The sequence below is a fragment of the Lactuca sativa genome, chromosome 2 (genome assembly GCF_002870075.4).
Source record: "Lactuca sativa cultivar Salinas chromosome 2, Lsat_Salinas_v11, whole genome shotgun sequence".
Lineage (NCBI taxonomy): Eukaryota > Viridiplantae > Streptophyta > Magnoliopsida > Asterales > Asteraceae > Lactuca > Lactuca sativa.
Window position 1 is genome coordinate 139,207,699 of NC_056624.2, and position 72,089 is coordinate 139,279,787.

General features: G+C 35.5%; 1 protein-coding gene across 1 annotated transcript; it reads right to left on the minus strand.

The window, feature by feature from the left end:
* Positions 1-51,520: 51,520 nt before the first annotated feature.
* Positions 51,521-58,094, minus strand: LOC111917529 (DNA damage-binding protein 1b). The gene is made up of 15 exons (XM_023913208.3): positions 57,670-58,094; positions 57,289-57,423; positions 57,110-57,189; positions 56,903-56,989; positions 56,726-56,813; positions 56,455-56,615; positions 54,491-56,372; positions 54,112-54,422; positions 53,019-53,325; positions 52,775-52,930; positions 52,540-52,681; positions 52,377-52,453; positions 52,146-52,291; positions 51,970-52,078; positions 51,521-51,885 (listed from the first exon to the last, which is right to left on the minus strand). The coding sequence occupies exons 1-15, from the start codon at positions 57,841-57,843 to the stop codon at positions 51,685-51,687; spliced, it is 4,056 nt and encodes a 1,351-aa protein (XP_023768976.1). The 5' UTR covers positions 57,844-58,094; the 3' UTR covers positions 51,521-51,684.
* Between the last annotated feature and the right edge of the window lie 13,995 nt (positions 58,095-72,089).

Below are 72,089 nucleotides of genomic sequence, written 5' to 3' on the forward strand. Positions count from 1 at the left end.
ATCTTTCTTTATGCAAATAACATTCCTTTAATCTTCAAAAGTCATCGTGGTTAGTTGCATTCTTATCGTTGGTGGATCTAGAGTAGGAGGTCATCGATTTGTTAGAAACCATATCGACATCGCATCAGATCTCATATCTTCATTATTGAACATGACACAACCGTTACATGAGAGCAATTTCAGATCTTTAATTTAGAAAATTAAATTGTTTTTCATTGTTTTTTATCCCATTCACGAGTCAGGTGGTCGGTGGTCTAATTTGTTGTTTAGCGATGGTTCCCGTTTTAAGGAGTTGCTCCTTATATTATATAGGTCCAAAATCTTGTTTAATTACTGCACTTAGTCGAATAAGTTATAGTGTTTGCTTCAAACTCCTTTAATTTTTTACCATTATCATGATCTTAATAAATAAATCTCTACACATAAACGATTTTGGGGACAAACTTGAAGCATGACATCAGTAATTCACATCCGAAAACTATTTCCCATCACTTCATCATTATAGCCCCCATTATTGATGATCTTCTTTAAGTCACTAGCAGTGGGAAAAGAGAAAAAAATTGGTGTCACCAACCATAGGTGCTGGTTGGAGCTGATGTGATGGAGAATGGAGAAGAAAAACAAAAAAGAAGAAGGCGGGAAAGGAAGTGGAAGGCAGTGAAGCTGCGCATAGGGGAGACAATTTATTGAAAAAATAGATATGAGGGATGGGGTGGTTAATGGTGTGCGTTTTTCCTTTTAATGACATTTACTAATAACAAAAATAAGAGTAAGGGCAAAATGACAAGTTTAATATATTTAACAAAGTTCAAATCTATAGTAAAATCCTTAAATAAGGATTATTTTTGCAAATTCTAAATTTTTTGGGAGAAAATTCGAAAAATGACAAAAAAGAGGGGGTCGTTTGAAGAAAATAACCAAGGAAAATCACATTTCAGAAAATGACCAAAGGATCCGCAAAGCACCTTCTGCGGATCTATTAAGTCCTCTGCGGATTTGCTACACCTCTGCGGAATTGAGTTTTTTTCATTTTTTTCAGTTTTTTCATTTTTTTCTTCATTTTTTTGTGTTAATTTTAGTTTATTAATATTATTTTTTTTAATATATTAATACGTTATGTGATTATTATGTAAAAAATTGAAAAAAAAAAGTTTTTTTTTGTTTTTTTTTGCGTTAATTTTAGTTTATTAATATAATTTTTTTTAAATACACTAATACGTTATGTGATTATTATATAAAAAATTTGACAAAAAAAGATTAAAAATATATTTTTTTAAATACACTAATACGTTATGTGATTATTATGTAAATAACCTAATACAAACCAAATACATAATAATGTAATACAAATCGGTGCATATAAATAACCTAATTAAAACTATACAAATATTCCATATTTTTTATAGGTTACAAAACATATCTTAAAAAACATAAACATACAACATTCACCACGTCCAGGATGACTTCCTCATCTTCATTTGGACGTGCGTCATCAATTTTAGTATAAAGATTGTTGAAAACCAAGACTTTCGTTTTTAATTCATACCATTTTGTTGTGATGTCAATGGTGTTGCGGTGTTTTCTAGGACAGTTTAAGGGTCAGCATTGAAGGCATAAGTTAAACGGGTCCAATAACTTGGATCATTCACCCTGGTGGTCTCGTGGATATTAATATATGCACGAACTAGACGGAGGTTATCCTCAGGCTCCATGGTATGGAAGCCATTATGACGGAAAATATGAGGGTTAATTTTTCAAAAAAAAATGAAATGAAGAAGAAATGGTACAAAATCGATGAAAGGATACGCATGGTAAAGTGATTTTATATTACTTATTCCGCAAAATTGTTTGCTAATCCGCAAAGCTGTTTGTCAGTCTTTTTTTATTCTCTAACAGTTTTGTGTATTCCCTTATGCAGAGGTGTACACTAATCCGCAGAGGTGATTCCAAGAAGAGAATACGTATGTACACTGATCCGCTGATAACAGTTCTGTGGATTCACAAACAGTTCTGTGGACTGATATTAAACATAAGTTCATTATTTTTAATTTTTTTGTCAAATTTTTTACATAATCACATATGATATTAGTGTATTTAAAAAAATTAATATTAATAAACGAAAATGAATGCAAAAAAAACAAAAAAACAAAAAAAAAATAAAAAAATCAGGAAACAAAGATTCCACAGAGCTGTAGAAGATCCACAGAGCCTTTAATGGATCCGCAGAGGGTACTCTGCGGATTAAACATAAGTTTATTATTTTTAACCTTTAATGGATCCCCCGGGTTAGACCTCGTTCAAAAAAATTTATATTAGTGTATTTAAAAAAAATATATTAATAAACTAAAATTAACGCAAAAAAAATGAAAAAAAAAAAACTTTTTTTCTCAATTTTTTTACATAATAATCATATAACGTGTTAATATATTTAAAAAAAATTAATATTAATAAACTAAAATTAACGCAAAAAAAATTAAAAAAACTCAATTCTACAGAGATGTAGCAAATCCGCAGAGGACTTAATAGATCCGCAGAGGTGTTCTGAGGATCCTTTGATCATTTTCTGAAATGTGTTTTTTCTTGATTATTTTTTTCAAACCACCACCTCTTTTTTTGACCTCCACAAAAAACGCAAGCCATAAAGACCATTTTGTGGTTTACTTTTAAATTCAAAAGAATTATATTTAAGAGACAAATATAAGCAAAACTAAAGAAAAATTAAGTTTTTTTCTAAATTTATAGAAAATTAAAGTTCTTTTTTGAAATAATCACTAACTTTGCAGGTTCAACATGTAAGATATATATGACATCTATAAAATATTTAAAATGTAGTTGTTTAAAAAAAAACGAAGTTTTTTTTAACATGTTTAACCTATGAAAGTCTTTAAGAAAAAAAATTGTTGGTTTGATTTGCATAAATTAAAAAACATGAAGGTTTGATCCATACAAATCATGATTTTTTTTGTTAAAGTCTATTTTAAGGTTTTTTTTCAATGTTAAGATTTTTCAAAGAATATTTATAATAAAAAATGTATTTTATATTATTAAATCAATTTTTAGGTTGAAATTGATTCAACACCCCCATCAACATTTTTTTACGTGTTCGTAGCTCTTTCTCAACCAGAATGGAGCGGAATAGCAAAGCAAGTACAAGTATTAGTAGCATAACAAAAAAAAACTTCATCATGAATGTTTAATCTATGCAGAGTAGGTGTTCTATTCAGCAATACAGGATGCTCGCGGCAATTGTAGCCTCTTGGGAGAATCAATGGAGCGAGATCCACTTTTTGGGAATATGAGTCGAAGCAATAACAAGAATATTTGTAGTTTCATAATCCCTGGCGAGAAGGTTCACCAATAGACCTGGGGACAAGTAATTCAACTCATTCACATCCAGACCATGAATGTTTAATCTATGCAGAGTAGGCGCTCTATTCAAAAATACAGGATGGTCGTCCAGAATTTCGTGAAGTGTCTCCCATACAATCGGTTTTTCCCCAAATTTGAATCTTGGGAACTCCTATGTTCGAAGCAAGATGTTTCTAATTAGGTCACGAAATACAAATGCCTGTAAAAGTTCTATTCCTATTTCGCGGGGTAATCCACACCAATGTAATGAAAGTGAAAGGCCCACGACAATCATGGACCGTTGTTAGGTGCATTTCATGCACCCATTTTGTAGTTTTATCTCATATAATTGCATTTCATTTAGGCTTAAGCTCATGTATTTTATATGTTTTTGGGGATTTTCCATGATATTATTTCACTCGCACACTTTTGTGATATTTCAGAGACTCTTGGAGGTGGGATCTCGCTTAGGGAGGTGAATAAAAGGTGCGAACAAGATTTCATTACTTTCGGAGCTTCGGGAAGGAAGATTTTAGGATTGCGGCCATTCAAGGAATTACACAGTCGTGTAAACTATAGCCATGAGTTTACACTAGTCGTGTAATCGAGCATACTTCAGCAACGCACTTTGAAGACCGAACCAATTTGAGTAGTCTACTTATTGCATTTACACAGGCCATGCAAACGTCACTGAAAATTTACACGGGCCGTGTAAACATGGATGTGGGTTAAAAAGCAGTTTCTCATCTATCCTAAAAGGGGCAACCGATTTCATTTTCCTGTCTGTCGAATTTGGGAGAATTTTAGGCAATTTTATGAATACTTTTGTTAACACTTGCAAACATTTGATTTCATTTTGTAAGCACTTTAATTTCATTTTCTAGGTTTGCGATCTTGTTCTAGTCATGTGTGGCTAGAACCTTAGTTTCTCCAACTTTATGTCTTGACTTCTTAGTTGTGATTTCAATCATGTGACTTGATGTTTGCTTTCAATTTCTATCTAGTGAATTTGATTTTGTTTTGGTTGAATGTTTGATTCTAATTGTGATTCTTATTGGTCATTTTAATTAGGGTTAGGTCACTCAAGTTTTCTAATTGCAAATCCGTAATTGTTTTGTAAATTGGACTACGTAACAAGCACTAAAACGATTTCTATCAAATGAATTTTGTGTAAATCTTATTCACACATTCTTACACTCCCGAGCTTGTGAGGAGTATTGGATGTTGTTGGAAACATTCTTCAACCTTTTAATTTCTATGTAAAAGCTTGTTTAGACTTCAATTAGAAAGTTAGGTTATTTTTAAAGAGCTTGTTTTGAATTTGACAATTTGGTGAATGGGAAATGTTAGAGCTTGTTAAAACTTTCAAGTACCAACTTAGGTAGAATTTAGTAGATATCATGCCATCCTTGGAATCACATTGCTAGATTGCCTTGCATAGAGTTGGAGTTAGGGGTGTAAATGAGATAAGACAGCTCACGAGAAACTCGATCCCGACTCGGAAAATACTCGAAATCGACTCGAGCTACTCGAGTACCTTATCGAGTCGATCTCGAGTAGTAAAATACGCGGCTTAGTAAGCTTGCGAGCTGAACTGAGTATTTATACAATTAAATTTGTATCCTTTATATATTTTTAAATTATTAAAATATTTCAACATTTTTAGCTTTCATGCACCGATTACGGAGTAAGGAATTAAGTTGCACTTCAAAACTTTTGAGAAAGTTTCTTTTTCGTATTTTGGATGTATGAAAAATGCAACCACGTAAATGGTTGATGCTATATTGACATTAGATGGTTTATTGTGATTTTTTTTGTTATTTTGAAGAAAGTAAAAGCATGTGAAATTTTTTATTTTGAGATGATTTTAACTTTTTTTTTTGTCGAGCCGAGCTCGATAGTATCGAGTATTTCACGAGTCAAGTTTGAGCTTCAAATCTAGGCACGAGTTTGATTCGAGATTCGAGCTCAAGTATTTTTGGCGAGTCAAGCTTCGAGCTTAGCAGTACTTGGCTCGACTCGACTCGTTTACACCCCTAGTTGGAGTTCTCACAAATCTTGAATTTATTTCATTTAATCGATCATTTACTCATAGCTTTAGTTTCTTATTTAAATTATGACACACAAACCGCCCTTTTTCTGTGACTATTATTGTACCTTGCGCAAAAAGGTATAAGTATTTGTTATGTGTCTCTATGGATCGACCCATCTTACCTTGTATTACATTTTTAGTGCAAAATAACAGTGTTTTTCTTTGGAGTCATTTTGTACCCCTTTATTTTTTGGGCTTAACACCCCTAACAAATTGGCGCCATTGTCAGGGACACGGTGTTACTAATTGTTTATGTCTATATCTTTCGTACAGGTACACCATTGCCAATTCACACGGAGATAGAGAAGACTACAAAGAGGTTATGGAAGCAAGACAAGTTTCGTAAGAGGCAATCGGGTTCCGGGACTTCTTCATCATCTACCCTTTCAGTCATTAACATTTGGGAGGATATACCCCTCTCAAGTGTTGTAACGACCCGTCTCCGGTATGATATTTCCTTGGTATTTATTTTGCAAGTTTTGCAAGAGGGACTCGGCGAGTTCATAGCCTGACTCGCCGAGTAGGGTCGGGATTTCGAGCACGTGTTAGCTGGCGACTCGGCGAGTCCATATTCCGGACTCGGCGAGTCTGTCCATCTGGGAGAAACCCTAAATCCCCAGGTTGCCCACTATTTAAGCCACCTTATAGCCCCCAATCTCGCCTCTTTCACCCTCAAAAGCTGTGAGAAAACCCTAATTCGTTCTTGAGTGATTCTAAGTGATTTTGTGTGCTTTTGTGAAGGCTTGAAGAAGGAGAAGAAGGAAGGAGCAAGGAGAAGGACTGTAGAGCAGAGATTCAAGGGAAAGCAAGAGCTCTTTGAGGTATTCTTCCGTTTTCCCTCTCTTTTATGCCTTAAAACCCTTTCTAGATCTTGTTAATGCCTTTCTCAAGCCTTATGTTGGTATGGAAGCTCTCTTATGCCGAGATAACCTTAGATCTGTTCATTTAGGAGTTGTAGAGCCCAGATCTATTGCCTTTATGGAGCTATTTTGCATATTAACCCTAGATCTACCCCTTTTAAGCATCTTTTAGCCTTTATTCCCTTGTTCATGTGTTTGTACACGTAAAGTTGGAAACTTTACGTGGTAAATCAGCTTATTGGACTCAGATCTATCATTTGTATGTTTTGGATTCGAGCAGAATCGAGTGTAGAATAGTTGCATGGCGGTGACTCGGCGAGTCGGAAGAACGACTCGGCGAGTCGAGTCGCGAGTCCCCGATTTCTTCCTTTTTGAGCGGTGACGAGTGGGACCAGTGAGTAGTGGAGTGGACTCAGCGAGTTTGAGGGTAGACTCAGTAATGGAGGGACTCGGCGAGTTGTTCATACAACTCGGCGAGTCCAAGGCAATCTTCTTAAGCTCAAGAACAACTCGTCGAGTTGTTCATATGACTCGGCGAGTCGGATGAAGATTGTCTGAGTTCTTGGATCGAATGAGTACTCGTCGAGTCGATGCCATACTCGACGAGTAGCAGCGAGTAGGGTCGAGGAGTGAGAATAGAGACTCGGCGAGTTGACGGCCCAACTCGGCGAGTCAGGTCAACTGTGGGTTGACTTTGACCGAGAGTTGGGTTTGGCCAAGGGTAAAAGAGTCATTTTACCCAGTGCAGTGTTTAGTATTTGATTGAGTGTGTTTATGGACTTGTAGCCGGGGAGATACCGGAGCAGCAGCAGTTAGCCCTCAGAGCTATTCACTCAGCAGCCAGTTCACGAGGTGAGTTCCCTTTCAGTAGGAACGGGTCTAAGGCCACAATGCCGGCCCGTTTAGCTAGCAGTAGTATCCGGATTTTTATCCGATGCAGTAGTTAGCATGTTTGATGCCTTCGTGGCTCAGACAGGATTATGTGTGTTCATGTTAAGTGATACGTTTATGTTATGATCAGTCAGCTTCGGACTTCGGTCCGATGTCAGCTTCGGACTTCGGTTCGATGTAGGGGACAAGGTCCCAGTCAGCTTCGGACTTCGGTCCGATGTCAGCTTCGGACTTCGGTTCGATGTAGGGGACAAGGTCCCAGTCAGCTTCGGACTTCGGTCCGATGTCATCTTCGGACTCCGGTTCGATGTAGGGGACAAGGTCCCAGTCAGCTTCGGACTTCGGTCTGATGTGAGCTTCGGACTCCGGTCCGATGTAGGGGACAAGGTCCCAGTCAGTCAGCTTCGGACTTCGGTCCGATGGAGGGGGCAAGGCCCCAGTATGTGCTTGATATATTATTGTATGGTATGTGGTAATTTGGGGGAGCTCACTAAGCTTCGTGCTTACAGTTTTAGTTTCGATTTCAGGTACTTCCGCTAGCAAAGGGAAGAGTTCGGGATGATGGCATCGCACATACCACAGCTTCAGCTTTTATCCTGGGAGTTGATTTAGTTTTTGATTTTTATATGACATGGTTGTGATACAGTTTCCGCATAGTGTTGTTTTTATTATGTTTGGGATACATCACGTATGGTTTTTATGATATGACACTCAAATTATGGTTTTTGGTTATATTGAAAAATGAAATTTTTGGGTCGTATTTTTGGGTCGTTTCAAGTGTATTCGCATCCAAAATAGAAACTCTCCCACTCTCACCTCAACCATCCTCACCCAGAAGTACCACTCCATCTTCTTCACCTACTCATAACATTTCGAAATTCACACCCATAGAAACCTCAATTCCTACTCATACTATGGGAGACAACGATGGAGGGAATCAAGGTCCTCCAAATCCACAACCCGACCAAACCCTTCGCCAATGGGCGAGGCAAGAGGTCACTCAACAACCTCTTTGAATCACATATCCAATACCTACTGAACTGAACTAAAATCCAAACTCATTCATCTTCTTCCAACCTTTAGAGGTCTTGAAAATGAAGATCCTCACAAATTCCTTACAGAATTCCATGTTGCATGTGTCGGCATGAAACCACACAATGTCACGGAGGATCAAATCTAGCTTAGGGCATTCCCTTTCGTGGTGCAAGATGCATCAAAAGACTGACTCTATGAGCTCCCACCGGGGACAGTCACCACTTGGGTAGATCTTGCACGCCTTTTCTTGGACAAATACTTCCCAGAAATGAAAGCTTCAACCAATGGAGGGAAATCATTGGAATCAAGCAGCATAAGAGAGAAGCCTTTCACACATATTGGGAGAGATATAAAAAGTTATATGCCCGTTGTCCGAAGCATGGAATCACTGAATATCATCTTCTTTAATACTTTATTGAAGGTATGACTCCAATGGAAAAAAGGTTGCACGATGCCTCAAGTGGTGGGAATTTACCCGACAAGACTCCAACTGAAATATGCAGCCTAATCAAGAACATGGCTGAAGACTCTAAGCATTCGGATCATGATGAAGAATGGTACATGGATGCACTCTGAGGTTTAAAAGAAGTGCAAACTTCTCAAATTGAAGCTCAATTGTCCGAGCTTACAAAAGTGGTAATGATGCTAGCTAAAGACAAGGGTGTGCAACCCACACCATCCGCATGCGATATTTGCACTCAAGTAGGGTACCCAACTGACATGTTCCCTTAACGTCAAGAGGTGGATTATGAAGAAGCAAGAGCCTTAGGAGGGTATTTCGGGTCAAATCAAAGAGGATACGAGCAGCCACGGGGTGACCGAAGATGGAACAACAATCAAGGTTGGGGAGGAAATCAACATGGGAGTTATCAAAAAAGACCATCATTTCCTCAACATCAACAAAGGCCACCTTTTCAACCTCAAGATTTCCAGCCAAGGCAGCCACAACAACCACCTCAACAAATGGGTTCATCAAGCATGTCTTTAGAAGATATTGTCAAAAGCCTTGACACTAGAACTCAAAGCTTCCAACAAGAAACCAAGGCTATCATAAAAGGCTTGGAGAAACAAATGGCACAACTTGCTGAATCCGTGAGCAAAATGGAATCACAAGGCAAGCTACCATCTCACACCAACAAGAACTCAAAACATAATGCATGTTCCATTACCTTAAGAGGTGGAAAAGGATATGATGGACCAAGAAGGTTGAATGAAGAAGAGGAAGAAATGGAGATTAAAATGGAGGAAGCTGTCAAAGAGAATGAAAAGAATGATACTTAAAAGCCAAAGAAGCCAATTGACTTCGAAGCAAAAGTCACACCAGCCTTATTCCCTTCAAGGCTAACTAGCACAAAAAGAGAACGGGGAGATGACGAGATGATGGTAATGTTCCGAAAGGTTGAAATACACATACCTCTTTTAGATGCCATCACAAAAACTCCTAGATAAGATAACTTCCTTAAGATACTTTGCACGTCTAAGAAAAGGCTCAAAGGAAATTAAACGGTGAAAGTAGGAGAAAACGTGTTCGTCGTGATACAAAAATGGCTACCAAAGAAATGCAAGGACCCGAGTGTATTCACGGTTCCTTGTAAAATGGGTAACCTTTTGTGCCACGTGCCATGTTAAATCTTGGGGCATCAATTAATGTCTTACCTTATTCAAGCTATAAAACAATGGGAATTGTACCTTTTACAAAAACCGGAGTCATAATTCAATTTGCCAACCGGTCTTTAGTACACCCAAAATGTGTATTGGAGGACGTGTTGGTGCAAGTTAATGAACTTGTATTCCCCACTCATTTTTATGTCTTGGATATGGGTGATGACAACTCCCCACAATCGTTAGGGATACCCTTCATGAGTACCGTAAAAACAAAAATAGATGTAGCATATGGTACTTTGCCTATGGAGTTCGATGGTGAGATGATCAACTTTAATATCTTTGAATCTATGCATTATCCTAGTGATATTCATTCCTTAAACTTCATAGATGTTATTGATTCATGTACTAATGATTGTTTTGAGTTGTCAAGCCAAGATGTTCTAATCACCATCATGAGCAAGCATTTTGATGAGACGGGGATCAAGAGCCTAGTTGAGAAGTATACTTTGGAGGATGAGTTGATTGAAGAAATCTCTTTGGAAAAAGTACAACCTATAAGAATTGAACCACCCTGCATGAAGCTCAAAAATTCTTATCCAAAACTCCTTCCTTCCATAGTACAACCACCGATTCTTGACTTGAAGACTCTTCCCGACCATCTCAAGTATGTTTATCTTGGAGAGTAAGAGACATTATCGGTGATAATTTCAATCAAATTATCAAAAGAAGAAGAAGAAGAGTTGGTGGAATTTTGAAAAAGTACAAAGAAACCATTGGTTGGACCATCGCGGACATAAAGGGGTTGAGTCCATCATTATGCATGCATAAAATATTGATGGAAGATGACTTTAAGACAACCCGTGAAGCTCAAAGGAGACTAAATCCACCCATGATGGTGGTGGTGAAAAAAGAGATCATGAAGCTCTTGAATGCAAATGTAATTTATCCCAATTCTGATAGTAAGTGGGTAAGTCTCGTGTAAGTTGTCCTGAAAAAAAGGTCGGAGTCAGAGTTGTCAAAAACTCCAAGGGGGATTTGGTACCCACACGTGTGCAAAGCGGATGCAGAGTTTGTATAGATTATAGGAAGTTGAATGCTTCCACCCGCAAAGACCATTTCCTTTTACCATTCATCGATCATATTCTTGAAAGATTGGTCGGGAAGTCCCACTATCGTTTCCTTGATGGTTTTTATGATTTTCATCAAATTTCGGTTGCCCGGGAAGACCAAGAGAAAACCACATTTACATGTCCCTTTGGCACCTTTGCGTATAGACGCATGTCATGTGGTTTGTGCAATGCACATGCAACTTTTCAAAGATGCATGGTAAGCACATTTTTAGAATATATTGAAAATATCATAGATGTTTTCATTGATGATTTAACTATTTATGGAAATTATTTTGATGAATGTTTGCAAAACCTCACCAAAATCTTACAAAGGTGCATTGACACAAATCTAGTCCTTAATTATGAAAAATGTCATTTTATGGTTGATAGGGGCTTGATACTTATACATGTGGTGTCTTAAAAATTCTTAGAAGTAGACAAGGCCAAGATTGATGTGATTAAAAGTTTACCGTACCTGACAAATGTTTGGGAAGTATGTTCTTTTCTTTGCCATGCAGGTTTCTATCGGTGTTTTATCAAGGATTTCACTAAGATCACAGTTCTGATGTGCCAACTCCTCCAAAAAGATGTCGAGTTTGAGTTCACTCAACCATGAAATGAGGCTTTTGATCATTTGAAAGACCTACTCACCTTCGCCCCATAATCCAACCACCTAATTGGGATCTTCCGTTTAAGATCATGTACGATGTGAGCAACACGATTGTCGGTGCGGTATTGGTTCAAAAAGTGGATCGAGCACATCATGTGATATACTATGCATCCAAGACTTTATACGGTTACAAAGCAAATACACCAAAACAGAAAAAGATTTGTTGGCTATTGTCTTTGCACTAGAGAAGTTCCAACAATACCTTCTCGAAAACAAATTCATTATCTATTCGGACCATGCAGCTATAAAGCACTTAATAATCAAGAAATATTAGAAGCTGAGGTTAATACGGTGGATGTTGCTTTTGCAAGAGTTCGATATAGAGATCAAGGATAAAAGTAGGAAAAATAATTTTGTTGCGGATCATCAAAGTCGTATCGGACCACCCGAAGACACCACACCAATATGTGACACATTCCCAAATGAGCATTTGTCCTTCATCAAGGAAGCTCCATGGTATGCGAACATAGTCAACTACTTAGTCACGAATCAATTTCCCTTGGAATCCACACTTTGGCAAAAGGACAAAATCAAGAAGGAGGCAAAGAGGTATCTATGATATGAGCCATACCTTTAGAATTATTGCGCATACCAAATGATCTGAAGGCGTGTTGAGCAAATTTAGTTACAATCCATACTTAACTTTTGTCATTCATATGCTTGTGGAGGTCATTTCGGGCCCCAAAGGAGAGCTAGAAAAGTCTTAGATAGCGGATTTTATTGGCCTACCATTTTTCATGACTCTTATGTGCTATGTGCACATTCTGGTAAGTGCCAAAAATCTAGGTCCACAAGTTCTAGGAATCAAATGCCCCTTACCCCCATCTTAGTTTGTGAAATATTCGATGTGTGGGGTATAGATTTCATGAGACCATTTTTGCCCTCTTTTGGTTGTTCATATATCTTGTTGGCGGTGGACTATGTGTCCAAATGGGTGGAGGCCAAGGCCACCCGTACTAATGGTTCCAAAGTTTTTTGTGAATTTCCTTAAAGCACAGATTTTCTCTCGGTTTGGCACTCCAAAAGCTCTCATAAGTGATCATGGGACTCATTGTTGCAACCGAATGCTTGAAGCCATCTTGAAAAAGTATGGGGTAATTCATAAAGTCTCAATAGCCTATCACCCTCAAACCAATGGGCAAGCAGAGATCTCTAATAGGCAAATCATAGGAATCTTGGAGAAAACAGTCAATCCAAACCACAAGGATTGGAGTATAAGGTTGGATGATGCCTTATGAGTGTACCTCACTGCTTTCAAGACCCCCATTGGTATGTCCCCATATCGGCTAGTATTTAGGAAACCATGTCGCCTTCCAGTCGAGCTTGAACACAAAGCATTTTGGGCTGTGAAGAAATTCAACTTGAATGAAGATGAAGCGGGCAACAAGAGGAAGTTTGACATTCAAGAATCAGAGGGGATCAGAAATGATGTGTATGAGAGTGAAATGGTTTACAAAGAGAAGACCAAGGCGTATCATGGCAAGTTGATCTCTCGGAAAACCTTCACAAAGTGTCAAAAGGTGTTGCTTTACCATTCAAGATTCAAGTTGATATTGGGGAAACTAAGATCGAGGTGGGTTGGTCCATTTGTGGTTACAAATGTCTTTGACCATGGTGCAGTGGAAATCACAAGCCAACAAACCGAGAAGACTTTTAAAGGTAATGGGCATATATTAAATTTGTATTATGAGGGATTCCAAGTAAATAAAGGAGATATGGAGGTGGTTAAGAGTTGTACATACCAAGAATGAAGCATATTCAGAGGCCAAGTCGAGCCAACGACATTTAAAAAGGGTGGCTAACCGAGAGGCAACCGGGGGTATTTCTGTCTTTTCCTTAATTTTCTATTTTGTTAACAATTTTTTTTAGTTTTATAGTTTCAAGTTGTTTTTCATGTCCAAATAGGTTTAAAAATCATTTTGGGTACAAATGGGGATTTGCGGTTTGAAATTTGAAAAAAATAAAAATCGAGAAATTTTGTTGAGTTTACAGAAGATTAGCTTGCAATTTCTTGTAGAATAAGCTTAGGGAAGCATTAGAAATCACTCAAACTCCATTTGCAAGCACAAATTTGGTATAATTGTTCCAACCTTTTCCTTGTGCATATTGTTAAATTCATGTCTTTAGATTGAAATTGGGTGAGATTATTGGTTGTGGTGTGTGCTCTAGTGTTTGCAATTGTCCCTCTATCATACATTGTGTAAAAAAGTTTGTTGCTTTCATTGGAAAATGACGTCCCATGGAAAAAGAGCTCAAGTTGGAACCTCCAATATGGGTGGTCAAGAGGCTCATAATGAGCAAGAGCAAGATCCTATAGAAAATCCATACCAATTTGGTCTTACTTTTGTGTATTCAAGTCTTATCCATAGAGAAAAAGGGGGCCCAAAAGTTTATGGATATCCAAGCTCTAAAAGACCTCCAAATCTACAAAGGAGTTCACAAACTCTTGAGTAACATAGGTTGGGAAGGTCTCTTGAATCTCCATGCATTAAGTTAACAAACACCTATATTAGAGCTCTTATCTTCCATCACATTCGATTACTAAACGCACTTCCTTTCCTTCCGTCTACTGAACCATTCCCGTCGGATTCATGTAGACACTCTTTGTGACATCATTTGTTTACCAAAAGTAAGGAAAGATATGTATTGGGCAAAGGGTAGAATGAATGCCACATTTGACCGAAACTACAAGGAATTTTGGAGTAATATCCCTTGTGAAAGCGAATATCATTCTGGTAATGCCAAAGCTTCTAGTATCATTCACCCGATTATTAAAGTCACACATCGAATCATCACTTCTCTCTTATTTTCTCAAGAGGAGATTAGCAAAGCCAACATAAAAGAGCTAGAAGTTCTATGGTGCATGGTTCATAAGCCTGAAGAAGTTCACCACTTTGGGTGTTGGGTGATTCACAAGATGCTCAAGAACTCCATGAGCAACAGTGTTCAACTTCAATGTATGGTTTCGATAGTAGGCGAACAACTTGGTCTTCGCCTTCCTAATAATCCCATTGATATAATCTTGGGCTGCACCTGCCTATCTGTTGATGTTATGGAGAATATGCATCTTTTTCACCGCAAGCCAAATGGAGACATTCATTGGACAGTTGATGGTCAAGAGTACTTACGTATTGACAGTCGAAACAAGAAGATACTCGCCATATCCAGCTGCATCCCATCTACTAATTAGACTCTCACGTCCAATTTGGGTATTAATGCGCCCCGTAGACCCCCTACCACCACGTCACACCCCTTTGTTCCATCCTCAGGCACCTCCAGTTCGGCTCGCCCCATTCCTTTTCTTGAGCACAACATTTATATGCGTGAGTTTTCATGAATAAACAACCATTACACGAGCCTTCAAGAGGAGGTAGGCAAGATATACATTGGTGTCGCCGAGGCACCTTCAAATTTCATGACTACCACAACACACAGGAGGAGAGTTAGGCCCAACAGGAGTTGCGGTGGGCCGAGTTCGATCAACGATGGGCAGACAAAAACAACACAACCGCAACATGCACTATTTGATGAGTGATCTCCACCGCGCCCTTGTTTTACAACCGCGGTCGCAACCAAAACCATCCCATCCTGAGTGGCAACCTACTATCCTGCTGATTATTAGCCCTACTACTCTCCACAGTACCTGCCTCATCCACTTCCGCCCGGCCCTCAGTAGGCTGGTTATGCCTCTCTCCAACCATCGAGGACGATACTCTATTTTAAGCTTGTGGAGGGGCACCTGTTGCATGTAGGTTGCAGTTTTGTACATATTGCATTTTTTTAAATAAAAAAAATTGCCCTTTCTCGTTTTCTTTTTCTCTCGTATTCTGCATTTTAAAATTTTCAAAACTAAAAAGATTTTCTTTCTATCCTAACTTTAATATTTTTGCATCTCTTTTTTTTTGCATTTCATAAATTCCAAAAACATTTTATTTTATGGTTATTTTTTATCCAATCCAAGGCAACCAAATCTTTTGAAAATAGTTGAGTTGGTAAGTGATTTGTATGCCTTGAGATTAGACTTGCTCTTTTTATTGAAAAACTCAAAGCCAGCTAATCACACACGAACACACCTCCCGAAGCTACTCGTTCAAAATAGAAAATGAAAAGGTTTTCAACACCGAAGCATAACAATAGGTATAAGTCAACCTTTGGGACACATGACCGGTCTTATGAGTAATAAGTGCTCAATTGGACCCAAAATACCAAATTCAAAAATCTTAAAAAGAATATAAAATTTCAATGCCCCGAGCCTTCCAACACTCTAAAAAGTCATTTCTGCCTATTCTCTTCTAAGTATCATGCGTGGGTATATATTTTCCAACTATACATACGAGTCTTTGCGTGTAAACATTAGTCCCCCGAAAAATGTCTTAGAATCGCCTCACGGTAATAGACCATGAGATGTTCCAACAATAGAAAAAGTCAAGGACAAAAATATAAAAAAATAAGTCTAGCAAATAAATTAAAAAAGAGGATCATGCGTTGTTCAAATAAAGCTACTCTGTGGCCTTTGAAGTTCGGGGAAGTAAACCTGATGGATTTCTGTGAATCTACCACATTAAGGTCATCTGGTCTGGATGTGTTCATTGGAAGTCCGCTACATGGATTTCATAGAAAGTCACGAGCTTTATTTATAGGAAAAATATATTAATATGGTGTGTGTGTGTGTGTGTGTGCGTGTGTGTGTGTGTGTGTGTGTATATATATATATATATATATATATATATATATATATATATATATATATATATATATTAGTCATAGTTTAATTGAATAATGTGCATCACTATATGTACTCAAGTTAGGAAAAATGATGGGCTACCAAAAGATCCCCTTAGACTTGGACTTGAACTTATGAAATTGGGATTGACTGTTAACTACTTTGACCGGTGTAAGTGGTTTGAAATATGTGACCAATCTGGGTAAATTTTAGGGAATTTTCAGAAAAGATTTTTTAGAAGAAGATTGTTTTTAATCAACAAATAGATGGAGTTGGTCAGTGTTATGTTTTGTAAAATAAAGATGATTGAGCATATTTTCATCACATGTATTTTCACGAGAGTAAGACCATAATTTGTTCCATGTGCTGACCCAATATTAGTAAGAGTGAACAAGTGTTGTGACTTTTGATTTTGTTGAGTTGTGTTAGGGAGTGGCCAAAAGTCTTGTTTTTAATGTTATATAATTTTATGGGACTAATGCTAAGTTGACTCAAGGCATGACGGGTACATTCTCAGCTATGCTGCAAAAATAAGGTTAATTGGGTTGGATCCCTTTCGTGTTTGTATTGGTTATTGCAATACGCTTCAAAATTTTGGATTTTGATTTTTGTTTTTTTTCTTTGATTCTCTCCGGTCTAAATTTTTCTTGTTCTTTCTTGTGGACAAGAAAGGTTCAAGTTTGGGGAGATTTGTTAGGTGCATTTCATGCACCCATTTTGTAGGCTTATTTCATATAATTGCATTGCATTTAGGCTTAAGCTCATGCATTTTACATGTGTTTTGGGATTTTCCATGATATTATTTCACTCGCATACTTTTGTGATATTTCAGAGACTTTTAGAGGTGGAATCTCGCTTATGGAGGTGAATAAAAGGTGCGAACAAGATTTCATGACTTTCGGAGCATCGGGAAGGAAGATTTGAGGATTGCGGCCATTCAAGGACTTACACGGTTGTGTAAACTATATCCATGAGTTTACACGGGTCGTGTAATCGAACATACTTCAGCAACGTACTTTGAAGACCAAACCAATTTGAGCAGTCTACTTATTACATTTACACAAGTCGTGTAAACGTCATTGAAAATTTACACGGGCCGTGTAAACATGGATGTAGGTTTAAAAGCGATTTCTCATCTTTCCTAAAAGGGGGCAACCGATTTCATTTTCCTGTCTGTCAAATTTGGGAGCATTTTGGGCGATTTTCTGGAAACTTTTGGAGTTGATTAACACTTGCAAACATTTGATTTCATTTTGTAAGCACTTTAATTTCATTTTCTAGGTTTGCGATCTTGTTCTAGTCATGTGTGGCTAGAACCTTAGTTTCTCCAACATAATGTCTTGACTTCTTAGTTGTCATTTCAATCATGTGACTTGATGTTTGCTTTCAATTTCTATCTAGTGAATTTGATTTTGTTTCGATTGAATGTTTGATTCTAATTATGATTCTTATTGGCCATTTGAATTAGGGTTAGGTCATTCATGTTATCTAATTGCAAATCTGTAATTCTTTTGTAAATTAGACTAGGTAACAACTGTTGGATTAGTGTCTAAGCCCGTAAATATATTTGGTAAGTACTTGACCCGGTTGTGCATGGTCATTTTGGGTTGCCTTCACCATAGCAACTTGACAGGGTGATTCATGGAAAGAGAGAAAAGATATTATGGTTTATTAATATATTATTAGAATAATATATTAAAAGAGAAATCATAGTATTTAATTAATATTAGTCATTCATTAATTAGGCATTAATTTGGTGACTAAAAGAGATTAATTGAACAAAGGGAACTTAAATTGTCAAATGTGTGATAGTTATATTTTGGGTTGGGAAAACTAATGGATTAAAGGGGTGAATGAAATTATGATGGGAGCCCATCATATTTTCGTCCATGGCATGTATTCCAGAAGGTCCCATGGGTTGCTTAGGTTTTAAGCTGTCTATTAGGGTTTTGACTGAAACCCTAGCAGCCCAATATAAATAAGACCCTAGGCTATAGAAATCGGCTACCCTAACCCTAAGAGTGATAGAGCTGAATTCAAGAAGCCTCCAACCTCTCTCCAAGATCATTCTCTTGCTAGTTGGTGTTTGTAAGCCATTCAAGTACATACCAATTATAGTTATGGGCTTAGACACCTAATCAAACAGTCTCCCACTTGGATAAGTCTGTAACTATAATTGCTAGTATGACTTCTAAATTTGACCAGCAAATTGTAGCTTCCAAAAGCTGTTGTCGAACTCTGACCCAGTCAGTTATGTGTTCTAAGATAAGTGATCACATGACCCTTCGTTCTATTAGATATCTCTAGACATAAGACATGGAATACAATCAATCTCTTTGTCCAGAATCTATGTTTCCCGATTTCTAATTTGTGATGATATAGGACTTCTAATCGAACACATCAATTTAGTCATGGTTGGGCCCAGCACAAAAGTCAACACCAAATCATCGAGGGGCCCACAGATATCGCTTTTACCGTTAGGGCAAAAGGAACGAATAAACATTAACTCATATGCTTGTATCTTTTACTCATCAAACCATACATGACAATACGTTTTATAACACCAAGTTACTGATGCGTTTTCGTATCACCAATGTACAGCCGACTTGCAAATTACAACTCATATATCTCTGTTTCAAGATCATAGATATTATCGTCTCAGCATTACTCGTGATGAATTCCATGAAGTAATACTCTGAGCGTGGGTTTATCCGATACTCAAATCTCACTCTCTGAGTACTCATGAACATTGCAGCAATTCAATTGCTATGTCTATCCTTAGACAATCTTACTTCCAAAAGTACAAGCGACTGTGGAGTTTGAACAATCATATTATTCGGGAAGTAAAAACATGCAAAATATGAAACACAGTAATAATCGAATCCAATATGGCCCCAAACTTTTGAGTATAAATTAAAACTCCTTTTATTTAGTCACCATATTAATTACGCATTATTCATTGTATAATGTTTCGAGTAATCAACCTATCACTTGAATTTTAACAATTATTGTCCCATGCTCCAAGCATGCACACTTTGTTTCCCATGGTCCTTACTTTGTGAAATAGATCAATTGAAAAACTTTTCCAATAATGCTCATTTCACAATTTCCAATCCTTATTATTAGTGTTAGAACACAAGGTTCTTGCTACTACTAGAATGTGCTAGATTCTAACATTTTATGCAGTGATCCTTTCGCAAAGTCATAACACAAAAGTCACCAAGACTTGGCTAATTAAATTACAAAGTAATCTTATCAAAAAAATGTCACAAGAAAATTCCACAGACGCAAAGTCTCATATTCAAAGTACATTCCTTTGAACATCCTTCTTGCATAAAAGTTTCTAATCTAGACATAGAATCTCAACATCCAACTCCCAATATGGAAACATTTCCATATTTGCCATATGACAACTCATTCTTAATATAATCTTATCTATTCATAATAATGTTGATATGGTCCATCCAATACCATACTTGCAACTACTCACAAGCGACTAATCCTCAGCAAACTTTGGATCGTTCTTTGATAGTTGTTTAATTATTTTAGTCAAAACCAATTCTAGTCCTTTTTCCCTCTTAATGTGCTAGACATTTGGAAATTTTAAGAATGGTCAAATATTATAGCATTTGCAATCGATCCTATACCCGAAGCGTATGGGACACGATGCATAATATTCTTACATAAAGATATGATACTTTATCAATCTTCTGCCATAATATTTTATGTATCACGTTCTCACAATTCGAACTATGAAGAGGGATGCCGTAATCATAATCGAAATTTAAGAACACACTATGTATCCTTTGACTAAATTTATTAAAATTTCTCAATCTAAGCTTTAGATTTTTTAAACGAAGTATAATATTCTCTCCCTTAATTATAGCAAAAATAACTTATCAACTCATGCAACTTTGCAAATTGAAACTTTTATTTTTCTATAATTAATATTGCCAACTTGCAATACTTAAAATAATAATAATCATGCTCCCACTAACATGATGATTATATCTATCCTAGCATAACATTTATGCTCCCACTAGCTTTGACACGTATTCAGAAATTAGCTGGACTTCTAGAAACCAATTACTTATTGACTTTCTTTTCCAAAGTTCAGATTTCTGAAACTGAGATGCTTTGATAAGCCTTTATATAAGCTTCTCGAACCCATACACCTTTCCTTAGATAACCCATATGTATGTTTAAACATTTCCAGAATAAGTCTAAAATGTTCAGCCCATTTGCCATTTCCCACAATTCGAACTATGAAGAGGGATGTCGTAATCATAATCGAATTTGAGAAATACAAATTACATAATGCTATCTTCAAAATATTTCTTAGTGAAAGCGTTTCCTCACAATCATTTTCATGAAGGAGAGAAACCTTATAACACTCAAATTTTGTGGTGTATGTGTTCCTATCCATATGAATTTGTCATAACCATAATCATAAGACAACAATTGTGACAAATCCAAACTCTTATGGATCGAACTTGTCCATTCTTAATTTCTTGCCATCAAGGGTCCCACCTTTGCTTCCAAGTTATTTAGCAACTCACCCCTACCTTTCAATGTACTTTCCATTGATCAAGGTGCCTTGCCCCTATGCAACCCATTGAGATCTCATAAAACTCACATGCATAGTTGACTAACTTGGAATGGCACAGAAACAATAATATGTGAACACGATAGGTTAGAAACCTCAAGTCGTGTGCTAGTGATTAACTATCGGTTTATTCTTGATTTTTTCTTGAAACTTTTCAAGACAATTGAGACTCCCACTGACCTATTAACATATATGATTCTCTCGTCAGGAACCTTTCCTAGACAAAACAAATATTCAAGAGTCAGTGCAGTTCTTATCAAGACAAAACACTTCACATAATTGGTCCTAGTTGGTCTTTGTCTTATCCAAGACAGCACAACTTACCAATTTCAAATGTGTAAAAATAAGAAAGCCTTTTCCAAACTCCACATTTGATGAGTGTTATAAACCTACTTAAGACTTGTCACTCAATCCACAATCTTGGAATATAACTCTAAGACTTGATATTGGAACGAAGTATGATTGACTTCTTGGTTTTAACCATTTCTACAATTCTCGGTTCCTCTTCTTGGTCATACAAATGCACTAAGACCCACTTGGAGGATCAATTGAGATGTGGTTTTTAATCATTAAGACTTATCATAAAATACAATAAAAAGTACTCTCCCTTCTTCTTAGAATAGAGAAACTTTTATCTTTCTGCCTACTTGATTCTTCTTTATTCGTTTGGCTATTCATTGAAACTCTTTCAATCAACTCAGAGTTACACTTAATTAAGTATAATCATATTTACCAAACTTTAGTAAATCATGACAAATATCTTATCTATTTTGTGGTGGACTTGATCAACGCACAACCTAGTGTACTCGATCTCCTAGTCCTTCACTTAACACTTTGTCAAAGAATTAGTCTAATTTCCAAATATGAAAGTTTTTCATTCATCACGCAACCAAGTTGCATGATTCCAAGTTTTTGTCCAATTGAAACTTGGGCGATGAGAAACTCTCCCTATTTGGTAAATTCTCGACATTTCCATAAATAACATAATTGAGAATCAAATCCATTATTGCTCCAAGTAGTAGCTCAAGAATCCAATCTTCAAACAATGGAATCGAAAACAATTTCTTCAAGATTAGATTCAGCTCACTTATTCCCTTAAGCTTCCTCTCTTTTCTTCGATCCTACAAAACATCAAAATGTAATCTCATCACATCATCAATTTTTCATACACGCCATTGCAAGGATAAATAAACAAGATAAAAATCAAAAATTTATTTTATTGTGGAATAATAGAAACTTTCAAACATCAATTTTTCAGACACGCCATTGCAAGGATAAATAAACAAGATAAAAATCAAAAATTTATTTTATTGCGGAAAAATTTGTCCTTACAATGCAATTCAATTGAAAAACTATGTTATTAGCAATCTATTCTAGCTCCAAGTAGTAGCTCAAGAATCCAATCTTCAAACAATGGAATCGAAAACAATTTCTTCAAGATTAGATTCAGCTCACTTATTCCCTTAAGCTTCCTCTCTTTTCTTTGATCCTACAAAACATCAAAATGTAATCTCATCACATCATGAATTAAGAATCTGGAATAGGAACTTGAAAGAGCTAGATAGTGGATTTCACACCTGAAGAGGAGTCATAACACTAGACTCTCCCATCTCTTAGATCTCTCAGGTAGATAGGGTAGCTTCGTCACCAATGCCCCTTCTCTTGGAAATAAAAGCAAATGGACTCTTTTGGAATGACACAAGGAACTATCTCAGAGTTTACCTTTTCTGGATCTCCAATGTCATCATTTTCAATGTCCATTGAAGTTTGGGAGTTTGATTCACCAGACAAATTTGCTTGACCAGCATGCCAAATCATTGTTGATTCAGCAGCTATAAGCAAATAGGTGAGATCAATGAGGGTCACATTGTAATCCATCATATGGTACTCTCCAACGAACTCACTATATGATTCAGGAAGTGACTTAAGAACACAGTCAACAGCCAACTCACTTGAAATCTCGACACCAAACATGATTAACCTATCAATGTGTGACTTCATCTCTAAGACGTGTGTACACACAGGTTTCCCATCTTCGTGTTTACTTGCCAAAAGAGCTTGAGTGAGCTTGAACTTTTCAAGCCTTCGAACTTGTGGGTTAGTGAGAAGAATTGGAGGAGGTGGAGGAAGTGAAGCATGATCTCTAGTTCCTCGATCATATCGTGGAACATCATCTTCATTTGGAAAACTTGTCCCATGGAATTTAGGAAGACCATGATTGTCAGAACTAGACATCTACAAAAACGGGAGAAAATATAGTTGATAAGAATCCTTGATGTAACACCCAAATGAAACATCGAGGCTAGGATCCAACACAGTATTCCACAAATTGGAAGAGGGATGTTGTAATCCAATTTGCAGAATATTTGAAGGTAGGTAAATGACGATTTACCAATTTCCACCGAAAAAGAAGGTTAAGTTTTAAATGTATTGGAAACTCCTAGATCTTTTGAGATACATTGAAACTATTCAATGGCATGTTTTAATCTCGGATTATGCTCTTCTATTTGTGACTGGGATGCCGAGGATCACAAACAAGATGTGAATAACCATGCAAATGTGCTTGGTAACTTCATTGTCTTTATCATTAACTTTTGATGTACCGGTAAACCACACACGCTCCATCAAAATGACAATTATGTGATACCCATTACTACTCTTTATTAGTGCCTTTTAGTGTGCTGGTTAACCACACACGCTCCACTAAGGACCAATAAAGCATAATGTGCAATTTCATGGATTAGCATACTTTTCACATTTTTCCTAAAGTAACTAGAGTTGGGATTTTGTAAAATAATGTTCTAGTACTTTCTTTAATAACATTATACTTTTAATGAGATGTAGTTGTCCTATCAAACCCGTTCTGCTAACGACCCTCCACTAATCAAGGAAGCGGTGGGTGAGAGTGGACACCCATTTAACTACCATTTTATAGGCAGTTTCCTTATACCCCCCCCCCCCCTTATAGATTAGCTTCGTGAATGAGGCATAGCGATTTGACTGACTATAGTCTTATACATATATAATATTTAACTTTTAACTATTATATAAATATATATATATATATATATATATATATATATATATATATATAAGGTGTGTTTTAAACTTTTAAAACTTTAGGGTTTATATATAAATTTCGAAAATTAAGACATTAATTTGAAATTTAAAATAAACCAAATAACTAGATTTAATATTTATCTATTAATTAACTTTTAATATATTAATTAAATCTAGTAAGGATTATCTAATTAAGTTAAACAAGTAATTTAATCCTAATCCATATCCCTTCTAGATTTCGAAAATATGGGGATAGGATAATTTCCTTATTTTTCTCAATTATCCAATAAGGCAACTATTATCCAAAACAAAGAAACCCTAATTCTTCTAGCATATTTCGAAAATCAAGGGAGGAGGCAAGGGTTTCCAAAACCCTAACCCTAATTTCGATTAGGGTTCATGGAGGCTAGGGTTTTTCGAAAACCCTTTGATCTAAAACCCTAAAATCGAAAATTTTGGCCTTTAGGGTTTAATGGCTATAAACCTTAATTTGCAATTCAACTATTATAGTAATTCAATTTAAAACAACAATGGATCTGATACCACTGATGAGTTTTAGGTAAAACAAATAAACTAGAAAAACAGTTCCTAAGTTCACATGCAACCTACTTTGGATCTATGTTTTAACTATTGAACATATAACTTTGAATTGCAAACAAGAACCCTAGAGGAGAGAGGCCAATTTCCAAATTAACAAACTAGGGTTTAAGAGTTACATACCTTTCAATTGTTATAGCAAACAATTGATAATCCTCTCGAACTTGATCTTGATCTTCTTGGAAGCTTAGCACCACAAATGTAATGCCTCTAATGGAATCACACCCAAAAACTAGAAAGAAGGAAACTAGAAGGAGAGAGAGAGAGAGAGAGAGAGAGAGAGAGATTAGGGTATGCAATTTTGGCCCTAGGGTTTCTTCAAAGAAGGAGTGTCCGATTTTAGGAGCTGGGAGGCTCCTTATATAGCTGAGGGATCTAGGGTTTAGGGAAAACCCTAATACTCCCTTGCTTGGGGCCTAAGCTAATCCAAAGGCCTTATCCAAGCCTCCTTGGACAAAATCCTTAGGGTTTCCCCGATATATTTCGTCCACCTCCTTCCAAGGAGGTTCTGGAGCCTTCCACTAAACTATCTGATAATTGCAAACTAGTCCCTGTACTTTATAATTAATACTTTTAACCCCAAAATTAATTATGATTAATTTATGGCTAACTATTAATTAAACATAATGATTTATAATTAATATATTAACATTTTAACATATTAATAAATCATTTATATTAATTTATTAATCTTATAAATTAATATCTCTCCTTTCATAATTTCTTTGTCCAATTGCTAGGTTTGAGGGCAACCCAAAAGGACTGTGCTGCTATCAATTCAAGTACATACCAATTATAGTTATGGGCTTAGACACCTAATCCAACACAGAGTGCCACCACTGCCACAAAATAGGGCATTGGAAGAGAAGTTGCCCAATATATCTGCAAGCAATCAAGGATGGAAAGATCAAGCCATCCTACGCAGGTATTTACACAATTAAAGCTAATGATTCATCACATTCCATTTCTTGGGTACTTGATACAGGATGTGGTTTTCACATTTGTTCTGATTTGCAGGGCCTAAGAAGACATCGGGATGTGGAGCATGGGAAGATTAATTTGATCATGGGGAACAGAAGATCGTCGCCTGTTACCAAGATCGGAGTTTAATCTTTAATGCTCAGTATTGGATTAGGATTAGATTTAAACAATTGTTTCTATTCGCCAGATATGACAAGAAACATCATTTCATTTCAAGGTTTATATAAACAAGGTTTTAGATATTCATTTGATAATGAAAAAGGTTCTATTAATGCTTATCTTAATGGTGTATTATATTTTGAAGCATTGCATTGAAATGGAATATATGAAACTGTGATGGTTGTAGATAACTTAGGAAATAATGTGTTGTGTGTTGATTCATCCAATGGTTTTGATAAAGCATGATTGTGGCATTGTCGTCTTGGACATGTCAACAAGAAACGCATAGCCAACTCCAAAAGGATGGAGTGTTGGAGTCATTCGACCTTAGGGACGATGACGTGTGTGAATCTTGTTTGTTTGGAAAGATGATCATGTCACCCTTCACTGGCACTTGTGAAAGGGGTGAGGGTCTATTGGATCTCATACGCACCGATGTGTGTGGGCCCTTTTGATCAACCACAAGGGATTCGAGCCGCTTCTACGTGACTTTTACCGATGATTATAGTAGATATGGGTACATCTACTTAATCAGACACAAGTCAGAAACCTTTGAAAAGTTTAAAGAGTTTAAACAAGAAGTGGAGAATCAGTTGGGCAGGAAAACCAAGGTGCTTCGATCCGATCGAGGAGGAGAGTACCTAAGTCTTGAATTCCATGACTATCTTAAGGAATGCGGAATCGTTTTGCAATTGACGCCACCTAGGACACCGTAGTTGAATGGTGTAGCTGAGAGACATAATCGAACCTTCTTGGACATGGTTCGTTCCATGATGAGTCGTACTTTACTGTAACGCCCGTGTTTCTAGGCTAGGCATTAATATTGACACAATGGTCTAGGTTAACCTTTGTAACTCATTTAGAAGAAATGAAAAGGAATTATGTGAATTATGTGTTTTATGCTTAATTATTAGGGTTTAATTAATTAAGAATAAAAATAAGCATCAAAATTAAAGTGTGAGATAAGCCCAATATCTTTAAATAAAGTTGTAGTGGTCGAAACAAGGATTTCGGGGATATTAAGAATGCCGAAATCCGAGTTATAACGAAGAAGTTATGACCTGTCGAAGTTTCGCGACAAAACCGGCACGGTGCCGAATGTCGTAAAAAGCGAGTTTTCGATAAACTACTTTTTAGCCTTAGTGATCTAAACGAAAGTCATAGTATTCGTTAAACCGAGAAGTTCGATAAAAAGAACGCCCAAATCTGACTTCGTATGAGGAAGTTATTATTTTTCGAAGTTTCAGCTTAACGGTAGACAGCTAAAAACTCGAATTTTAGATCGAGCGATTTTAGCCGACACAACCTAAACGAGAATTGAAGATCTCGTCATTAGGAGCACAACGGTAAAAATTCGGATGAAAACGGACGTCAGATGAAGAAGTTATGATTTTTTAACGGATTTCCTGTCCCGGTCTGTTAAAAATAATAATATAAAATTTAAAGTCAAAATTAGCCGAAGAAGTCTAAACGGAAGTTGTAGAGCGTAACTTTAGCTACGCGTGCATATAAAGAACGTCAAAAACGGAGCTCGTATGCGAAAGTTATGGATTTTAGAAGTTTTGACGCGAAAATCGAGAAAATTCGCATAGTCACGAGTTGCCACGTCATCCTCGCTTCGCATGCGCCACGTGTCCTGCTGAGTCACCCGAGCTGCTGAGTCATCCGAGCACATGGCCTTATCCGAAGTGGTCCACTGAGAAGGCGAAACGTACCCTCTTGCACGAGACCGAGCCCTCGCAGCATGCCACGAACCCTCTACTTCGGACCCTAGACCTCGGTCCAATCACAAGCTGCCAGCGAGACCCTCGCAGGTGAGAGCCATGCGCAGCCACGTGCGAGCCTTCCCTGCGATCCCTCGGATCTGCGAGGCGTAGCTCCTTCTCAGCCGTCCGATCAGAAGCTCTTCCCTATAAATAGAAGGCTGCGAGCCTTCTCGGATATTTTTAAGAAATTGCCATATTTAACCCCTAAACCCATATTTTCTTCATCTTAACATCCCGCAAAGCCCCGGTAACGATTGTAAAGCCCGGAATACTCCACGAAGTGCCCGAGAAGCCCAGAAAATTTATCTTTTCGGTTTCGAAGCCCGACTTTTGCAAAGCCCGGTTTCTAAATAAAACTCTCGGTTTTATTAGAAACGATCGTTTTAGGAAACGAATTGCTGACCGATTATCACCAAATCATGTGAGTGTATAGTCACTTTCATTTTACACATAGATATGAAGTATTTACCTTATAATACGTGCTATGTGTAAATATATTAATTGTTTATTTGAGGTGATTGTTGTGTTGATGTTTTATACAAGTTTTAAACTGTATAAGTATTTTTATCTACAAATATGTTGGGTAGAACATGGGTAGATAGTGATGTGTGATAAAAAATAAAATTGATGAGAGGCCTCTATGAGTTTTGAGATCAAGTCATCTAGCGGAGTTTGGATGACGACCACGGACGTTCTAGACGGTCCAGTGGGAAACATTAGCAGGTCCGCAACCTGTAGGTGTTAATGAACTTGGGTGTTCATTCGTTGTACTCCATCCCCCTCATGGTTGCCTTTAGGACATGTATGGATGAGGAAACCCATTAGCAGTAGTGTCCATCCTTATGATATTCTTTAGGCTAGGTCCCTTGTGAAAAGTGTTTAGGGACATAAAGTAAGGATAACGAGAACGGGTAATCAGGGTTATTGTTGATTGATGAACTTAGTAAGTTTATTATTATTGTGGGTTGAAAAACCTATATGCTCACCAGGCTCCCAAGCCTGACCTACTCAGCTTTTTATGTTACAGGAAGTGGACCCCGAGCATAGTCGGAGGACGACGAGAGATTTTTGGATTATAGGCCAGTAGTTGTAAATAACTGTTGAAAGGCTTATAATGTCTTGTTTATGCTTTTGATCTGTATCGGAACATGACATCCCGAGGTTTTGATATATATGGAAAATATATACCTTCTTAATGAAGGATTTTGATAAACTTTTATCATATGTTGTTTGGGGACCAATTCCACAACATCTTTTAAAAAGATTTCTCTGATTTTATTTTAAAAAGCATAAATTAGATCGGTATTTTCTGGCCGAGAAATTAGGGGATGTCACAGTTGGTATCAGAGCATTAGTTTAAGCGAACTAAGAAATTGTAGAATTTCTAGACTTAAACTTAGAATGCTAAGTGATGATTGTGAGATGAGTGTCTACCATATTTTAGACTCGAGCACTAGTTTATTTTAGGAAAGATGCCTAAAATGCCCTTATGTGCTAAATGTTATATGTTTGCCATATATGCCATTATTGTTCGGATCTATGGTCTGTTGCCGACCGGATCTGGAAACCTTATGTGTGTAGGATTCTAACCGTACAATTACAAGATTAGAACTAACATGTAAACGTTTCGGAGGGATAAGGGAAATTAAATACCTATCGAGGGTAAATACCTAAATTTGCCTTATTCGGTATATAGATTGTAATGGCAAGAACTCGTAGTGGAGTTGCAAATGCAAACGGAAACAGGGATCAAGAGCCTCAACCTCAAGTAGTTGAGCAAGTACCTGTTGTAGGAGCTGCACCTGAGCCAATGACGATGGCTGGGGTACAAGCAATGATCCAGATGATGTTAGATCGCCAGATGGAGGAGACAAGGCGATTACTACAACAACATAGGGAAGAGACTACGATGCCTGTTGAGCAGCCTATATTGAATGAAGGGCAATCAGTAGGAGGGAACTATAGTGGGACTTTTGGTCAAGCCAACCCACCGATAGTTAGACAAGACAACCAGGATGGAGGAATTGATGGACGCAGCTGAAAATACAAAGATTTCATGGCATCTAAGTCGTTGTGTCTGTATGGGAGTCCGACAACGGTGGAAGTCATGAATTGGATCTCCGAAATGGAGACGATGTTTGAAAGTTGCGAGTGCAGACAAACAAAAGACCGCACTTGCAATTCCTCTATTAAGGTCTGGTGTGTTGAACTGGTGGAAGTTACTAGCTAATTCGATGCCCAAGGGAGAAGCTAGTAAGATGTCTTGGGAAGACTTTGTACTACAACTAAAACTGCAATACTGCTCTGAGCAAGATCTTCTGGAAATTAATAATGAGTTCCAAAATTTAAAGAAGGAAAAGCTGAGCGTTACTGAATACGCTGTTAGTTTTACTGAAAAGATGAAGCTTGTTCCTTACCTAGTTCCAACTGAACTCTCTAAGATCAAAAAGTTCGCCCTCGGATTACCAGCGGATTTTGGTCTGATGGTCAAGCAAGCAAGCACTTTGAAAGCCGCCATCTGGGCTGCTAAGAACGTTGAGGTTCAGATCAGAGAGAAGGGTCTGGAAAGGGCGGAAGTTGGTGAAAAGAGAAAATTTGATGGAACTTTAGGTTCCAGTAAGAGAAGCAAATTTTCTAAGTTTAAGAAGTTTGGAGGAGGAGGAGGTGAAGTGAAGTGGTGTGAGAAGTGCAAGAAAAAGCACTTAGGGAAATGTAGTGAGGAGGTGACTTGCTTCAAATGTGGAAAGACTGGGCATTATGCCAATGTGTGTCCGTCCGACAAGAGGGTATGTTTTGAGTTCCATAAAGAAGGGCATGTTTTTAAAGACTGTCTGAAGAGGAAGGATACTACAAAGCCCAATCTACCACCAAAGCCGAAGGTGAGAGCCTTTTAGATGACACTTGAGGCTGCAAAAGAAGAAGATCAAGTTATAAAGTAGTAATGTGAATAGTAACAAGTAGTTAGGCCTATTAGAAGCATAGTATAGGGTAAACTTAAACCTTTGTGTAATCGTTTCAAGGAAATAATATAAACCCTGGTTTTGTCATATGATGAATTGACTATGTGAAATTCTTGTATGGCGATTTGGAGAACTGAGAGACAATACTTGGGACGAGTATGAGTAGGTGCGAATGGTAGTAGAGGCCTATACTACCGGAAGCACAGGACTCGTACTTGGATCAGGGAAAGTCACAAGGTTACCAAGGAGCTATTATTTGATTCTGTCTTGTTCTAGTCTGTTGTTACCATCGTTTCGGTAATGACTAAGAAGATGATTGTTATTCCGACCTTAGAGGTCATATTGAATCGAGTCCGACTAAGATAAGTATGTTACATGGTTCAGAGAACCAAGTTCAATGTAGCATTTGACTTAAGCCAGAAGATTGAGGTTAAAGATGATTAAAGCAATCAACAGAAGTATCGCACTCATTGTTAGAAGTTGATATTTAGGAATGATACATGTTGAACTGTGATTGTATCACATTAGAACATGAAGGAAGGTGTAGTTTGTTCTGAAAATTGTACCAAGGAGATCTGAGTCTAAGTAGTGCAGTATACAATGAGAGATCATTAGGACATGACCCACCGGTCTGTGACAATAAATGAAGGAAAGTACTTATTCCAAGAAAAAGAAGGAGCCCTCAATAAGGATTTATTTTGTAACTCGAAGGTTACGATTGAAAGTCCTATGGAGATCTAAAGCTTTTTAGGATTATATGGATATTATCACTGAATTATCCAAGGCTTTTCTTCGATCGGGACTCCATTGACAGCTTTGACCCACAAAGGAGCTGTCTATACTTGGAATCAGAAGCATAGGAAGCTTTGAGAAGTTAAAGAAGACGTCGTGTGAAGCACCGACTCTCTCGTCACCTGACGGAGTTGATGACTTCACAGTTTAAAGTGATGCCTCTGGAGTTGGGTTAGGTTATGTTCTGACCAAAAGGGATAAAGTGATAGTGTGTGCATTGAGGCAATTGAAGGAGCATGAAAAGAACTACCCCACTCATGATTTGGAGTTGGCAGCGGTAGTATTCGCCCTAAAGGTATGGAGGCATTATCTTTATGGAACAAAGTGTAAACTTTTCACTGATCATAAAAGTGTTCAATATCTCTTTAATCAGAAGGAATTGAACATGAGGCAACGGCGCTGGCTAGAGTTATTCAAGGACTACGACTGTGAGATACTTTACCACCTTGGTAAAGCAAATGTTGTTGCTGATACTCTTAGTCGGAAGGTAAGTCTTGAAAAGAAAAGGGCCAAGAGCGTTAAGAATTAAAGTTGTCTTGACAATTGTGAAAAGTATAAAGAAAGCTCAAGAGGAAGCTTTAGAGAAAAATGACCGAAAGGAGGAACGTTTGAGTAAAACGTTGGTGTTTGGTACAAACGGTCAAGGAATGGAGGTATTCAAAGATAGGATTTGGGTACCTAGGATGGGAGGAATAAGAGGTCTTCTGATGGAAGAAGCTCACAAGACCATGTACTCGATTCATCCCGGCAATACGAAAATGTAAAGAGATCTAAAACCCTATTACTGGTAGTCGACGATGAAGCTCGAAGTTGCTAAAGTATGTGGCTGAGTGTGTAACTTGTGCCAGGGTTAAGGCACAACATCAGAAAACGTGTGGGAGTTTAGAACCTTTACCTGTACCTATGGGTAAATGGGAAGATATCACTATGGATTCTGTGACTAAACTGCCCAGAACAAGGAACGGTCACGACATGATTTGGGTAGTCGTTGATCGCTTCACTAAGAGTGCGCATTTCATAGCAGCCAACGAGAAATGGTCTACGGATAAACTTGCGAATTCTTATGTGAAGGAAAGTGTGAGGCTTCACGGTGTTTCGATAACGATTGTATCCGATCGTGACAGCCGTTTTACCTCAAGGTTTTGGAGGATTCTATAAGAGGAATTGGGTACCAAGTTGTGTTTGAATACAGCTTACCATCTGCAAACCAATGGTCAGAGCGAATGGACGATTCAAACGTTGGAGGATATGCTGAGAGCATGTACCCTAGAATTTCAAGGTAACTGGGATGAACACTTACCTTTAGAAGAATTCACCTATAATAATAGTTTCCACTCAAGTGTCAAGATGGTACCTTATCACGCTTTGCATGGGAAAAAGTGTTGGATGCCATCATGTTGGTTGGAAGCTGAGGAAAAGCAGTTTATGGGACTTGAAATAATCCATTAGATTGCTAAAAAGTTGTGAGTGATTAGGGAAAAAGATGATAGTTGCTCAAAAGAGCTATACTGACAAGAAAAGACAATTGATATCATTCGAAATTGGAGATTCGGTTTCACTTAAAGTCTCTTTGTGGAAGGGACTTATAATATTTGGTAAAAGGGGAAAGTTGAGTCCAAGGTTTATTGGACCATTTAAAGTTCTTCAGAGAATCCAGAATCAAGCTTACAAGCTAGAATTACCGGAAGAACTAGAGAGTGTTCATAACACCTTTCATGTGTGTTATTTGAGAAAGTTCACGGGAGGTGTGCCCAACATAATTCCCATTTCTGAATTAAGGTTGGACGAGAACATGAGGTTAATTGGAGAACCTGAGGCAATCATTAACCGTAAGACTAACAAGTTGTAACGTAAGATAGTCGATTTAGTGCCTGTATGTTGGAAACATATAAATGGGCCAGATCCCATTTGGGAAACGGAGAGTGACATAGTAAGTCGCTACCCGTAGTTGTTTGTCGTTGTGTGATTCCGGGGACGGAATCATCCTAAGGGGGAGAGAGTTGTAACGCCCGTGTTTCTAGGCTAGTCATTAATATTGACATAATGGTCTATGTTAACCTTTGTAACTCATTTAGAAGAAATGAAAAGGAATTATGTGAATTTTATGTGAATTATGTGTTTTATGCTTAATTATTAGGGTTTAATTAATTAAGAATAAAAATAAGCGTCAAAATTAAAGTGTGAGATAATACCGATATCTTTACATAAAGTTGTAGTGGTCGAAACAAGGATTTCGGGGATATAAAGAATGCCGAAATCCGAGTTATAACGAAGAAGTTATGACCTGTCGAAGTTTCGCGACAAAACCGGCACGGTGCCAAATGTCGTGAAAAGTGAGTTTTCGATAAACTACTTTTTAGCCTTAGTGATCTAAACGAAAGTCATAGTATTCGTTAAACCGAGAAGTTTGATAAAAAGAACGCCCAAATCTGACTTCGTATGAGGAAGTTATTATTTTTCGAAATTTCAGCTTAACGGTAGACAGCTAAAAACTCGAATTTTAGATCGAGCGATTTTAGCCGACACAACCTAAACGAGAATTGAAGATCTCCTCATTAGGAGCACAACGGTAAAAAGTCTGATGAAAACGGACGTCAGATGAAGAAGTTATGAATTTTTAACGGATTTCCTGTCCCGGTCTGTTAAAAATAATAATATAAAATTTAAAGTCAAAATTAGCCGAAGAAGTCTAAACGGAAGTTGTAGAGCGTAACTTTAGCTACGCGTGCATATAAAGAACGTCAAAAACGGAGCTCGTATGCGAAAGTTATGGATTTTAGAAGTTTTGACGCGAAAATCGAGAAAATTCGCATAGTCACGAGTTGCCACGTCATCCTCGCTTCGCATGCGCCACGTGTCCTGCTGAGTCACCCGAGCTGCTGAGTCATCCGAGCACATGGCCTTATCCGAAGTGGTCCACTGAGAAGGCGACACGTACCCTCTTGCACGAGACCGAGCCCTCGCAGCATGCCACGAACCCTCTACTTCGGACCCTAGACCTCGGTCCAATCACAAGCTGCCAGCGAGACCCTCGCAGGTGCGAGCCATGCGCAGCCACGTGCGAGCCTTCCCTATGAGCCCTCGTATCTGCGAGGCATGGCTCCTTCTCTGCCATCCGATCAGAAGCTCTTCCCTATAAATAGAAGGCAGCGAGCCTTCTCGGATATTTTTAAGAAATTGCCATATTTAACCCCTAAACCCATATTTTCTTCATCTTAACATCCCGCAAAGCCCCGGTATCGATTGTAAAGCCCGGAATACTCCACGAAGTGCCCGAGAAGCCCGTAAAATTTATCTTTTCGGTTTCGAAGCCCGAATTTTGCAAAGCCCGGTTTCTCAATAAAACTCCTGGTTTTATTAGAAACGATCGTTTTAGGAAACGAATTGCTGCCCGATTATCACCAAATCATGTGAGTGTATAGTCACTTTCATTTTACACATAGATATGAAGTATTTACCTTATAATACGTGCTATGTGTAAATATATTAATTGTTTATTTGAGGTGATTGTTGTGTTGATGTTTTATACAAGTTTTAAACTGTATAAGTATTTTTATCTACAAATATGTTGGGTAGAACATGGGTAGATAGTGATGTGTGATAAAAAATAAAATTGATGAGAGGCCTCTATGAGTTTTGAGATCAAGTCATCTAGCAGAGTTTGGATGACGACCACGGACGTTCTAGACGGTCCAGTGGGAAACATTAGCAGGTCCGCAACTTGTAGGTGTTAATGAACTTGGGTGTTCATTCGTTGTACTCCATCCCCCTCATGGTTGCCTTTAGGAAATGTATGGCTGAGGAAACCCATTAGCAGTAGTGTCCATCCTGATGATATTCTTTAGGCTAGGTCCCTTGTGAAAAGTGTTTAGGGACATAAAGTAAGGATAACGAGAACGGGTAATCAAGGTTATTGTTGATTGATGAACTTAGTAAGTTTATTATTATTGTGGGTTGAAAACCCTATATGCTCACCAGGCTCCCAAGACTGACCCACTCAGCTTTTTATGTTACAGGATGTGGACCCCGAGCATAGTCGGAGGACGACGAGAGATTTTTGGATTATAGGTCAGTAGTTGTAAATAACTGTTGAAAGGCTTATAATGTCTTGTTTATGCTTTTGATCTGTATCAGAACATGACATCCCGAGGTTTTGATATATATGGAAAATATATACCTTCTTAATGAAGGATTTTGATAAACTTTTATCATATGTTGTTTGGGGACCAATTCCGCAACATCTTTTAAAAATATTTCTCTGATTTTATTTTAAAAAGCATAAATTAGATCGGTCTTTTCTGGCCGAGAAATTAGGGGATGTCACATTTACTACCTATTTCATTCTGGGGGTATGCCGTAGAGACTGCCGCCCATATCCTTAACTTAGTCCCTACGAAGAAGGTTGCCAAAACACCTCACGAGATGTGGACAGGGAAGGCTCCCTCGTTGGCACATATCAAGGTTTGGGGTTGCGAGGTTTTCGTAAGATGAGAGACTCACGACAAACTCAAACCTCATAGTGAGCGGTGTATTTTCATCGGCTACCCGTATAAGTCCTTTGGATATCTCTTCTATAGATCGAGTGATAATGTTGTCTTCGTTACGATGAGAGGGGTTCCAAAAGCGAGAACTCATAAGCCAAGGAGACAGTGGGAGGCAAATCGATCTTGAAGAGATTCAAGAGTCAAGCGATGAAGGAACCTCTAACACTGGCGCTCAACTCGAGGAGGAAACTCCGGTTAAATCGATTGACGAGTCCTTACCTCTTAGACGTCCCGATGGAGTTAGGGTTCAACCCAACTTTTATGGTTTTCATATTACTACCGAAGGGGATACGTTCATTAGTGATAGTACACTAGTGAATCTGACGAACCTAACAGCTATAAGGAAGCCATGGCAGGCCCAGAGTCTGCAAAGTGGAAAGAGGCGATGGACAGCGAGATTTAGTCCATGTATGACAACCAAGTTTGGAATTTGATTGACCATGTGCCCGGACGTAAGACGGTCGGATGCAAGTGGATCTTCAAGAAGAAGACCAACATGGATGGAAATGTGCACACATACAAGGCGCGATTGGTCGCGAAGGGTTTCACTCAAACTCCCGGAGTTAACTATGATGAAACCTTCTCACCGGTTGCTAAGATAAAATCTATTGGGGTGATGCTGGCCATTGATGTATTTCATGATTCTGAAATATGGCAGATGGATGTCAAAACCGCTTTCCTTAATGGGAAGTTGGTTGAGGATGTTTACATGGCTCAGCCAGAGGGTTTTGTCAATGCAAAGCATCCCAATAGAGTGTGCAAGCTTGAGAAGTCCATTTATGGACTTAATCAAGCGTCTCGCAAATGGAATCTTTGTTTCGATGAGAAAGTCAAAGAGTTTGGTTTTCTGCGAAGCGAGGATGAATCATGTGTATATGTAAAAGTCAGTGGGGGTATAGTTAGCTTCCTCATATTGTATGTCGATGACATACTACTCATAGGAAACGAGATCCCGACACTGCAGGAGGTTAAGTCCTGGCTCGGGAAGTGCTTCGCTATGAAGGACCTCGGAGAGGCTTCCTATATTTTGGTAATAAGGATAGTGAGAGACAGAAGTAAGAGACTAATAGGACTTAGTCAGAATACTTACTTGGATAAGGTACTAAAACGTATTAGTATGGAGAATTCTAAGAAGGGGGAGTTACCGATCCAAAGTAATGCCAAGTTGAGTAAGACTCAACGAGCGAGTACCAAAGTTGAGATAGCAGAAATGAGCCGAGTACCAAACACTTCTGTAGTTGGCTCGATTATGTATGCTATGACTTGTACTCTCCCTGATGTGGCCTTCACTTTGAGCATGGTCAGCAGATATCAAGGGAACCCTGGCAAAGCGCATTGGACCATAGTCAAGAACATTCTTAAGTACCTTCGGAGGACCAAGGAATGGTTTCTAGTCCTCGGTGGGAGTGATGAATTAAAGGTGAAAGGGTACAGTGACGCCAGTTTTTAGACCAACAGGGACAACTACCTTTTGCATTCGGGATGGGTCTTTACCCTTAATGGAGGAGCAGTGACTTGGAAAAGTTCCAAGCAAGAGACCGTAGGTGATTCAACGTGCGAATCAGAGTACATCACTGCGAGCGAAGCGTCAAAGGAGGCAATATGGTTGAAGAACTTCATTGGAGACCTTGGAGTTGTGCCAGCCATAAAGGAGCCCATGGAAATTTTATGTGATAATGTAGGAGCGGTTGCCTTGACCAAGGAACCGAAAGATCATGGTAGAACTCGACATATCGACAGAAAATATTACTTTATTCGACATCGGGTGAAAGAAGGACTCCTCGTAGTAAAGAGGGTATCGTCGGAGGATAACCCAACAGATCCGCATACGAAGGGACTTGCAGCACACTAGGATCATCGGGCTGAAGGACGATATTATTTTAGATTAGATAGTTTTAGAAACGTGTAATAGATAAATTGTAATTAACATTTGATGATTAAATAAAAGAGTATTGTTTATTTTTAATGTTACTATCTTATGTTAATTTTTTACCTATTGTTTCATTTTGAATGTTTTGACTTCCTGAATAATAAGAACTATTCGAACCGTCCACAGTCGTTCATATTTTGGAAGTAGGTATGAATGAAGACTGTCATGAATTGGTGTGGAGTTTGTCTAGAATGTATTAGACATAGAACTTTGCTACAACGTTCATGAGTGCTTATGAGTTTGATTTGAGCATTGGAATAAACTCACGCTTGCTGGAATCACTTCATGGAATTTATCTCAAGTGATTGAAAGACGATAATATCATATGGTCTTAAAACCTAGATATACGGTTTATTGTTTGCTGATTGGTCATACATTGATAATGCGTAAACGCATCAGTAACTTGATGTTATAAAACGCATTGTTGTGTATGATTTGGTTAGTGAATAATAAATGCATATAAGTCGAAGTTTATCTGTTCCTTTTATCCTAAGAGGGTAAAAGCGATATCAGGTCCCCTTGATGATTTGGTTTGACTTATGTGTCGGGCCCGGTCAATTAAGTTCTACGTCAAACAAATCAGAGATCGAGAAACAAACTGATGGACAATAAGTATGACTATGTTCCATGTAATTGTCCACACAATATCTAGAATGGAGGACTATACGATCCCTTGTCTGAAGGACAGGTTACTAATAAGATCAGAGTTTGACAACGTCTTTAAGAGCTACGATTGCTAATCGGATTGTGCTTACATTTGTAGTTACTAGACTTATCCAAGTGGGAGACTGTTGGATTAGTGTCTAAGCCTGTAACTATATTTGGTAAGTACTTGACCCGGTTGTGCATGGTCCTTTTGGGTTGCCTTCACCATAGCAACTTGACAGGGTGATTCATGGAGAGAGAAAAGATATTATGGTTTATTAATATATTATAAGAATAATATATTAAAAGAGAAATCATGTTATTTAATTAATATTAGTCATTAATTAATTAGGAATTAATTTGGTGACTAAAAGAGATTAATTGAACAAAGGGGACTTAGATTGTTAAATGTGTGATAGTTATATTTTGGGCTGGGAAACCTAATGGATTAAAGGGGTGAACAAAATTATGATGGGAGCCCATCATATTTTCGTCCATGGCTTGTATTCTAGAAGGTTCCATGGGCTGCTTAGGGTTTAAGCTGTCCATTAGGGTTTTGACTGAAACCCTAGCTGCCCACAATATAAATAAGACCCTTAGGCTACAGAAATCGGCTACCCTAACCCTAAGAGTGATAGAGCTGAATTCAAGAAACCTCCAACCTCTCTCCAAGATCATTCTCTTGCTAGTTGGTGTTTGTAAGCCATTAGAGGAGTGACACTTGTGACTCTAAGCTTCAAAGACAAGAAGATTCAAGCAAGAAACCAGAGGTAATGATTTAGATCTGATTTGTATCTTTAATTTCGAATTCTTCTCATTAGATCTAGGGTTTGAAAGTCTTGGATGAATGCATGTACAATTAGAGAAACCTAGATCCAAGCATTAGGGTTTGCATGAGCACATAGGATGTTTTTTCGGATCAAACCCATTAATAACCACTAAACTGATTTCTATCGAATGAATTTTGTGTAAATCTTATTCACACCTTCTTACACTCCCGAGCTTATGAGGAGTATTGGATGTTGTTGGGAACATTCACATAAATCCTATTGCAACCTTTTGATTTCTATCTAAGAGCTTGTTTAGACTTAAATTAGAAGGTTAGGTTATTTTCAAATAGCTTGATTTGAATTTGACAATTTGGTGAATGGGAAGTGTTAGAGCTTGTTAACACTTTCAAGTACCAACTTAGGTAGAATTGAGTAGATATCATATCATCCTTGGAATCACATTGCTAAATTGTATTGCATAGAGTTGGAGTTCTCACAAATCTTGAATTTAATCATTTAATCAATCATTTACTCGTAGCTTTAGTTTCTTATTTAAATTACACAAACCGCCCTTTTTCTGTGACTATTATTGTACCTTGCGCAAAAAGGTATAAGCATTTGTTCTGTATCTCTGTGGATCGACCCATCTTACCTTGTATTACATTTTTAGTGCAGGTAGCGGTGTTTTTGTAGTCGTTTTGTACCCCTTTATTTGTTGGTTTTGACACCCCTAACAACAGCCCTGAACCTGAATAATAGACCCGTTTACCAAGAAGAGTCTCTCGAACTCTTCCTTTTTTTTGCCTTTAATTACATCTGAAATCGACTATGACCATCCTTCATTGGTTGTCCGCGCTCAGTTTCATATGTGGCAATTCTGCCAAGATCTCTTCGTTAGTTGGGGGAAGAATCCCCCCGAATCGGATCTTTTAAGGAACGTATCGAGAGAGAATTTGATTTGGTTAGACAATGTGTGGATGGTAAACAAGGATCGATTTTTTTGGCAGTTCCTTTAGGATTTCCTTCTTGATCAATCACAATTACGACATTGTCATCATATCATATTATCATATCGTTGTCACGTTTAAGTTCTTTACAAGTACAAACAATTACAGCTCTGACCACTTCTGATCTTTCTAGAGGCATCTTTGGAACTAACAGAAATTCAATGCGTAATCTCACCATTCAATGTGTATTTCTGAATCCTGAATAATCTCATTTTTCAATTATTCAATCATTTCATTTTACCAAGTTCAGTGTTAGCGAGATTAGTTAACATTTTTATGTTTCAATGCAATAACAAGATTATTTTTTTAACAAGTAGTTTTGTTGGTTGTGAATAGGGTCCCAAATAACAAGAGATATGTAAATAGCAGGTCCGATTACGATGAATTTGATTAGGAAGTCTAATGTCCAAAAGAAGGGGATTCATTAGCTCGTTATTTAGTACGAATCAGTGAAATGACAGAATCCATAAAAATTATTCAACATGGAAGTCTTTTTTGGAAGATTATATGTATTCTCAAAAGATGATTGGATGGTCTTTCCCCGTGGCCTGTAGAGTTGACGTGGGAGAGTTTTTCCTCATTGACCTTGTGAAGATTTTTTCCAATGTGCAGTAGAGTTAGGAGTTGATGGTTGTTGGTTGGGCTTCTCTTTGTTGGCTGCATCAGTTGTATTTGACTTTTTCGAACAAAGTTTGAAGTTTTACTTTGAATAACCTTGTTTGGAACAAGACGTGCAATATCGTTCCTTGGGATCTTTCTCATAGACAATTTTATGCCATCTGCCTTCATTTTTCCCATGCCTAAACAAAACCTATTAGCTTAGGATTTTTCTTCAAAAGATCCAGCTGAACGCATACCCTTGTGACACCGGGTTGAGATGGGGGTTGGACCATCCGATTAATAGCACTTTGCCTACTACGTTAGCAATAGTAGTAGTCTTGAAAAAAAGATCGGAAGATTCGGAAACGGGATCCATATATTAACAAATTTGAAGAGATAATATTTGATGTGCGTTGCATCTTTCAACCAAAGCTTAATGGTTTCTTTTGGAAAAGTTAGAATAGATCTCAGAGTAAAAAAAATTGGCTGAAAGCAAAAAGAGATCGATTTCGATTCAGGATCAAGCCCAAGAGGTAGCAATCGTTGAACATGTCCCTTCTTTAAAGTCTAGGAACGGAGAGTTTTCCCTCTTTTCCGCCGACTCTTTGGCCTAAAGAATGTTCGTTTTAAAAATGAGTGATTTCCCTTCTCTGATCTTTACTGCCCAACCTGAGAGCAGACAGCTAATGCGTTCCACTTATTGAACAGGGTTCTATGGTCAGTCTGTGACCCTATGTCGAAGGCGTCCTTGGATTAATCTGATAGGATGTTAAAAATATTAACAATATATTTATGAAAAAATCACTATAAGGGTCAAAACTCAAAACAAATGACAGTTAGGGGTGCAAGCTACTCGTGAGCTACTCGTGATCGGATCGCTAAAAGCTCGACTCGAAACCGATTTTAAACGAGCTCGAGCCGAGCTCCTGCTTAATATTAAGCTCGTTTATTAAATGAGCTCGAGCTCGAGCCTATGTCACTAAGCTCGATTAGGCTTGCGAGCCTAAACGAGCCTTTATATAATATAATTTCTTATTTTTATATGTATTAAAATATTTGTGGATTAGGAATTTAGGGTATTAGTAAACGAGCTTCTTAACGAGCTCGAGCCGAGCTTAAGCTTATTTAGGCAAGTCAGACAAAAAACGAGCCGAGCCCGAGCCCGAGTCGAGCTTGTATAATTATTTACGAGCTCGAGCCGAGCTCAGTATAAGAAGCTCGAATTGAGCCGAGCTCGAGCTCGAGCCTCTTAGAACTTAAACGAGCCCAAGCCGAGCCTAGTCAGGCTCGGGCTCGGCTCGGCTTGTTTGCACCCCTAATGATAGTCATAGTAAAATTTTAGGGTAGTGTAAATAATATTATGGATAGCACGCTTGAAATTTTTGAAATATATAGGATTTTGTTTAAGTTTTCCTTATGCTCAGAAAATTTAAAGATTAACACGGACATAATTTCATTTCACAGTAGAGTTTGCGAACTTATTAATCATTTTTGAAATAAAAATTATCTTTTTTAAAAAAAACTTAATTTTTTTTTTGCATAAATTTATATTTTTTTCTTTAAATTTATATAATAACCGAATGATAATTTGTAATAAAATATGCATTAAAAGATTACCTTTCAAGATATCCAAAAAAAAAAAGTTGTGTTTTACAAAATATAAGTTCCAATCAGTTTGATTTGTTCGATTTAATTAAGATATAACTGATTAATCAAATTTTAAGTGGGTCGTCTCCATATTTGAGAAATGAAATATACTATTAAATTAAAATGAGTGAGACTGAGAATTGAGATCACTCTTTATTCAAAAAGGGAAACAAATCAAGGATCATAGATTAGATTCGTGTGCACCGTAAAGTGGTCGGGGGGAGCACACAGAATCAGAAACGCTGCTGTGGAGTCACCGACTACCGGCTATATCGGTGTTCCCCCGCCTTTTTACGTACGAAAAGGTACCATGCTAGTAAACGGCACAGCCTGTCATCCGACCAAAAGTGACTGACACGCTGGACATGCGAGTAGACACCACACCAAACTCCCATACTCACACGTGTGAGACTTTACGGGACTTTTGATGACCCGAATAGCACGATTCAAAATCACCGACGACCGACAATTGATTTAAACAAAATGACTCTCAAACCTAGATAATTTACATTAACCACGAAAATTCAAATTGATTTTAAGTTTTAGAATATATATTCGAATAGTTGAGAATAAATTAAAATCCGATATATATATATATATATATATATATATATATATATATATATATATATATATATATATATATATATATATATATATATATATATATAGGCTTAGGTTATTTTGTTTTTACTAATTATTGTGTACCGGAATGCACAGATTTGGACCATCGGATGAATAAAATCAATAATTATGATCTGAGGGTCTATGATATTACAATAGAATAGTATTTACCATATAATCACATAAATTTCAGAAAAAAATGTATTTTTGTCAATTAACCTATTTTAAAAAATGTAATTTTCGGATTTTAAGGGATCATTAACACTTCTAATTTTAAATTTTGAATTTTTTAAATTAATTTTAATTAATTCTAAACATAATTTGTAAACATAACCGATTTTATTCCGTCAGAATGAATTTTTGTTTGAATGATGTTCTTTCAGAGTTTAATTCTAGTAGAATATTAACGAAGAATAACAGAATTCTTGAACTCCTAGTTGAAGAATAACAACATTTTAATATTTTCATATACATTCGAACTTAAATACAAATTCATACATATTTTTACATACTAATAGTCTTCTACATTGTAATATATTTATACATATTCTAAAACCATATCATAAAAAATCAGTATTCTTGAATATACAATTAATGAATAAATACAAGTGTAATTCTTAAAAAATAAGAACATTCTTAAACTGTGAGTGTCATCAATCTTTGGCTCATTCTTCAAGTCATTCTTACAGGTCTTCAAGCCATTCTTCCGACCATTCCTATCACAAATGCAACAAAAACTAATAATTGTTAAAAACATGTTGCTTGCAATTCCTATTAATTTATACATTTTGGGAGAATACATATAATTCATTCCGGTAGAATATACAGAACATAATCTTGCATAATACATAGAATACAATCTTGCAGAATACATAGAATAAAATCTGCTAGTTATAACTTTACATGTCACTATAAAGAATTAAAAGCATGTGATTTTCCATTTGCAATCGTATTTCTTTATATATAAACATTCTAAAGCATAGAATGTATAAATGCATTCTGTCAGAATTACTATAATGTTACTTGCAATTCCTAGCATTTTATATATTCTGGAAGAATACATAGAATATATTCTGATAGATTACATAAAATTTGCTACTAAATCAAGATTATAAAATTGTGAACAGTGGAATATGTTAAGTTTAATAATTTTCAAATATTAGAAGGTTAGATTTTGATATTTTCCACATATTGCTTATTTAATCAGGTGATTACAAATGCTTTTGAGAAGAGTTTTCTCATTCATACAATGTTTAAGTTCTAAAATGTCTCAAATTTGTGAAAGTCTCTTATAAACCCTTAATCAAATCTTCACCCTAAATTGATTAAAAAAATCAAATACCAATAGCAGAGATTGATGTTACTCAGATAATTAACAAATAAGGAGTTAATAAAACAACAAAAAAACATATCAAAAAGTTTAATGAAGAAAATAAAAGAAATACTCTTTGAGGCATTTCTACAAACACCTGGCGTGCAACATAGAAATCAAAATTTCTTTCAGGTCATTTCTACAACAAAGCTGCCAAATTCTCTTTAAGGCATTTCTACAAACATCCATCGATTCTTAATCAAACGAACACCTATGTAATTCTGCCAAATCAAACAAGAACAAAAAGAAAAGAAGGAGCCTTTACCTATTGATTGAATCATTGTCGAACAACTTCCTCCATCGTCGATTCCACCCACCTGATGATTGCCACCACCCCATACGACTTACTGTCGCCTTACAACTCCCAATTTGCAACCACCCTTGTGTTTCAAGACAATCGGACAAGAAGAAGAATGGAGCCGAGGGGAGCAGCCCTGTGCTGCCGGCCTCCCTCCATCGCCTATGCTAGCGATCCACCAGCACCACCGAACCCTCACTTCTAGCCTCTTTCCGATCATAATAGGTCGACGAACATGCAGCTGTGAAAGAATCGATTTCTGGTGGATAGGAGGAATTGAGGTATCGATGATTTCTGGTGGAAAGGAGGAACTGAGATATTGATGATTTAAGGAAGCCGTCGTACTCTTTAAGGTTAAGGATGTGGGCTTTGTAGGGTTAAACTAATTAAGGAGATATTCATTGAATTATTTTTTACCATAATTAGATATAGGAAGTTTACCATTATACCCTTTTTTAATTTATTTAATGATTTATTATTCTTGAATTCTCATTGGTGCATTTAGTCATACACTATTTGCTAAAAACATTTGAACCTAACTATATATATATATATATATATATATATATATATATATATATATATATATATAGAGAGAGAGAGAGAGAGAGAGGATCAAACGTGAACAACAAATATTGTATGAATGTATGACCATTTCTTGTCCGTTTGATTGAAAAACAATTAAGGGTTTTTATCGCAGGGTATATGTTATTAACATGAGATATCATTAATAGATAATTACATTTAATTAACTTAATTAATTGTAGGATTAAATTAGTCAAATTGGTTAATAAATATTTATAGAAAGTAAGAATATTATGGGACGCTATTTAAATTAAATTTCTAAAAAATAAAGTTATGTCTTTTACATTTTAATAACAAACGTATCTTTTATATGATTAGTAAAGTTGTTTGAAGATTTTTTAATGTTGATTATTGTTCATGCATTCTTTAAGAATATTGTATACTAAATTTTGAATATTGAACATTCTTTAAGAATACCTTCATTATTTTGGTTAATCTTTTTTATTATTGTGTCTGCATTCTTTTAGAATTAACCATTCTTATAGAATACAAGATCATTAAAAATATTTCATACGACTTAAGCATTTTTAAATAATAGGATTGCATATTTTCTAAATAATAAGAATTTGCATCAAAATAATAGTTATTCTAATTGCAAAATTGACACATTCTCCTGATAATTATGCAAAAATTAATACAAAACTGAATATAATTTGTTGATGCGTTCTAAAACATTACAATTACATGCTGAAATAATGTACATTCTTTTAGAATGAGGTTTCTTTATAACATGCAAAAGAATATAGGAACAATAAAAAGGAAGAACAAAATAGCAACTTTTGTTTATCTCTTTCTTTATATAGCTTAAGCATGACTCTAAAAAATATAGAAACATCACAAAAGAATATGCATTCTTATAGAATATCATAGAATGCTTTCTTAAATAATATCAATAACAGTCCTACCTTTTGATTATTGAATTGTAGGTCATGCGGTTCAACTTCAAACAACTGCAAAATAGATTTGAAAATTTAATTGTCATGACATGAAAATAATAATAATAACTAAAATTTTAGACTATTGTTCATAATAATCTCACATACGCATTATCTCCATAGTTGAACAATGAAATCAAGAATCCATTATCAAAAGTTAAATTTACTATAAACTAGATTTGTGATTCTAATATAACAATATTAAATTGCCAAAAAGTAAATTTATGAATCAATAACAATCCAAAAAGTGAAACAATATTTAAGAAACTTACAGAGTTGTAAAGACATCCTTGAAAATTCAAGAAACTCTCGGAGATAATGTTACCCACATCGTCTTTACATCACTGCTTGGCTTAACAAAATTTCTTGGTCATAAAGTCAAAGAATCTCGGTCTTCACCATAATGAAATTGCGGTAACAAGGGGGCATGAGAATCGAATTGTAGGGTTAGCGATAAAGACAGGTATGCTAATGATCGGTGATGGTATGGAGATTAATAAGGGTTAATCCAAAAATTATGGATTTTGTTTATAATCTATTGATTAAGTTTCCAAAATTAGAGTAATTAATTTTTGTAATAATTGATTTAATTAACTGAATTACTATCATGCTATTATAATGATTAGTCCACATCTAGTCATACATTCACATAATATTTATAGGTTACACATAATCCTAACTCTCTCTCTCTCTCTATATATATATATATATATATATATATAGAGAGAGAGAGAGAGAGAGAGAGAGAGTTAGGTTCAAATGTTTCTAGCAACTATTGTGTGTCTAAATACATCAATGAGAATTCAAGAAAATAATAAATAATTAAATAAATCATTAAAGGGTATTTTGGACCTTTTGTACTTTTAATTAAGGAAATTATTTAATTGAAATCATGCAATTAAGGAAATAAAGTAAATATATTTGACCTAGTTATGTCTGTGGCCGAACACGTTCATCATCGGCATCAACACCATCACCATCACCGCTGCCCACTTCCTCTCTTCGCCAACCTTCATCTTTTAATTTCCTCAATTCTTAACAATTCCAAACACTCACTCGCTCAATTCATATCTTCTTCCATCAGAAAACCTCCAAAATCCTCAAACCTTTTTCACTCCAAAAAACCACTGCGATCAAGACTCGTCAACAGGTCTGAAACCCAAATCGGTTCCATTAAATCCGATCAAGACTCGTCAACAAGTCTGAGGAATAAATCAACAACAGGTATTTATGTAAGTAAATTCATCACTCATTATGTTTAATATTTACTAATTCTTCCTAACGTGTAAGAATGGCAGTTTTTGAAATCCGAAATTACGGTTTCGGATGAGGAATAAATCAAATTTTATTTCGTAGATGAAGTAACAGTTTCATGTTATTTTGTAAAAACTAATTGTTAATCAACCAAATTCGTCTATTAATCAATTTGGTATGTTTCTTCATCTTTTTCAAAGTTTCAGTACTCCGGTTATTCAAAATTTGTGTACTTAAGGTTTTTTTTACTTAGCTTCTAGGATTTATTGTAATCTGTACTTGAATGTTTTTGCTAACACATCAGGTTTGCGTTTACAATTGTATACTGAAACGACTCATGTTATCTTAATATGGCTTAGTTTCCATAAACTATCACTCTTCTCACTCCGAAAATGAAGCTGCAACTTTTTAACATTTAGTCAAAAATAGGTCTTTAACTTTTCAATTGTGAAATTTACAGTAAGCTTATTCTATTTGTAGTCTTTCTCATAAACTTCAGTGTACTTGGTGAATTTCCATCATATATCTAAAATGGAGTTGTACTTTTATGTTCATAGTTTTGATTTTCTGTGAAGTTAGAATATACACCATTCTTTTTATTCTAAACTCGCATCCCTTTTTATCATAATGTGGTTGCTTGTGTTGTGTTTATTTTTCAGATGCTAAGTGTTTTATTGGTAGGACTCAATGTTTTGTTCCTTGGGTATATTCTTGATAATACAAATTCTTTAAGAATATTCAAAACCATTCTGCAAGAATAGTTTATTCTGTAAGAATATTATTGATGTATTCTGATAGAATTGTAGTTAATTAGTTATATGTTTAATGTGCAGTTGTTACAAGTGTATCACTATAAAATATTTGGCAATGAATTTATGATAGAAATGACTTGAATAATGGCTTGAAGACCTAATGGGAAAGACTACTTGTATAAAATTATTCACATGCAATACAATTCTGACAGAATGTCAAGCTCATAGAATGCTAGCATATTTTGAAGTGGCTTAGAGGTCAGACATACACAAGACATCTAGAAACGAAACAAGAAAGTGAATGAGGATTCTTTCAAGAATGCAAATATTTTTTTTACAAGTGATTTCAAAAATGAATTAAGTTATGTTCATAGTTGTATTCTTTAAGAATGAATGTAATTACCTATTCTAAACTATTAAAGTTCGTCTTATATAAAATTTATATTCATTAAAAATTATTGGTCTTGATAATATGTTTTTATAATATTATGTTCATAGTTGTATGTCATTCTAACAGAATTACAGAATATCATTCTAACAAAATAACATTCTAATAGAATAAAATCAGTTTATATTTACAAATTACGTTTGAAATTGAATTAATTTGAAAAAAAATCAGATTTTTTAGATCAAAATCATTAATTATCCCATAAATCTCGATTTTTCCTTTTTTAAATTTGTCTTAATTGACTACAATACTTTTATACTAAAATTTGTATGATTATATGATACATTTTACCCTATTGTACTATCATAGACCCTCAGATCATGACCTTTGATTATATTTCATCCGATGTTCCAGATCTGTGCTTTCTGGCATACAATAAATAACCATTATTAACTAAGGAACCAAAGAACCAATCCAAAGCATCGAAATTTAAAACGATCAACGGCAAAAGGAATGGTTGTAGACTTTGACAATGGACACACATGCACCGGATTATAACAAAAACTCACTTCTTTTTTTCGTTTAAATTTTTATAGGCCATGTTTTTTATCGAAAAAAAACTGAGTATACTATTGTTCACGATTTTTCGTTCTCTTTCCAAAGAGATCCATGATGATATATAAAAAACAAACTTTTTTTTTTCGAAAAAGACTCACTTTATTTTCTTTGTTGAAAAGTTAAGGTCTATTTTTTTATAGAAAAAATTAATAAATATATCAAAATTCATGTTTTTTTATACTTTTTAAACAAAGATTTATATTCATGTAAGAAAAACGTTATTTCAGTTCAGATTCACATTGTGAACGTGTTCAGATTCATATTGTGAACCTGTTCAGATTCATATTGTGAACCTGTTCAAATTCACAGTGTGCATAATAGTAAGTAAAATTCACAGTGTGAATTTGAAATGATCAAGCTTTTTACATTGTGAATGTTGAAAATTAAAATATTTACAGTTTAGATTCACAATGTGAATCTACACTGACCGAGGTTTTTTTTAACCTTCTCCAATTCAAAGTGTGCATAATAGTAAGTCAAATTCACAATGTGAATCTGAACTGATCGAGCTTTTTCACATTGTGACTGTTGAAAATTAAAATATTTACAATTTAGATTCACAGTGTGAATCTATACTATTCGAGTTTTTTTTAGTCTGTGTTGATGTTTATTAATAGAGTACAAAAAATAATATTTTTTGTATAATAGGTTTTTTTTAGTCTGTGTTGATGTTTATTAATACAGTACAAAAAAATAATATTTTTTGTATAATTAGTTTTTTTTTATAAAAATAAACTTAAATATTGAAAAAACTAACAAAATGAAGTGGGTTTTTTTCGAAACAAAATTTTTGTTTTTTATATATCAACATGGATCTCTATGGAAAGAGGACAAAAAATCGAGAACAACGGTATATTAGGTTTTTTTTATACAAAATGTGGCCTAAAAAAAGTTTAAACGAAAAAAAGAAGTGGACTTTTTGATATAATCCGGTTTATATGTGTCCAATATAAAAGTGCACATCTATTTTCTTGGCCGTTGATCATTATGATTTCCGACGCTCACGATTGGTTCCTTAATTCCTTGTTAATTATGATTCTCTATTGAACCTAACCGTATATATATATATATATATATATATATATATATATATATATATATATATATGGTTAGGTTATTTTGTTTTCACTATCTATTGTGTACATGTATGATTGATTCAGGACCAATCATTTTAGTTATTTTAAGAAAGTAATTAATGCATATTACATGTTGAAGATATAATGAATATTAATTACATCTTCAGCATTTACCAATATCTTTCTTTTACATCACGTCTTTCTATCGAATGCCACCTGATGATTTTCATATCCTACCGTTACAAATGAAATGATGTAGGAGAAATATAATGATGAATTTCCAATTTTTTTTGAAGTAAATCAAGTTTAGGGATGAAGTTTAAGAACCTTGGATGATTACAATGAAAATTTAATGCAAAATGATGTAGTTTGATGAAGTTAGGTACCTAAGCTTATATAAGGTTGTTAGGTATATTCACTTTTCACTTTACCCATATATATATATATATATATATATATATATATATATATATATATATATATATATATATATATATATATATATATATATATATATATATATATATATATATATATATATATATATATATATATATATATATATATATATATATATATATATAAGGAGATTTGATTCGATTAAATATGAATAAAACAAAAATCTATATATTTTGATAACAATCTAATTCTTTTAGGGTCGGTCGCTACCAGAAAGTCTTTTGACTGAAGTTTACGTAGTGAACAAATCCCCACTTACCAACTAAAGAATGATGTACGACCGCGTCTACCAAATTATAGTAAATTAATTAGGAAAATGAATTATTCTACTTAGCCACATTTAGTTAGTCAAACTTTAAACTACTCCCATGTTTTTAAAATAATAATAACGTATCTAAAGTTGACTCGATTATTTAAAAGTTCATACAAAAACATGAAAAAAACAATTCCCAACTCATTTTGCATTGCTATAGTCTATACTCCATAGGGTCAATTGCCACGCACATGGATTTGTTCTATTATTATTCTTATTTTTGAATTGTATTGAATATGTTTTAATTTTATTTGTAAATCGACATACAAACTTGTCTGATACCCATGTGGAAAATTGAAAATACAGTTGAAAACTGAATCCCAGTCTGTCTGTATTTACATATAAATATAAATCTAGAAATACAAAAAGAATCTTTGGCCTCAAAAAAAAAAAAAAAAAAAAAAAAAAAAAAAAAAAAAAAAAAAAACTACATATGATAACCCTCTTAATGATCTTCTAGCTCTCATTCTATACAACAAAAGCCAACCAAGTAAAGCATAAAGTAGTCGAGATTCCTCCTCATATACCAGGGAGATAAATAAATAAAAAAGAAAAAAATCCCAAAAGAAAAAAATCGAAATTTTATCTACTTTGGCAATTGTTCAGCTTGAAATCAGTTTAGAGCATTGTGAACGCGTTCAAGAAGTCGAACAACTTTATTAACATTAATACTTGTTGAAAATAGCGGCTTTGTGAAAATATTATTATGAGTATGGGATGGTGGTAATGCTGCTAGAACATCTTCTTGTTGGGTATTTGTAAGCTCTAAAAACTGTGACAGCATGTCACCATCCAGAATCTTTGCTACACCCGCCTGTTTCAGCTCACAATGATTAATAAATAAAATAAAACACATATATCTTTTTTTGGAAAGTTTAAGGTTAATTGTTTTTTTTACCGGGCTTTGACGGCTGCGATACTCGTTATGATTGTTACCCAGGATAGGAGCCGTCAAAGCGTGAACTGCGATTCTCGATTGTACTTCTTCTAGAAGCTCATATTCCTCCCTTGAATAAACAAAAAATAAATTTGTTATTTAAAATTATAATAATAATAAATTATAAATTATAATACCTTGATATAGGAACAAAGATAATTATGCTTCCTAACAAAGTGCTTGCGACAATACTACTATGTGATGATGAATCCATAATTGAACTTGCAATATTGCAATCCCCCCTCATTTCATCATCCGCCAAAAGTTTGTATGAAAATGAACCCTACCAAAAATAAAATGTAAATCCAAAAAAAAAAAAACATTTTTACTTTTTTTTTTTTTTTTTTTAAGTTATATATTATATATACCTTTCGGATGCTCATTGCGACCTCACCCATATAGAAGGAAGAACAAACCTTCAAGTTACATTCAGGACTTGCATTTTCTGCGTATTACATTGGATATTTATTAATACAAATATTAAAAAATAATAATAACAAAATAAAAATTATTAATTTTAAAAAAAGTTACCACTAGAATGATGGGAACATGACAAGACAGCAATACTGCCCTTACGATCTGAAACAACAGCTGTATCAATATTCATAAGAAGGCAATCAGCAACCAATCTCTGAACAGGATCACTGTATAATTGTTCCACCTTCTTGGCATCCTGTTTACATATAAAATTCATCTCATCACATTACATTTTTTATTATTAATAAAGAATGTAAAATAATATTAAAGGAGTAAAGGAGAGTGTGACCTCATAATAAGCATAGAAAATAATGCCATCACGACAATCACCAACAGCAATGGTAGTAAAATGAGTGGTCAAAGTCATGATCATAAACCGTGTCTTTCCACCAGCCAATCTTTTCACCCTTAAACTGCTATCATTCTGAAAGCTGCATACATAAAACTAAACAACAACAAACAAACAAACAAATTACCAAATTACCAAATTACCATTTTTTGTAATTTAGTCAGAAGAAGAGGAAGAGACTTACAGAACTACCAGCAGAGGCTAAGAAATAGCAATCAAGATAGGGGCATAAAGCAAGAACAATGCCACGCATATTTGTTGCATAAGCTAATCTTAAATTCCATGCTTCGGTTTCTTCTAATTTGATTCCATTTCCATCACAACTATTATTATCAATATCATCAGGGCTGCTGCAAAGACTACTGCTTGAAAGTTGCTCACCTCCTCCATAGTCGCAAAAAGGGGAACTTCTTTTTGAATAAAATGTCATTGATCCACTGTCTGAGTTTTGTTTGTGTTCAAGGCACAGGACTATCAATCTGCCTTTTGTACTGTAAACATAACAATTCAAAACTCACATAAATAACAAAACGGGTCCTTATGCTTTCTTATTGTTACTGTGTTTCGTCCAAACTTCAAACCTTTGTCAATTTTTGTGTTTATTTCAAGGTTTCATATCAATTCTAGTCCATGGAACCTTGAAATAAGGATGAAAATCGATATGAAACCTTGAAAAAAAGACAAATCAGAAAGCTCCGGGGACCAAATTTGAAAAAAGTTTAAATTTTGGACTAAGCGAAGTAAAAACAAAACAGAAAGCATAGGGACCATCTTTGTAATTTACTCAAGAGAAGAGTAAATGACATGGATTGTCTTGGTGCTTTCTAATTTGTACCACGCTTAGTCCAAATTTGTAATATTTATTTGAATTTTAATCCTTATTTCAAGGTTTCATATCAATTTTGGACCATGGAACCTCAAAATAAAGACAAAAAACCAATATGAACCATTGAAAATAAGGACCAAAACTGAAAAATACTCTGATTTTGTACTAAACTGAAAACAAACCACAAAGATCATTTTTGTAGTTTATTCAAAAGAAGAGTAAATTACAAAATTGGTCCCTGTACTTTCTGATTTTTACCATACTTCAGTCCAAAACTGAAACCTTGTTCATTTCAGTCCTATTTTTATAGGTTTTGCCTTATGCTTCATGGAACACTTTCAATAAGGACCAAAACTGAGAAGAGTTACAAATTGGGACTACATATGGTAAAAATCAGAAAGCACAGGGACAGTTTTTGTAATTTAGTCAAGAGTAGAGTATATTATTTAACCTTTCGGCTTCACCAGTTGGCATTATGGCAGGGCCAGTGGAGAGACTAGTGCCCACCACCAACACCTGTTCACTTCCAGCTTTTAACAACTCCATACACTTCCCTGTTTCTCCAGGCTCAAGTTTAAAAGATGATGAAATCAAACCACTCAACGGGTCCACACAACAGATATCAGATGAACACGAATCATCACTCAAATCTGTCCTCAAAACCAACAACAATTTGCTTTCAGAATGATATAAAACCTTCCGTGGTGTCCCTCCAAGGTGAAACTTCTGCACATTCAGCCTCTTGCTATGCACCATTTCCAACTAAAACAAAAAAAATGTTAAAAGCATAAAGATGCGAGGGTAATTTGGTAATTTTGAAAAAGTGTTACCAAATGGAGACTGTTGTCTGAGACGAATAAGATCCCATTAGGGCATTCACTTGAACATACAGGAGTTGCATGTGTGGAAGCTTGGAATGAGATGGAAGTGTATGAAAGGCTGTGTCTTGCAGTTTGTAATAACCAAGGTCTGTCACTGAGGGCGATGATGTCAGCATCAGGGAGATCATTTAATGGAACTAAGAAAGCAGGTGTGATTCCAATACGTCGGATTGAAATCAACTGAAGAGAAACAGGGGTATATTCGTCTTTTGCCATCATTGAAGAACGCATAGGTGAGTTTGTGGATTCAGAAGGCCACTCAAACCTAAGTAGCATGCCATTTCTAAGCCCTGAAAGTATATAAACTCTATCAACTTGTACAATGCGCACATCTTGTGGTACAGAGCCACTTATGGTTGTCCCAATGCTGTTCACCAATGAAATTGATCCAATTGCAACAGCTTTTATACCTTCATCAGGTTTAAAAGATAGAACCTCTACAGAAGGCCTATGTGTCCCTATAACAAACGTATTCCCATTCCCATTCCCAATTCCAATTCCAATTCCAATTTCAATTGGCTTTTGAGGAATGGAAATGCAAGACAATTCGTATTCCAATCTGACATTTTGGATTTGATACACTTCATATTGATGAAGTGTCACATGTCTGACTCCAAGAACGAATAGATAACATGGATTTGAAGTTGCTACAATTACAAATTTACCCCCGATGGCTCCAAGACTAATGTTCATGTTATCAGGGGACCAAGATGTAAAATTTGGAGATGTGGAAGGGATGCCATCAGGGTGAGCAGAGGTTGTAGGTAAAGATAGGTGGACTGCATTACGGTGGATTTGAACCAACACTCCATCATCAATAACACCACATGCTAATGTACAAACATCTGGTTGGAATCCAACTGAATCGGTTACATCTGTGAAACTAACACCAACTGAAAGTACACGTGTCTCTTCTACGAAAGATAACACAAGGAAAGAATGGAAAGAATCGGTTGATTTCATTTTAATTGTCCAAGTACCTGTGATTCCTTGATAAACAGGGGCAGTTTTTAAAAGTTTTTCTAGACTGATTCCATTCCGGATTACCCTTAAAGATCCTTCGGGTGTGATTCCACAACAAGCAAACATTTGTTCATGTTTTTCATCATGGTAATCCACTAGTGACATATCCAAGATTGGTGAAATGTTTTGAACAAGGCTTTTGTAGTGGAGCTTTCCTTCTTCGAATTTCAAAACCATTCCATCTCCCATTTCAGCAAGTGCTGTTAAAAAGTCACCTTCAACCCATAAAAGCTCTTTGAAAGGTGAACCTTTGTAGAGACAGTCAGAGAGGTTGACTTTGACTTTTTGACCATTTGAGTCTGAAGTGAGTTCAATTACAAAAAGCTCGCCTGTATCCACACAAAAGATCATTCTTGGGTTTTCTACATTTGGTTCCCAGGTCCATGAGATAACTCTATTGGATGTTGACTTTGATGAATAGCCAGAATCATCATCTATATTCATGGGGTCATCTTCTTTAATTATGTCTTTTAGCTCTAAAAGAGCAGATGCAGCAACATTGCAGATGTTACCTTCTTCATCAACATCATTTGTTCTATATGACTCGTCTACAAAATTATGCTCATCTATCACCAAGGGTAAAAAGTTTAGGCTTGTTCTGTATACACATAAAGGGTTGTGTGCATCTCTAAAATCCATCAAAAGAACATCACTAACTCTAAAAAGAAATGCAAATCCATAAGAATGGGGAACTTCAACTATATCATGTGCCAGTGGTCCAAGCTCAGCATATTGAGAAAGTACATGGACAAATTTGTCCCTAGTATTCCACTCTAATAACAAAACCTCATTCAGTAGTGACCCCTTTCTGCAAAAGTAAAAGCAAACTTACCTAAATGGATAAATCCTCAGTATGATTTAACCAATAAGGAATTAATTAATTATCATACCTGTTTAAAAGAATGGCTAACACAGGGTTGTGCTCTTTACTCGGTTGACTTTGACTCAAATCTTTTGAGATGAAGCACATGCTCCATATAGTACCATGTATACCAGGAACTCCAATGCTTGTACTTGTATTCATTTCAGTGTCAGAAGGAAAAAATATTTTCTGCAAGTAAAAGAAAAAAAGGGCATCTTAAATCTTGAATCTTGAATCTTGATGAATCAGTATGTTTACAATCTTAAGAACCCAATATAATGATAGAAGAAGTTGTTAACCTTATCGATGATGTCAGCATCACTTGAACTAGAAACTGAGAACAAAGCCAAACGGTCCTCATATGCGCTTGTAGCAATGAAACAGCCACTGAAAAATGAGAATTAAAACAGTTACATATGCTGGAAACTCCATATATTAGTCAAGTGTAAACTAATTCAACCATAATAAAAACTTACTTGGAATCAACAGTCAACATTCTTCCAACATGATGCCTTAGGTTTCCAGGTGAGCTGGATAGTTGAATTTGTGTCAAAGGATAGAACCTAAGCAAGTGGAGTGTACAGCAAGACAGTATTACAAAACAAAGTATAGAGCAATTAAATGAGAAATAAGACCTGTCTTTTTGTGATCATTGTATGTATGCAAAGAACAAGAAAAGAAACCTGTGCATTTCATTTGAGAATGTGAGAACTGAGAGTTTTCCAGAATCTGAAGTAACAAGCAATAGGTCTTTTCCTTGTACCTACAACAGCATACAAGCAAACAAGATTTTAACAAGCAAATGCAATAGGTTTTTCCAGAACACTAATAAGATTTTAGAAATCAAATGATGTGAATGTACCTGTGGACTTGCTCTATGAAAACTCTTATTCCAGGGAAGAACAGCAACATCTTTAATTGTTCCAAATACAGGCTGCTCACATATGGACTGGAGGACTCCATAATCATCGATTACTACCAACTCTAAGGATGTTTCCTACACCAATAAGATGGGTGAAAACGTTACAGATTAAAAATACCATATTATACATCATTTACAGGCAATCTTAAAGCGCTTTTCTACTGCATATACAGTGTGATGTCGAAGTTCGAATCACTTCCAATAAGGCTTTGGGACAATTTTTACTGTTTTATATTCTAGAAATTGGGCATAATATCTGCATAGAAACCGTTATATAACATGAAATTGAGTTGAATTTTGCAAAGGAAAGCAAAATAAAACCTTGCCGAAAACGATGTCTTTAGAGGAAGGGGATCGGATGTGACCGTAGACGACTTGAAGGACAACGCTTCCTTTAAGAACACATTTAGCGAGGTAGTGAGGGCCACCGCGGGGCAACGGTGATCTTGAGTTGTTCCGACTCGCCGACGATGATTCCTCCTCTGAAACCGCCATAACCACACGTCGACGGAGAGGAATTAGTTAGGGTTGCTTATTAAAATTATGAATTCACGAGAGAATTGAAAAGCCAGATGAGTTATATATGCAATAATAATGCATCTGCAGTATCTGTCTGTAATTGTTTGTGATGGGTTCGTTGCTGATAGATTGGGACACGAGCAGTGGTTTTGGAGAAACGAAACGAGGAACAAGGCAACAAGCGTAGTGTCATGTAGCCCCCATACGCCATATGCCACATGCCATATGGAAATCGACTGCTAATTTGAGTTATTAATATTGGTTTATTTGATAAGGACGACACATGAATATGATTAGAATGGAAAGTGATAAAATGTTTTTTTATTTTTTATTTTTATTTTAGGTTGATGATTCTTAAACGTGACATAGTTAATATTCATCTGGTATTAAACGATGTATTCTTTTCGCTTTACATAAAATGAAAATTCATTTTAGGTTTTCAATGTATAACACTATTAAGTAATGTATAACACTATTAAGTAAAGACGATACATTAAAACATGTTATAGCATCATTTTTAATGTATCTTATATGTTACATCATTGTTATTATAAAATAAATGTTATAATCAAAATGTTATATATAACTATTTATTATTTTCTATTAATCACTCAATATATTGAGTGATCAATATATTTCTATTTTTTTGTCACTTATCACCTTCATACCTTTATACTTTAGTTATATTTCATTTTAAACACTTAAATATATTTAGTTTTAAATATTTTTTTATTTTTATTCTAAATAATTATTTTTGTTAAGTATTTAATGACATTTCATTTATACAATATAAAATTATAATGATCATATAACTTTTTTATAAATATTTCGTAATAGTTTTCGTATTAATTTTTTTGAACGAAATTTTGTAATATATTTCTTTTGAAACAACGTTTTTTAATATTTTTAATAAATTAAAATATGATGTGTGTTTAAACAACAAATAAATAAATAAGAAGGTTTTATAGAACATTTTAGATAGATATGGGTAAATTAGTTAACTTTTATGTTATATTATAAAATAAAATAAAATAAAAAAAAGGCTAACCATTGGAGAGATTATTTAATTAGAGGTTAAAGTTTTTGGAATAATGATGTGGCAATAGTTTTAATTCTTAGTATAACTTAATCGTTGGGAGATGCTCTAACACCCACTAATTTCCATGTCATCGTTTCTTTTTTTTAGTATTTATAAAAACAAATGTAATTTAATAAAACATGTTATTTAAATAAAACCTAACTTTTTAATTAAGCAAACATTGAAAAACTAAAAAAACATTAAAAGAAAAAAAAATACAATAGTCCTAATATAAAACATAATTTAAAACAATAATGATAGCCCAAATAAGTCTTTTGAATCTTCTCTTTCATTGCTCGAAGCACTTCCAAATCTTGGGGCAACAAATTTTCCTCATTAGACCAAATAATTGTCAATTGGTTCATCATTTGTGCTTGCTCGCGAAGCTCTCTCTCCTCCCATGCTTGCTTCTAAAGAAAATTCAAATGCTCACGTTGCACTTCAACTCTTTCTTTTGCTATTAAATTGTGTGTGTCAAAGTTCTCCTTCATATCTACCAATTCTTGTGCCCTTTTTCCAACTTTCTTCCACTTTATATATATATATATATATATATATATATATATATATATATATATATATATATATATATATATATATATATATCATCATTATCATTATATACTTATAAATGAAACATTTTTCCTTTCACCACATTCATTTGAAACCCCCATGACTTTTCAATTTCTTTTAATAATGATTATAAGTTGGTTAATAAGGTTAAATAAATATAAAAACCTAATATGTAATCATATATAAACTAAATTTTAATATTAAAAGAATATATTTTCTTCTACTTATAAAATTATGTTTTTAACTTTTAACATATTATACTTAATTTATTAGGTCTAATAGGTTATTGTATGTAAACCATTATCATTTTAAAGCTACAACTTTTGAACAATTTGTATAAAATACTTAAATTGTAAATTTAAATATAACCTTACATGATCAACTTAAATATAAATTTTAGTTCAACATAAACAATCTAAATAATATTTTGTAAATAGTTAAAAGTGAAAAATTATAGTGTCTTTCTAATAATGATTATAAGTTGGTTAATAAGGTTAAATAAGTATCAAACCTAAAGTGTAATCATAAATAAACTAAATTTCAATATTAAAATAATATTTTTACTGCTACTTATAAATTTATGTCTTTAACTTTTAATATATTATACTTATTTTATTATATTTAATATATTGTTGTATGTAAACCATTATCAGTTTAAAGCTATAACTTTTGAACAGTTTGGACAAAATACTTAAATTGTTAATTTAAAAAAACATTATTGGGTCAACTTCAATATAAATTTCAGTTCCATTTAAAAGACCCAAAGAATATTTTGTGAATGGTTAAAAGTGATAAATTGTAGTGCTAAATGCAAAAACTAAATTGTAATATCAATTTAACTAAATATTTCCTAGAGATATTTTTAGAATCGTTAAAAGTTTTCAAATAAGTAACTTAAAATAACTTACAATAACAATAGTTAAAAATAACTCTATATAAATGATTATATTGTTATCTTTAAATTTTAAAAAAATTGTTTGATGTTTTAAATAATTAGAATAATAGAAATTAAAACGTTAAATAAATAAATTTTAAAAAATTAATTAACAATAACAACAACTATAAATAACATTAAACCATATATTATATTTAATTTTATTCATGAGTAACCCGCGGGGAGAGGTCATTCAAAAATTGAGATTATGCATTTTTAATAGATGTATATATTATCATATAATTCAAAATAATCAATATATTATATCAATTTAGTATACAAATTATTATATCAAATTTAACAACAACATTATTGTTATATTTAAAAAAAAAACATATAATTGTAAAGATTTCAGCTATATAGTCCACATTCATTTGAAGCTCTCATTCATTTGTCCTTTCACCACATTCATTTGAAACTACCATGACTTTTCAATTTCTTTTCAATAATGATTATAGGTTGGTTAATAAGGTTAAATAAATTTCAAACCTAAAGTGTAATCATATATAAACTAAATTTCAATATTAAAAGAATATATGTTCTTTTACTTATAATGTTATGTTGTTAACTTTTAACATATTATACTTAATTTATTAGGTCTAATATGTTATTGTATGTAACCCATTATCATTTTAAAGCTACAACTTTTAAAAAATTTGTATAAAATACTTAAATTGTTAATTTGAATATAACCTTACGTGATCAACTTAAATATAAATTTTAGTTCAACTTATACAACCCAAAGAATATTTTGTAAATAGTTAAAAGTGATAAACTGTAGTGTCTTTCTAATAATGATTATAAGTTGGTTGTAATGTTAAATAAATATCAAACCTAAAGTGTAATCATATATAAGCTAAATTTCAATATTAAAAGAATATATTTTCTTCTACTTATAAAGTTACGTTTTTAACTTTTAACATATTATACTTAATTAATTAGCTCTAATATCATTTTAAAGCTATAACTTTTGAACAAATTGTATAAAATACTTACAATGTTAATCTAAATATAACTTTACATGATCAACTTAAATATAAATTTTAGTTCAAAGTAAACAACCCAAAGAATATTTTGCAAATAGTTAAAAGTGATAAATTGTTGTGTCTTTCTAATAATAATTATAAGTTGGTTAATAAGGTTAAATAAGTATCAAACATAAAGTGTAACCATAAATAAACTAAATTTCAATATTAAAATAATATTTTTTACTTCTACGTATAAAGTTCTGTCTTTAACTTTAACATATTATACTTAATTTATTAGATTTAATATATTGTTGTATGTAAACCGTTATCAGTTTAAAGCTACAACTTTTGAAAATTTAGACAAAATACTTAAATTGTTAATTTAAATATAAAATTACATGGTCAGCTTCAATATATATTTCAGTTCCACTTAAAAAACCCAAAAAATATTTTGTGAATAGTTAAAAGTGATAAATTGTAATACTAAGTGCAAAAACTAAATTGTAATATCAATTTAACTAAAATATTTCATAAAGATATTTTTATAATCGTTAAAAGTTTTCAAATAAGTAGCTTAAAATAACTTTCAATAACAATAGTTAAAGATAATTCTATATAAATGATTATATTGTTGCCCTCAAAATCAAAAAAAAATGTTTGATGTTTTAAATAATTACAATGATAGAAATTAAAATGTTAAGCAAATAAATTTAAAAAATTAATTAACAATAACAAATATAAATAACATTAAACGATATATTATATTTAATTTTATTCATTAGTAACCCGCGGATAGATGTTATTCAAAATATTGAGATTATGCAATTTTAATATATGTATATATTGTCATATAATTTGAAATAATCAATATATTATATCAACTTAGTATAGAAATTATTATATTGTAACATACACATTCTGAAATTGTGTATTGTTATTATTAAAAATAAATAAAATTGAGTGTTGAGTTCTAACAGATAGTTTTTACTAGAAATGAAGTAAAACTATGTTTAGAATCACTCATAAAATATTGGAAGTCTTATGAGATTCCAATTAATAGCCAAATAGTAAAATATAGCGAAAATATAAAATTTGGAATAAGTAAAATTTTATTATTGAAAGTTGTAGATAATCTCGTTAGAAACATTTAGGCGAAAACCTCGTCGAAATCCGAGTTATAACGAAGAAGTTGTGACCAAACGAAGATCCGTGATAAATCTGGAAAATACTTTGTCGCGTAAAAATTTAGTTTTCGATAAACTAATTTTTAGCCTTAGTGATGTAAATGAAAGTTGTAGAACTCGTAAGAATAATCAACTTTCATATAAAGACCGTTTGAATCTGACTTCGTATGAGGGTGTTATGATTTTTCTAAGTTTCAGGATTAGCAGTAGACAGCTAAAAACTCGAATTTTAGATCGAGTGATTTTTAGCCGACACAACCTAAACGAGAATTGAAGGTCTCGTCATTAGTAGTGCAACGGTAAAAAGTCTGACGAAAACGGACGTCGGATGAAGAAGTTATGAATTTTTAACAGATTTTCCTGTCATGGTCTGTTAAAAATAATAATATTAAAATTAAAGTCAAAATTAGCCGACGAAGTCTAAACGAAAGTTGTAGAGCATAATTTTAGCTACGCGTGCATATAAAGAACGTCAAAAACGGAGCTCGTATGTGAAAGTTATGGATTTTAGAAGTTTTTGCACATTTTTCGAGAAAATTCGTATGAATAGTGAAATGCCACGTCACCCTCGTATGCGAGGCTTCCACGTGTCGGACAGGTGTTCGCTTCTGATTGGACCGCAGCCTTGCGTGTTGCCTTCTGATTGGACCAAGCCCGAGGACCACTAAGCTCGGAACACCTTCGCATGAGACACCCCCTTGATCACCCTCGCATGCGCAGCCCACGTGCGAGCCACCTGCTGTCCGAGCCGAAGACCCAGCCGATGACGCGCCTGAAGCTGATGACTCCTCGCATCCGAGCCTCGCTGGAGCCCTGCGAAGCTGCCATCTGGTCCGAACCTCGCAGCCACCGCCTCCTTCCCTTCGCTTCGGATCCGAAGCTCAACCCTATATAAGGGGTGCGAGCCCTCTCGGCTAGTTTTAGAAATTTGGCATTTTCACCCCCTCTTTCAATATTTTTACGATCCCGACATCCCCCGAAGCCACGGTACTGATTCTAAAGCCCGAAACACCCCCGGAGACTCCCGAGAATCCCGAAAAATTTATCTTTTCGGTTTTGAAGCTCTACCTTTTTAGAGTCCGGTTTTTAGCTAATTCTCCCGGTTTTCAACAAATAAAGCCATATTTGGAGCCGATATGCTGCTCAAATTACTATTTTAACCCCCGATTATTTTAAGGTGAGTTCAATATATAGGAACAATTGTATGTTATGTGTTATATGTGCTATGTGCTTTTCAGTGTTATTATTCCGGGTTATTTTCCCGTGTTATTTTTATTCGCTATTTTTAATAAGCAAAGATATACCTTTGACCTTGTGATCAGTGAAAGGACTTAGATTCACGGTGGTACTGGTATGTAGCCTCTGGCCATGTAGAACATGTCTCGTAAGAGAATGGCTTCTATTCTATGGCATTGGCAGAAGGTTAGATAGGACTGGTATGTAGCCTCTGACCATGTAGAGCATGACTCCGTAAGAGAATGAACTCTATTCTATGGTATTGGCAAATGGTTAGACAGGGCTTTAAGCCTGAAATCTACCAAAATGTTAATCCGAAGTTGTATATCTTCTGTGCCGTTTGGGCCAAAAGCTTTATTGATGTATATCAAGTAGTGAAATTGTTATGTCTCATTGATCGTAAATCTTTGAATCAAATCTTGAGTTGATATTGAAAGCGTGACATATGATACGCATATGCTATTGTTGTTCTTGTTCCTTTTTGCTTCTGTCATATTGGTATATATAAGGCATAAGATTATATTGTATCTATTTATTGAATTCACTAAGCGTTATCGCTTATCCCTCTCAATGTTTAACATTTGCAGGTGATGAGTATCCAATTTAGTTTTATACTGCTGAAAGATTTAGAATAGTTAATACCATTTCTCTGTATTCTAATGTTCAAGTATGTATATGAATAATAGATTCCTGGGTAGATATGAAATGTAATAAAACTTAGTCGGTTTGTATCCAATCTTTTGTAATCACTTTATCAATATAAAATATTGTTTTATAAATATGCATGTAGCATGTTTTGAGGAAGTAACTTAAGAATAATGTTGAAATAATATGAAAGTTTGGGTCTTTCATAAATACGAAAGTTGGGGTCTTTCATATATCAAATTTAACAACAACATTATTGTTATATTTAAAAAACATATATTTATAAAGTTTTCAGCTATATAGATGTTTCTGTGCAACGCGCGGGCATTCGCCTAGTATATATATATATATATATATATATATATATATATATATATATATATATATATATATATATATATATATATATAGAGAGAGAGAGAGAGAGAGAGATAAAAGAGAAAGACAATACATGATCTAATTTTAGGGTTTCTTGACTTTCTTCCACTTCACAACATATGATGATACGATAATGAATTAGTCATATATTTTTGGACATGTCATACTTTTTTTTTAATGTTGGATTTGTCGTAATTTATATTTGTAAGTTTGTTGGATTTGTCGTTTTGTAATGTTGAATTTGTGATATCGGATTTTTAAATTTTTTTAGTTGTTAAAAAACTAGATTTTAAGCTTTTAAAGTTATGAAAAATAGTTTTTTAGCCCAAAATATAATTTTTTTAGCAAAAAAAAAAGTCTATTTTATGCCTATAGAATGGGGGAACGGGGCGAAATCGAGGGTGATGAAGGCATTTGGGGGCGGAATCAGGGGCTATGTAAATGGGTGATTCGGGGGTGGGGGCAGGGGCAGCTATTCCTTTTCCCATTTTGTCCTGTTGACATCCTTAGTTGAGCGTACTTCGCTTTGTCGCATCCTACCAGTCGTTGTGGCGGGGAGATCTCTTTGATGTCTTCCGAGATCTCATTGGTGTCGACGTTGAGGTCAATGTTAGTTTGTGCGTCGTAAATGTCGAATGAACTCGAATTTCGTGACCTCTTCGATTGTACCTTCGATGATGTTCGAGTTTTAAGACATTTTGGATCGAATCGCAATATCTCCCATGATTTTTCATACTAGAAACATGACCCATTTCGACGTGATATTGCTCTGTAGCGACTTTGAACAAATCAAAATCGTTGGCACCACTTTGCTTTTCTGAAAAAAAGATTGTTGTAGATTCCGTCCCATTGAATTTGGTGCACCTACGATTAATTGGATTTCACTTGCTACTAAGCACATCGACATTGGTATATGGATTTATCTTCATAAGAGCATGAAATCTTGTGAGAACTGCTTCCCAAAAAGCAACTTTCCTTATATCATTTCCTTGACGCTCATTTTTTGATATCCCGCACCACGCAACTGTCAAAGCGTACTCGTCATCCCATGTTCACCATAGTAGAGGTTCTGCGCTTTTTGCGACCGTTTCCCTTTCCATGTCCCTGTCCCTTTCCCTCTCCCTCTCCTATTACGTCTCGGTTGCATTTCAGGAACGTTATCTTCCAATAGTTGTGTGGGTGGTTGTTTGTTGAATGGAAGAAAAAGTATTGAAAAGGTTTTGTTGTAGATTTGGGTTATGGCCAATAAGGTTCTGTTGAATGTAAGGTGATGTAGGAAATTACATTGGGGGTGAGGTGGGATAAAAAAGCTTCTTTGGAATGGTATTTGTTGTAACATTCCGTTTAAAATCAATTAAATAAATAATAAACTCTAAAGCCCCGAGATGTAATTTTTATTATTATTTTATAGCCAAATCAATAATATTTAGCGGGGTGTTGGTTTCGAGGAGCCAAATGTAATAAATTGGGGGTGTTTGGTAAAATATTGGACTTAAACTGGATAGATTTTTGAATGCTAGGGGCCGATTGGTAATTTTGGGACTTATTATGAAAGGATTTTTGGAGACAGGGGCTAAAAGAGTAAAATATGGACTTGGACTGAAAAGAATAGAGGGGGAGGGGTCGGAAGTGTCAAAATGATAAGAAATTCAATTGAGACTAGTTAAAACCCGTCATCTTGATCGCCCATGCTAACCCTAACCCTAAAGACATCTTCCAACCGTCATCCTTATATCCCCTATTCCCGGACGGCGCCGCCACCCTCTGTTGTCGAAGTCGCAACCACCCATCAATGTCACCGTGTTTGCTGCCAACGATTGAGGGTTCAACGAGTCGGAAATTTTGGACAACAAGGATGTTGGAGGTTGAATGAGTGAAGCTGAGGCCGTTGTTGCCAGTCGAGTTCGAACAGTTGATAAGCGCCACTGTCGCATTCCTCGGTTGCCGTCGATGAAGCTGAGAACGCCGAAGACCGACGTTGTGGTTGTGTGCCGCCATGCTCGAACGCGCCTCATCCCTCTTCTTTTGTTCGTTCTATTCATCATCATTCACGTCCGCCACCGCCCATGTGGTTCTTCTCCGCTGCTCCGATCAACAATCACTCCGAAGGAGGCTGTTTTGGTGTGTTTTAGCCCGTGTGTTGCAAGTATGTATGAGTATTTCGGTGTTGCTATATGTTGAGGATGTGCTCGTTGTCCAGAAAACCGAGAACGACCACCATGGCAGCCAACCATGGTGGTTGTCGCCATTTCTACACTTTCGTCGCCTCCTGGCGCCACCAACCGCCATGTTGGGTGGTTATGCACATGAGTTACTGTGTATGTGTGTGTGTGTTATATTTTGTGTGTGTGTGTGTTATTTTGGGATATTATGTTGTATAAACAAATTTGTGGCCGGAATAATCAAGGAGATCGCCACTACCAGCCGCCGTGTTGGGTAGCGGTGTGCATTTGCGTGTGATTGGATTGCTTTTGGGATGCTTGGACTTTATTGGACTAGAATTATAACCACCACCATGAGGTGGTGGCCGCCACCGTGAGCCGTCGTTAACCACTACTACCCAAGGTTTTAGTGGGTGGTGCCCGACCTATTAAACCCTAATTGACCTAAAAACCTAACCATTTGACTAATTGGCACACGATTGGGTTGGAAACCCTAATTAGGGTTTAGAAAACCCTAATTTTGGGAATGTGAGTTTGGATTTGTCGGGACCTACATTTGGACCACTGTGTATGTTTGGACTAGTGGAGTGGTGGGCTTAATGGATTAAGTCATTAATAGGTTAAGTAGGAACACTTAACCCTAATCGTCATTTATGTGAAAAAACCTAATCGGGTTTAGGTTCTTGTTGTGCCATTTCTTGGGTTGGGTTGCGGTGGGCCTTCGTGGGCCAAATGGGAACAAGTTGTGGACTAAGGAAATTATTGGGCTTTAGGATAAGGCCCATTGGAAAGGCTTGGGGCCAATTTGGAAAATTAGGCCATATGTAGACCATAATTGGGCCTTGATGATTATGAGATATTGGGTCATCGGAATGCCAAATGTTTGGGCTAGGATAAATGGTTGGGACATAAATTAAGTCCATGTAGATGTTTGGGCCCAATTCGGAAAATTAGGTCATATGTTGGGCTTTGGTTGATTATTGGGCTTTCAGAGTGTGTGTTTGGACTTTGGTTTTGGACCAAGTTAGCTTAAGGGTAAAATAGTCTTTTACCCCAATCATTGACTTATGGTTATGTATTGGAACCCAATTATTAATTGGGTGTTGTTTTGATGTTGACAGTTCAAGAATCTATCAACCGGCAGCTAGATTTTTATCCGCGGGACTTCGGCAGTGTGAGGTGAGTCTCCTCGCCATACCAATGGGTCGAAGGCACCAAGGCCGACCTATTTTGTGATATGTGATACACTAGTTGATGTAGTGATATGTGGTATACTAGTTGGTTATATGCTATATGGTATGTTAGTTGTATATGTGGTATACTTGTATGAAAGACCATAAGGGAGCCCATGGCACTTGGATGTCAGACCATGTGGAGAGCAAATGGCTTTCCTATTAAAGACCATGGGGGCCCATGGCACTTGGATGTAAGACCATGTGGGGATCCCATGGATTTCCTATTAAAGACCATGGGAGGAGCCCATGGCACTTGGATGTAAGACCATGTGGGGAGCCCATGAATTTCCTATTAAAGACCATGGGGGGAGCCCATGGCACTTGGATGTAAGACCATGTGGGCAGCCCATGGCTTTCCAATTAAAGACCATGGGGGAGCCCATGGCACTTAGGTGTAAGACCATGTGGGGAGCCTATGACATCCTGGAGTAAGACCCTGGGGGGAGCCCACGTCATCCTTATATGTTTATATATATGGCTTATGTGATTGATATGGCTCACATGATTGATATGACTTATGTGATTGATATGCCTTATGTGATTAATACAGATTATATGGTTATGTGGATTATGTGGGGTATGCTCTGTCGGAACACACTAAGCTTCGTACTTACAGTTTTGTTTATGGTTGCAGGTATCATCGGTTTGGAAAGGAAGGGTCCGGCTTGATCGCAGCCCACACACCCACATTTTTCGCATCATGTGATTTTGGGACGTAACTCTGATAAATGTTTTAATTAAGCAATGTTTTTGAATGATTGGAAGAAGTAGCATTTGTGTTTGACTATAATGAAAAATGAAATTTTTACCCTTGATTTTTGGGTCGTTACATTTGGGGTGAGGTTTGAAAGTTGAGTGGGTTTATGTAGTTTTCAAATTGCACGAATATGATTGGAACGATTGTGTTTGTTTGTGGGTTTGTTTTGATGGAGGGGTTTTCGGGTTTAGCTCTATAATGTGGTTGAAAAGGGAAATGATTTTTATAAATATGGAGAGAAAGAAAAAAATGGTGTAGGTAAAATGTTGTAAAGTTGTGTATTTATATAGAAAAAATTAATAGGTAAAATTTATTTGTGAATTTTACTGTTTGTCAACGGTCGGAAAAGAAAAAAGAAACATGTTGGCTCCCGTTATTATCACAACGCCACTTACCTTAAATCCGACCAAGAGGCGGTGTTGTTGGCGTTATATCGGAATTGAGGTGCCTCCATGTAGGCAATAACGCCCCTTAATGGGCCCATACCCACTACTCTAAACCAGGGTTCTAAAAAGTTCGACATGATTTCGTCATGGCTCCGATGTTTGTATTTGACGTTGTATTTTAACAAACCTTAAGTCATATATGTATACAAAAATTAATAATAGTAGAATATATATGTAACATCCATAAAATTCAAGCCAATTTAAAACATTTTAAATCATTCAAAAACCGATAATTATTACAAACATATTTTCAAAATGGTTTAATGTCAGAGTATCCAAGAATCAAATCATAAAACATAAGGAGGTGCACGATCACGTCTTCGCCTTCCTGCAATCATCAGAAGTACCTGAAACAAAATCAACAACTGTAAGCTCGAGGCTTAGTGAGTTTCCCCAAAATACCAACGTCATACTATTATAATCATATCATATAAACAAACAGCATGCATAATGAGTCATCAGCCTGACCGGACCGCCTCGCAGGCCATCAGCCTGACTGGACCGCCTCGCAGGCCATCAGTCTATCTAGACCGCTCTCCAAGCCTTCAGCACGTCTGGACCGCCTCTCAAGGCCTTCACCATATCCGTACCGCTCATCGGGCCTTCAACCTGACTAATATGCCCTCCTGGGTTTGCAGTCTATCCGGTCCGCCCAGGGTATGTTGGCCTTCAACACAAAGCAGGTCCGCCTCAACCCAACCCCAATCAAACAATCATGTGCACATAAATATCATACGCTAGCATGTATATAACAGTCAAACCGATCTAACAGATCACTAATCATAGCAACATCCTATAACCAGGATACTGACATAACCGGTCACTAACATAACATTATCCTATATACCAAGATACAGACCTAACCGGTCCCTAACATAGCATTATCCTATATACCAGGATACCGACCTAACCAGGTCACTAAGCATATCACCATCCTAACTACCAGGATGTAAATCAATAAGCATATCATCCAATAGACTCGAATACAAATCCAAAAAGGGTCGGCATTAGTGTCTTCGACCCTGCTAGTATAATGAGGACAACTCACCTCATAAGTAGCTCGGAATGATAATATCAAGCTTTCTAAAAATACAACTCCAACACCTACATCCACCAATGATCCACTTCCATAAATTCCTAAATTACTAAAATACCCCCAGAAGTCAAACTGGTCAACCCTTGGTCAAAGTCAAAGTCAACGGTCAAGGTCAACAGTCCATGTTGACCCAACTCATCAAGTGCAACTCACCGACTCGTCGAGTCCTTCCAAAACTCGAGAAATCATGAAAACCCTAGTTGACTCGCCGAGTTTCCAGACCACTCGTCGAGTCCATGCGTGTCCAAATGTCGGGAAAACCCTAACTAACTCGTCGAGTCATCTCACTGACTCGCTGAGTTCAACTTATGATAATAGTGATTCCATATACATTAATTTAAAGATGACGTATTGATGGTGAGGACATATGAAATTGATCCACAGTGGCGGAGTCATAACAAAATGTTAAGGGTAGCACACAAAAAATTGTAGGGGTAGCACGCAAATTACACTACCCCGGAAAAAATTCAAAAAATTTCTAGTATGCTTAAAATTTTGAGGGGTAGCACGGGCTTCCTTGGGCTCCTTAATAGATCCTTCACTAATTAGACTAAATATTAAGATTATCGTTCTTGTCATCAAGTGAAATCTGAACATTAAATTCCTTTTGGTAGTTTATCATTATAACTCTTTGCATGGAAATGAGATCATGTTACAGAGGACTTTGTAGTTAGGTTACAAAAGATGCAAATATGGATAGATGTTATGTAGGTAAATATTAATTATAACACCCAAAGATTCGGGCTACTCAATATAAAAAAATAATAAGCACTAAAAATGACTTTTCGATAGAAGAATATTTAGGGTAAATTATCCTAACCAAATTTGTAGCATATATAACAAGTATTCCATATATATATAAAGAAAGCTGAAATCCGACTTTGTATGAAGAAGGTATGCTTCTTCGAAGTTTCATAATTAAACGGGCACGACTCTACGTATCGTAAAAAGTGAAATTTTTATAAATTACTTTTTAGCATAAGTGATCTAAATGAAAGTCATAGTAGTCATTAAACCGAGAGCGTGCATATAGAGAACGTCTAAATCTGACTTCGTAAGAGGAAATTATGATTTTTCAAAGTTTAAGCGCAGCAGCGTGGACACAAAAATTGGAATTCAAATCTGTTGATTGTTCGCCAAAACAAACTAAACGAGAATTGAATATCTCATGAATATGAACCCTTCAATATAAATTCAGTCGAGAATGGATTTTATATGAAGAAGTTATGAACTTCGCACGGATTTTAACAGTCTAAAACCGGTCTAAATATAAATATTTGTTAGAGCAAGAATTAGATACTGAGACCAAAATTAAAGTTTTAGATCTTGTCGAGAGGATTCTTTGGATATAAAGAACATCGAAAAGAGAGATCTTATGCGAAAGTTATGGCCATCCGAAGATCGGCGAAAATTACACTGTGCTGATGACATAACACATTCTGGATGCGACACGTGGCATGGTCGGCGACCGGATCTCCATCAACGAAAATTTGACACATGATACCACAAGAGTAGGCCACATGGCGATCT

What these genes read in the sequence shown, in the direction of transcription:
- LOC111917529 (XM_023913208.3), bottom strand. Translation starts at nt 57,843, where the DNA reads ATGGCGGTTTCAGAGGAGGAATCATCGTCGGCGAGTCGGAACAACTCA. An exon ending in TTCTCAAATGAAATGCACAG is followed by an intron (nt 56,990 to 57,109) that starts GTTTCTTTTCTT and finishes CCACTTGCTTAG; the next exon opens with GTTCTATCCTTTGACACAAA. An exon ending in ATCTTTGTTCCTATATCAAG is followed by an intron (nt 52,079 to 52,145) that starts GTATTATAATTT and finishes TGTTTATTCAAG; the next exon opens with GGAGGAATATGAGCTTCTAG.